General features: G+C 45.3%; 2 protein-coding genes across 2 annotated transcripts; one reads left to right on the top strand and one right to left on the bottom strand.

The window, feature by feature from the left end:
* Window positions 1-6759: 6759 nt before the first annotated feature.
* Window positions 6760-11776, top strand: LOC311236497 (uncharacterized protein; the record flags this gene model as incomplete). Its single annotated transcript, XM_084324175.1, has 4 exons — window positions 6760-6891; window positions 7097-7234; window positions 7401-7580; window positions 11603-11776. 4 exons carry the CDS (start codon window positions 6760-6762, stop codon window positions 11774-11776), a joined length of 624 nt encoding a protein of 207 aa, XP_084180301.1.
* A 181-nt stretch (window positions 11777-11957) lies between these two features.
* On the bottom strand, window positions 11958-45902 carry LOC311236496 (kelch-like protein 10; the record flags this gene model as incomplete). The annotated part of the gene is made up of 4 exons (XM_084324174.1): window positions 11958-12056; window positions 42668-42805; window positions 44739-45332; window positions 45729-45902. 4 exons carry the CDS (start codon window positions 45900-45902, stop codon window positions 11958-11960), a joined length of 1005 nt encoding a protein of 334 aa, XP_084180300.1.
* Window positions 45903-55493: the final 9591 nt, after the last annotated feature.

The following is a 55493-nucleotide window of genomic DNA, read 5'->3' as shown; positions in this document are numbered from 1 at the left end:
AGAGAGAGAGAGAGAGACAGATAGAGAGAGAGAGATAGGGGGGAGAGAGAGAGAGAGATAGAGAGAGATAGGGGGAGAGAGAGAGAGAGAGAGAGGACAGAGAGAGAGAGATAGGAGGAGACGAGAGAGAGAGAGAGAGAGAGAGAGAGAGAGAGAGAGAGAGAGAGAGAGAGAGAGAGAGAGGGAGAGAGAGAGACAGGTACAGACTCAGCGAGCACAGCCTAGCCATCGAGAAAGGCCGCCATAGGCAGACCTGGCTCCCAAGAGAAGACAGACTGTGCACCCACTGCACACAAGAAGAGGTGGAAACAGAGACATATACTTCCCACAAATTGCAAACACCCAAAGAGACTTTTGAAAACATGGAAAATAACCCAAAACTCCCATAACCTACTGGGTGGAATACAACAATGTGCAAACACAGCAGCAAGATCTGTGAGCTGCTGTGACAAGAAAAGGACATCCAACGGAATACAACCACCATAAAGACTGTCACCTAGGGATGCTCGATATTGGCTTTTTTACCGATACCGATATTCCGATATTGTCCAACTCTTAATTTCCGATACCGATATCAACCGATATCAACCGATACCGATATATGCAGGGTTTCCCCACCCAAAAAACGGAATAATTTCAGGTAACTAATAATTTCACTGGATATATATATAACAAATATTGTTATTGTTTTTTTTTTTTTTTTTACCGATACCGATATTTTCCGATATCACATTTTACTACCGATATCGGCCGATAATATCGGTCGGCCGATAATATCGGACATCCCTACTGTCACCCATACAAGAAATTCCTCCTGTAATGTACTGATTTCTTCTGATTTCTCTATTTGATTGCTTTGTTTTGTTTTGTTTGGCTTTGGCAAAGTAAACGTATGTTTCCCATGTCAATACAGCCCATTTGAATTGTCCAACATGTCTGTCTGTCTGTCTGTCTGTCTGTCTGTCTGTCTGTCTGTCTGCCTGCCTGCCTGTCTGTCTGTCTGTCTGCCTGCCTGCCTGCCTGTCTGTCTGTCTGTCTGCCTGCCTGCCTGCCTGCCTGTCTGTCTGTCTGTCTGTCTGTCTGCCTGCCTGCCTGCCTGTCTGTCTGCCTGCCTGCCTGCCTGTCTGTCTGTCTGTCTGTCTGTCTGTCTGTCTGTCTGCCTGCCTGCCTGCCTGCCTGCCTGCCTGCCTGCCTGCCTGCCTGCCTGCCTGCCTGCCTGCCTGCCTGCCTGCCTGTCTGTCTGTCTCTCTGCCTGCCTGCCTGCCTGCCAGCCAGCCAGGGTCCCAAATGACTCATGACTGATTTGGACTATTCATTTTGACATGAACCTATAGCTGTGGACAACGGTCTCTGGCAGAGAGGACCCCACTTGGAAAAACATAGTGAATTCAACAATCGCTTCACTGATGGCTTATTTATCTGACCTGCGGGGGTCAGCTGGTCTCCCCTTGTTTTAGAACCTCCCCTTCCCTCCTTCAGCAGCCTCCTTTCCTCACTGGCCTGTCCTCGTCTCTTTCCTAACCGGCCTGTCCTTTTCTCCTCTTCTCATAGAAATAAGAAAGATTAATAAGGAGGTCTCGGTGTTGTTTGTTTCTCACGTGTTGGACCACGTGACCACGCTGATCTTAAAAAATGGCCGCCATCTTGAAATGTCACATCATGGCTGCGAGCATTCACCCCCCCCTGGCCACGGCTATCCGCTGGACCTCAGTTTGCTGACGGGCACACAATGCCACTCACGACGCTCTAGTCTACGGGACACACATTATTAGGACCCGACCGCTAATGCGTTTGACATGTTTAAGAGCGCTCCTCGCCTCGTAAAGGCTGCGCGGTGCGCGAGGCGACTCGGAGCACCAGCGCGGCCGTTACAGACCGTTTGTCACTCAGGCTGGTTTTATTGAGGCTTTTTCGCTACTGTGTACACAGGCGGGTCCTCTGGCTTTTTTTAAGACAGGAGTTCTCGTCCTTCACACCCCCCCCGGTGCAACTCCGCGTCTCCGCGTTCAAGGCCTTGTATTCGGAGAGAGAGGTCGCGACCTACATCGTGACCCCGCTCTCTCGTTAGGATGATCGACACCGCGGGGGGGGGGGGGGGGGGGGAATACATCTCATGAACTCTGCAGGCCGTTGAATTTTTTTTCTTTCTTCCAGAAACATAAAATACATATTTGCGTAAACGCCTCCAGACGGCGGAGGTGCAGCGGAGGCCCCTCGTGTGTCAAGCAGCGGCTCGACGAGCGGCTTTTATTGAAATCTGTCAGGTTTGATTTGTTTCAGTTTTTGCCGCGGCTGCAGTGAGTAATCTAATTTATTCCACTGTGAACGGGGGCGGCGGGACCAGCGGAAACGCTGAACATGGATTCAGACAGTAGATTAGATTAGATTAGATTAGATTCGATTAGATTAAAATGTATTGTCATCACGCAGGACAAGTACAGTACGACGAAAATAAGTTTGGCATCCAACCAGAGTCCAAATGTAACAGTAAAGTACAATAGTGATATACAATGTACAGGTGATTAAACTGGGTATAACATACATAAATTAGTACTACTGAGTAACAGTGCTAATCGGAGTATTACTATGTACAGTGATGCAGGTATAAAGACACTATGGTACTAAGCAGGGACGTGCACAGGACTTTAGAGGGGCAGGTGCTCAAAGGCTGAAAAGGGCACTGGGCCTGTGCTATTTTTGGGGGCCCTTTTTGGGTGGGGAGGGGCCTTTTTATGCTTTTTGGGGGGTTTTGGCGATCAAATATTGAATATTGAACTATAATAATCAGTGCAGGAGCTCACTTATCCTTGAAAGACACTTTTATCACTGACTTAAAAGGCCCATACATCTCCATAAATGTTCAGGGCGGAGGGAATAAGTGCTTACCCTACAGACCCCAAGTCTGTTAGGACAGCAGACTCGGTTGGCACTGCTCAAAACTTACCTTTTTAAAATAGCTTTTAAATGAATTATTATCTTTATTTCATTGTCTTATTTTTCTTTATTTCTATACATTTTACTTAAATATTTTATTATAATTTGTATCAATGTTTTATGTAGTTTTTTTATCATTTTATTTGTTCTTTTTTAATGTCAACATATTATTTATATTATTCAAATGACCTCAAACATGTTCCGTTGTGATGTCACAGTATGATGTCATAATCAAACATTCTAGAACATGTGTGATGTCACAGTATGATGTCATAATCAAACATTCTAGAACATTTGTGATGTCACAGTATGATATCATAATCAAACATTCTAGAACATGTGTGATGTCACAGTATGATGACATAATCAAACATTCTAGAACATTTGTGATGTCACAGTATGATATCATAATCAAACATTCTAGAACATTTGTGATGTCACAGTATGATGTCATAATCAAACATTCTAGAACATTTGTGATGTCACAGTATGATGTCATAATCAAACATTCTAGAACATTTGTGATGTCACAGTATGATGTCATAATAGAACATTCTAGAACATTTGTGTACAGTATATATTCAACAATTCTCTCAGTAGTTCTCAGATCTCAGAAGACAAGTGAAGATATCACTTGTTGTTTCCGGCTACTTGTTTGTAAGCTTGAATATATTCTGTAGATACAATTTAAAATCCCCACATGGAAAAGGAAACAATGTCCTGTACAATCCTTAATGAGCTGCGTCTGGAGGGAAGGTTCTGTGATGTGGTTATTAAAGTCAACAGCACTGAGTTTAACGCCCACAAGGCCCTCCTGTGTGACTGCAGCGACTATTTCAGGTAAGTTTAGCTTGGTTCAGGTTAGCTTGGTTCAGGTTAGCTTGGTTAGTAAACAGATACCATACTGTACTTTTACTGTAAACAGATACTATACTGTACTTTTACTGTAAACAGATACTATACTGTACTTCTACTGTAAAAATATACTATACTGAACTTCTACTGTAAACAGATACTATACTGTACTTCTACTGTAAACAGATACTATACTGTACTTCTACTGTAAAAATACCCTATACTTCTACAGTGAAAATATATTACTACTAGGGCTGTCCCCGACTAAGGATTTGGATAGTCGACTATGATTGGCCAAAATTTGCCATTAGTAGACTATTACTCGACTATAAAAAAATCTAAAAGTATAATATATTTTTGTATCATTCCATTTGGGCTGTGGGGGGTGCTTAATGTCTGAAGGAGTCGACTGAAGGCTTCTTGTCCTCTGCAAAAGCATGCAATTGGTCCACTGATGGATACATCTTGATATTTGTCTAGTCTAGTGTGTTCATTAGATGGGTGAAATCCTCTTTCAGTGCCTCTGTGCCTGTTTTCTTAGGCAGTTGGCCTCTGGTGTGCGTGCCATTAGCGTTAGCCACGCTTCTAAGAGGTTGGCAGTCGACTACGGCTCCTTTCGACCGAATAGTCGACTAATAGGGGTCAGCCCTAATTACTACCGCTCTTCGCTCTAGACGTCTGGTTCCGCTCTCAATCGCTTATGTTGGCCCCCCCCCCCCCCCCCCCAAGTCGCTCTCCGCTCGCTCACCGCTCACCTTCATTTGCGCATCAAGCGCTCCCCCCTCCACAGCCCGCTCAGCAGAATTTTTTTGGAGCATGATGTAAATTAGCTTGATTTGACCAAACTACAATAGTCTGCACCCCCTGGGCCGCCTGTTTGTATTGAGCCGTATTGTATTGTACCCATTCTGCAATGTTAAATAACATTTATCCATTCAACTAGCTGTACTATGCTATGGTAGCTAGCCTAGCTGCAATGCTATGGCCGATCCCATTCACGTTAGCATGTAAGCTAACAACAACAGCGTTAGCTTTAGTCTCTCGCTTTCTTGAGAGACTAAACTCTCCGCTCTTGGTGGTACATTGTGTTGATGTTGGTTTCGTTTCATCAATAAATGAGGCAGAACACAGTGAATGTATAATTTTTTTTTTTATTGCACTTTTTTTGTTTCTCACTGAAAATAAATGTTGCGTTCGCCCGAGGTCCCGAGGTGATTTAAAGATGGCGGATTCTACTTTGGACTTAGCAGGATGTGTAGTGACGGTTCACCCTTCTCATTGGTTGAAAATGGCCTTCATGTTTGTACATCGCCACCTATTGCTTTGGCATTGTATTACATGTATATTACATCAGTTTCTGTGTGATCGTGTGCACTGAGCGGCTGGGAGCGGCTCGGAGCGGAGGAGAGCTCTCGCTCCGGAGTCGCTCGGACCCATTTTAAAGCCCACTCCACGCTCACTTCAAAATCCACCGCTCCGCTCCACTCACATGCTCTGATTACTACACAGGACAGAATGTTGCTTACTGTTTACTCATCAGATATCTCTATACTCTGCGTCCCACAGAGCCCTCTTCACTCGCTGGAGCGACTCAGAGAAACCAGTCTACACTATCCCTGGGGTGTCCCCGGGTATGATGCAGCTCATCATAGAGTACTCCTACACACGCTTTGTGCTGGTGACAGCAGAGAACGTGGAACAGCTTCTGGTGGCTGCAGACCAGCTTCGCGTCACTGGCATAGTAGGAGCGTGCTCTGACTTCCTAGAGGGCCAGCTGTCTCTGGAAAACTGTGTCGGCATCTGGAGGTTTGCGGACATCTACTACTGCCCTGACCTGAGGTGCAAGGCCCATCTCTTCATTGTGTGCCACTTTGAGGAGATGTTGCACGTCTCACAGGAGTTTGTGGAGCTGTCCCTGCAGCAACTGGTGGACATCATCGAGAGGGATGACCTGAACGTGAAGAGCGAGGAGACGGTGTTCGAGGCAGTCCTCCGTTGGATCGACCACTCCCGTGAGGAGCGTAAAACACACATCCCTTTGCTGCTGCCCAAGGTAACTAATTGTATTACGGATACACAAACATGGTTGCTAGTGCCTGAGCCACATTCTTTTTAATTTTATTTTTATTATTTTACTTTTTCTTGTTTGTCTGTCTCTTGTCAAGGTCATTATGATTCATGTTACTGTTATTATTGTTGTCGTCGCTGTTATTATTATTATTATTATTATTATTATTATTATTATTATTATTATTATTATTATTATTATTATTATTATTATTATTATTATTATTATTATTATTATTGTACTGTTATGTTCTGTTTTATGTATGAAAATAAAATAAAATAAAAACATTTATAAAAATAAAAATAAACTAATTGTATTACTGTGCATTACATTAAAACAACACTAGGTTCCCTAGTACAGTGGTTGTCAGACATTTGGGTCCAAACTGTTCCCTAGCAACAGAAACCGTCTACAACCGATGTCTAAGTTGTACCCGCTGTCTGCTTGTCTCTTCCCAGGTTCGCATGGGCTTGATGAGGCCTGACTACTTCAGGAGCAACGTCCAGAACAACCCTGTGGTGAGGGACAGCCACGACTGCAGGCCCCTCATCCTCAGCGTCCTGAACCCCCCTGGCTCCGACAGGCTCCCAAACCCCCTGACCCGCCCACGCCGGCCCCAGGAGGTCCTATTGGCCATCGGAGGCGGGGGTGGCATGGAGGCTTACAACATCCGAGCCGGTGGATGGATGGACGTGAGCGTTGAGGGGGAGAGTCCCCGGGCCTACCACGCCACCGCTTATCTCCACGGTCTGATCTACTGCGTCGGCGGCTCGGACTGCAGAAAGGTTCTCAGCAGTGTGCGCAGGTTCAACCCCGTCACTCGCAGCTGGCTGCAGGCGGCTCCCATGCACTCACGCCGCAGTCACCTCAGCGTGGTCGCGTTGGACGGCTGTATCTACGCCATGGGAGGGTGGGACGGACACGTGGACCTGAACACCGCCGAGCGCTACGAGCCTGAAACCGACCAGTGGACAGTGATCTCACCCATGCTGGAGCGCAGGGGCGACACCGGGGCAGCAGCCCTCCAGGGCAAGGTGGGTGGAACTGAGGGACACAGGGTGCTAGATGAACACAAGGAACGTTAGATCATAAATCATAAATGTCTTTATTGCCAAGTAAGCTTGCACATACAAAAGATGTGTCTGGGTCCTTTGGTGCATCAACATTAACAGACAATTAAAGTAGAATGAAATCAAATGGAATATATAAACTAAATTAGAATATTCTTTCTTATTACAGGTTTACATCTGTAGTGGAGTGTGTCAGCTCACAGCTGAGTGCTACAGCCCAGACACCGACCAGTGGACTCTGATCGCCCCCATGAGCAGCAGGCGTAGCGGAGTGGGAGTCGCTTCATACGGAGGACATGTCTATGCGGTAGGTGCACACGGAGACAAATGCTTTATACTAGATATTTCTATAGATATGTATCATTTGACTTTCAATGCTTCTGTGATGCCTTCATTTCCCTAAGTGGATTAATACAGTGTCTGCCTGCCTGAGCCACACACTAAAACATTCCTCTCATGTGTCCTGTCCTCAGGTGGGAGGGTTTGATGGTGTAAACTACCTGCGTAGCGCGGAGGCCTACAGCCCCTTGACTGACTCCTGGAGCGCCCTGCCCGACATGATCACCCCCCGCTCCCACTTTGGCATCGCGGTGCTGGACGACCTGCTCTTCGTGGTCGGAGGCATCTCCAATGACTTCAGAACCATCTCCAAGGTGGAGCGCTACGACCAGAGCAGCGAAAGGTGGACTGTAGCCGAGGACATGAAGATCCTGCACAGTGCCATAAGCTGCTGCGTAATGCATGGCCTGCCATTTAACATGAGCCAGTACGCTGCTCCCTGTGGAGGAGGAGGAGGAGAAAGGAGGAGGAAGAGGAAGAGGAGAAGGAGGCAGTGACCCCTGCAGTGACCCCTGGAGGAGGAGGGGGAGGAAGATGAGGAGGAGCAGGAGGAGGAGGATTAGGAGGAGGATTAGGAGGAGGAGGAGGAGGAGGATTAGGAGGAGGAGAAGGAGGAGGGGGAGGAGAAGGAGGAGGAGCAGGAGGAGGAGGAGCAGGAGGTGGAGGAGGATGAGGAGGAGGAGGATGAGGAGGAGGAGGAGGATGAGGAGGAGGAGCAGGAGGAGGAGGATTAGGAGGAGGATTAGGAGGAGGAGGAGGAGGAGGAGGGGGAGGAGGAGCAGGAGGAGGAGGAGCAGGAGGAGGAAGATGAGGAGGAGGAGGAGCAGGAGGAGGAGGAAGATGAGGAAGAGTAGGAGCAGGAACAGGAGGAGCAGGAGGAGGAGGAGCAGGAGGTGGAGGAGCAGGAGGAGGAGGATTAGGAGGAGGATTAGGAGGAGGAGGAGGAGGAGGAGGAGGAGGAGGAGCAGGAGGAAGAGGAGCAGGAGGAGGAGGACCAGGAGGAGGAGGAGGATGATGAGGAGGAGGAGGATGAGGAGGAGGAGCAGGAGGAGGAGGAGGAGGAAGAGGAGGAGGAGCAGGAGGAGGAGGACGAGGAGGAAGATGAGGAAGAGTAGGAGCAGGAACAGGAGGAGCAGGAGGAGGAGGAGGAGGAGGAGGAAGATGAGGAAGAGTAGGAACAGGAGCAGGAGGAGGAGGAAGAGGAGGAGGAGGAGGAGGAAGATGTGGAAGAGGAGGAGGAGGAGGATTAGGAGGAGGAGGAGGAGAAGGAGGAGGAGGAGGAAGAGTAGGAGGATGAGGAGGATTAGGAGGAGGAGGAGGAATATGAGGAAGAGTAGGAGGAGGATGAGGAGGAGGAGGAAGAGGAAGAGGAGGGCAGCAGGGGATCCATCTAAGAACCTTGAACATTTATTAGACCAAAAGAAATCCTAAGAAATTAATAAATTACTATCAGCCAAAGGTGGTGCATTTCTTTCTTCTAGTAATTCAGACAATATCGGTTTTTAGTTTGTGTAATGTAATGTAATATCTGTTTTTAGTTTGTGTAATGTAATGTAATATCTGTTTTTAGTTTGTGTAATGTAATGTAATATCTGTTTTTAGTTTGTGTAATGCACATACTATGGGAACTTTTATCCATATGGTTGAGCCTGTTAGGAATTGCACCCCCAACCCAAGCAGATTGCAGATCACTCTCTCTATATGGAGGTAAAAAAGAAAATAGGGTAAAAATAATTGGCATAAAAAGGGCACTTTTTTATGAGGCACAAAAGGGCAGGTGCTTGTGCTCTGTGCGGCTCTATGTGTGCATGTGCCTGCTCGCTGTGCCCTTGAGCAAGGCACCTCAGCTTTAACCGCTCCAGTGTTAGCTGCTCAGGGGCCAGTAGTAGAGTGCCTGACCATAGTGTCTTTATACCTGTATCACTGGACATATAAATGCATATTAAATCAAATCAAATTGATTTGTGAAGCCCGAAATCACAAGTTAATGTCCCCATGGGCCGGACAAGTCTTCTTTAAACTATTCAAGAAGAAACATCCCAATAAATCAAGAACAAAAAACCCACCATGAAATCCAAAATAAATGTAAAGTAATAAATGCAACACTCCCAGACATACCCCAGCAAAGGTAAGGAAAAACCTATAGCAATAGGAAAAAAGCACCACAGGCGATGTGGAGGAGAGAAACCTTAGAAGGGCCGTTCAAAGGGGGATCCCCCTTCTTGGATGTCGGTGATAATAGTGTTGCTATGGATGGGTGGAGAATAAAACAGGCGAATAGTTGGTATGTATGTATATCAACTCGAGTCTACGGGACAAGAGCAGTACAACAATTTCAGGAAGAGTGCTTGAATCAAATGACAGACTTCTGACAGCACCGATCAAGCGAAATAACTTACTGTTGTTCCATGAGAAGAAAACACAGAAGAAGACAGCAAATAAGCTGAGAATGCAGCACTTCAAACATCATGCAGAGCTCTATGGGAAAGCTTTTATTGTGATAGACACAATACACGTCAAGTAGAGATATTTCTGTTGACGAGGAGTTAGTTTGCGCCAGGTGTAACAAGACATTTTCTCATTCCTGTCAAATAAGTTGTTAACAGATGGACAGTTCCCAGATGACAAGGATGTCTACATCACTGCAGGTGATCAAGTCCACCATGTTGGAAACAGTCCACCAATGGATCAATGCAACCATGAGGAAGCTGACACTCGTGTCCTATAATACATCTCCTCCACGCCCTCCAAACATCATCACTTGGGAGGGTGCATACTGGAGATACAGATGTTTGTCGTAATCCTTCGGACTAATTTCCATCACAACAGATACACACCCACTCAGGGACGTGCACAGGACTTTAGAGGGGCAGGTGCTCAAAGGCTGAAAATGGCACTATACCTGTGTGTGTTTTAACCGAGCGCGCATAGCGGGGGGGCCACCTTCTTATGCTTTTTGGGGGGTTTTGGTGATCAAATATTGAATATTGAACTATAATAATCAGTGCAGGAGCTCACTTATCCTTGAAAGACACTTTTATCACTGACTTAAAAGGCCCATACATCTCCATAAATGTTCAGGAGGGAGGGAATACGTGCTTACCCTACAGACTCCAAGAAGTGCTGTATATTCTGTATTGTTTAATATAAATGCATTTTTTATTCCAATCCCGATTTGTATTTGAGATTCCCAAATCCCATCGGACTTGACTTCTTCGTGTCCCTCAGTGAGTGTAATACCAGCATTCAACTGTATGCGCCACAGCGGTTTCTATCATCATCATCATCATCACCACCCACGCTATGCATAAAATATAGGTCCGCGGAGAGGCACGCTGAGGAGGCCGTGCAAACTGCAATGGAATATGGGGCATCTCTCTCTCTTTACCTAATATTTTGATTCTATCCTGACATTTTCAGTTGGAAGGGCAGTCTATATGCGTAACGAATTTTTTTTCTTTTTTTTTTCAAAAGGGGCACCTTTTTTATGAGGCTCAAAAAGGCAGGTGCTCAAGCACCCCTTGGGCTCTATGTGTGCACGTGCCTGGTACTAAGTCATACTGGCCAGCAGCGTAACTAGTAAGAGTAGGTAAGGGATATGTACAGTCTAGATATCTACAGTCTACAGATATGTAAAACGGATTATATGCAGGTATGTACAGACAGATAGATACATATACGGTAAGTATAATAATAATAATAATAAACTTTATTTGTATTGTATTGTAGTAAAATAGTGCAATAGTGCAGTGCAATAAGTAGTAGAATAGAATAGACATAAAATGAGCACTTAAAGTGCAGACATGTAAAATAACAGTTTTTTACAGTGCAATAAAATTGTTCTGGATTACTGTTTAACAGTTTAAAGCCGTCTTCACCTTCTCTGTTTGGTGTCCACAGTTTAAAACCTGACAGTCTTCTCTCCTGTTTGATACCCACTTTATATATATATATACGGTAAGAATACATATATATATGTATTATTATTATGGTTACAGTGTAGGGCAGGTGTAGACATTGAAAGCAGTAGGCTCAGACAGGGTTACTGTGCATGTCTGATATACCATAACTGCCCCCCCTACGCCATCTGTGCCCGGTTAGCGGGTTAGCGAGCGCGGCAAGAAGATATCTCTTTAATGAACCCGTCATTACGACATTAGAGGGGGGGGGGGGGGGGGTAGGGGGGGGGGACGCTTCCCCGTCCCCCCTAAACACACCAAATCGACCGGGATCACAGAGAGATATTAAGTCTTTTCAGATCATCAGATCGTCTAGGAGGTAATCACACTGCCACAGCTGTAGCCTGTTATGAGCGCCACGGTGCTGCCGGGCACAGAACCAGAGCAGAGCCAGAGCAGAGCCAGAGCAGAGCCAGAGCAGAGCCAGAGCAGAGCCAGAGCAGAACCAGAGCAGAGCCAGAGCAGAGCCAGAGCAGAGCCAGAGCAGAGCCAGAGCAGAGCCAGAGCAGAGCCAGAGCAGAGCCAGAACCGCTTCAGAGCCGCTCTGCTAACTAACGCTAATGCGAATAAAATTATACCTCCGCATCGATCCGGTATCATAAAGTCTGCATTCCGGGCCTTTATGGATGGCTGAGTTTTATTTAAAAAATGTGGAACAAGTCAACTGATCCTGGACCAGGGACAGGGCCTCGAGCCAGGCTGACTTCTAAACCCAGAGCCTGTCTCTCTCTCTTAGGGACGCAGGTGTGTGTACGGTACGGTCAGACCCAGCTGCCGCTGGTTGTTGATGGGCCTCGGCCCGACCGTGGGCGCGCGGTGGAGGGGACACAGCTGGAGTCTAATAAAGCACTCATCACCAGCAGGAGTCCCGCTGCGCGGCGGACAGCTAGCTCCTCCACTTTGCAGCCAATGCTCCTGGAAGCTCCACGTGTCCTACTGTACTGCCACCTCCTCTCTGGCAGGGGCGGAGCTTCCTATAGGCCACCTAGGACGGTTGGGTTCCCAAACTGTTCAGGCCGCGACCCCCAAATAACGGTGTCAGAGAGCCGCGACCCCCACTATTATAGGAGGTAAAAATTTTAGAAAATGAAAAAAAAATAATAGATTTTTTTTTATATATAAATGGAAATGTATGGTTGAAACATGCACACGTTCAAACGCACACACACTAATAAGCATTGGAGGCTTTTAACCAGGGTCGGACTGGGGAAATCATTCAGGCCAGGAAATATAGTGCAACATATAGCCCCAGTCAGGCCACTTTTTAAGCAGGGGGTCTGGGGGTCTCCCACCAGGAAATGTTTTGTTACAAAGACTTAATTTCCTGCATTCTGGTGCAGGATTTTTTTAAATTTGTACCCTTTAAATTCCAGTGTTTGTGATGGCATCACAAATTATTGTTAAAAAACAGGCTAGCATATATATGTATGATGATTAGCAACAACACTGATTTTGATGGATTTTCTGTTTTTTTGTAATGTCAGATTGAAAATAATACAATCTTTTATTCAACTTCAGCCCTGATGATAACACCACATATTCATTTTATAATTCTAACCCTTTAAATGCCAGTGTGTGTGATGGCATATATTTGCAATATATCAAATGCAAAGTAGATTTTTCTGGGGGGGATTATTACAGGCTAGCATGTGTCAATGATTAGCAACAACAGTTTTTTGTAAGGGTCCCGCCTCCACCAATCACATGCGGCTCCCTTTGTGTGTGTGTGAGAGCAAGAGAGAGAGAGAGAGAGAGAGAGAGAGAGAGAGAGAGAGAGAGAGAGAGAGAGAGAGAGAGAGAGAGAGAGAGAGAGAGAGATAGTTCTCCAACTTGTGTGAGTTGCAGTGATCTCCTAGTTGTTCCCCACCTAGGTTATCTAACTATTGTGCTGCTGCAACTAGAAACACTGGCCTGGCCTGCTTCTAAGTTCAGTGGCCTGACTGCATAAAAAAAAAAAAAAATCAGGATTTTTTATTTTTTTTTTTTAAATCATCTGGCGACCCCCCGCGGTGGCTCGCTACCCCCACTTTGGGAACCCCTAAGAGCACCCCCCCAGAGGGGGGGCGCCAACATCTGCACCCAGCCACAAAAGAAAAAAGAAATATATATATATATATATTTCTTTGCTGAACACAGTTTTTGCACCCCGCTCTATATCTGCAACCAATATTTTGACATTAAAAAAAAATCTAACACGAGGGGAAATTTGCCAAAAATCTAAAACGGTCGGTCGCTTTTCAAAAAAAGTATGCAGTCCTCAAGTTCAAGTTAAAAAATTGCCACTTTTCTGGGCGCCAGTTAAGTGGTTAAGAGGTGCCACCTCGGCTTTAGGTGTTCACAGTCAGAATTTCTTCTTAGCTCTTGTTCTTCTTTGTAATAAATAAATGTGCAGTACTTTATAACTGTTAAGATGTTTTGATTAGTTTTTTTGGCGGGGGCGGGGGGGGGGGGGGGGGGGGGGGGCGCAGTGGTGAATCTGGCCTAGGGCGCCAAATGTGCTAGGTCCGGCCCGGCTCAGCGCCACAGTGCCATCTGAGGAGAGGGGGGCGCTTAGACACGCTGACCTCAGCGCGGTTCTTTATGTCATCTATAAAGAAGACCTCCCTAATCCTCTCTCCCCGTACCCCGCGCTGTCAGCAACGCTCTCTTATCTACTCTTACTCCTACTCATAGCATATATTCACATTCAAATTCTTTATTGCCTATATTTATTGTAACGTATGATATAACCGACCCTCATCTGCACCTTTGTTTGCACTGTTCCCTTTTCATATATTTATAGTTAATTATATTGTTTACACACTGTTTATTTTTTCTCATATTTTTATATTCAGATCTAGTTTTATTGCCTATTATTTATGTCTTTCTACTATTACCCTGCTGCCCATACCTGTACTTTGGCAGGTGACAGTGGCTCAGCAGGTAAAGTGGTCGTCTGGTAGTCAGGAAGGTTCCCGGTTTGATTCCCGCCAGGTGTCCTGGCGCAAGACACTGTACCCCAAATTGCTCCCGATGAGCAGGTTGGCACCGTACATGGTTGCCTCCGCCATTGCTGTGTGAATGTGGGAGTGAATGGGTGAATGTGAGGAACAAAAATTGTAAAAAGCGCTTTGGATAAAAGCTGTTATATATAAATGCCCTTCCCCCGCGCTGCTATGGCGCCCCCGCATTTCCCCAAGCGGGTCAATATGGGAATATCTTATCTTATCTTATTTCAAACCTATGGTACCGGATAATAATGTCAATAACAGGAACGAAGGGATAAGTTACACGCTCTGATGAAAACGCACCATGTGTCGAAACGTTGGTCTATAAATGAACCCTGGCGCCTGAGAATCCGCTTGAGTTTGTTGTGAATTGTTTTGGACGGCCCCATGTATGTATTTTGCGGCTTTAAAGATCAATCCAAATCACTCGGCGTGTGAATGTGATATTAATATCACCGAAAAGTTTTCCGCCTCCGCCTGTCTTTTTCCATCTTTCCCCCATCCCGATGTTAGTCGTTATGCCAATTCCCAATCCCCTACCTGGTCGTTGCGCACTCTGCCCCCTACCGTCGGTCTGGGAGGGCGGAGACTATCACACGCTTCCTCCGACACATGTGTAGCCAGCCCACCGCTTCTTTTCATCTGGCAGCGCGGACTCTCACTGGGAGAGTGTAACGTGTGGAAGGTCACACTACCTTCCCCAGATCCTTCCCTTGCTGAGCAGGCGCCCCGACCGATCTGTAGGAGTCGCTGTTTTTACAACAGGCGACCAGGACCCACCCTCCTCGCCGACTTCCCACCCTCTAACACTGCCAATTGTGTCAGTGTGGACGGTCGGCCAAGCCGGAGGCACCACAGCTGGATTCGATCCCACTGTCTCTGTGGTGGTAGAGGTAGACAGACGCTTAGTCCGCTGCGCTACCCGGCCGCCGTACTGTCTTTAACACTTTGGCGACCACGGCTTGCAGTGTAATATGGTTCTGGACGACCAGGGTTTGTCAACAAACCGATGTACATTCTAACAGCTATATATATACTTTATAGTATTGCTATCTGTCCATTCTCATTGTCACTTGAGTGCATAAACCGTGCCTTCATAATGGCTTAAAGAAAATAAAAATCCATCGGTTGGTTGTCATTTTATAGCGTCGTGAATATAAGGTTTATTGCACTTTTCGTCTCGTCTTTTTTCTGGGGAGCTAGATATGAGGCTAAAGGCTAGTCATGTTATATCAAACGCCATTTCTGCTGTATATATACAAATGAAATAAAACAAACTGCTTAGCATCCGGACTATTACAGAGCATCTATGGATGACATGGGGGCGGCGGGGGACGCCGATCAGTATTATTGATTAGCAATACAGTGTGCGTTCAAGTAACCATTTTCACTGATCGATCGCTTGCGTGTTACAACAAGCTCCAATCCGGCTATAATTTGGGTGAATAGTATCCTACCATCAGCCCATGTGATCGCCGGCAGCATTTCGTCATTATACATCGGAATCTGGTAGATCGATATGTCCATTGGCTGATCATAAATCCTATTATTCCAGGCTGAAATCTGCGTTCTGTAACGTGATCAGAGATGGAGGATGTTCGTTTGGGATCCAGGCTCATATGAAACGCCCACAGACAATAAAAAAAATTATTTTCCCAATCGGCCTCAATGATACTGCAGTGGAGCGATGGCGCCCCTAAGCGGATCTGGCCGGTATTGCATGTTTCGGAAATCAAATATGCGGGTAGATCCTGCAAGTCGATCGGGGACGTTAATACCGTTATTAATATGGAATAAAACAATAACAACTTGCCACGAGTTAACTCGTGGCTCTGGTCCTTAAAGTGTTAACTATGAACGAACACAACACCCTATAACTCACCATCTGTAGATAATAATGTTTTGTAAACGTTGCTCCCGAGGCACTCGGAGACGTTTGAGAACCATACTGTATCTCTCGAAGGTGTCTCCCCCCCCCCCCCCAGATTTAACATCCAACAAGAATTAGGTTTGTCAAAAGTACATAAACCCGCATCCCTCCGCCCCCATTTTAAAAAGCCATCTTGAATCCTGATGGCCGTGTGTCTCTACAGGGGCTGCTGGGTAATGAGCCTCTCTCTCTAGGAACCACGGGACGTCCATCCCTTTATGGAAATAAACACACACACAGTGGCAGAACGCCAGATACTACTGAGGAGGAAAAGCCCCCGCCACCCCACCCCCCCACCCCACCACAACCCCACCCCACCCTGTAAAAAAAAAAAAAGCCAGCCTCATGTTATGTAGTGATTGAATTGCATATAATTTGTTTCTCTTTCATAACATTACTTACTGTCATACTTCAGCGTCTGCCAATAAGCAATCTCGTGTGAGGATGGAACATTAAATCATTCTGGAGGAGCAGGACTATCGTGGTGTGTGATGAACGTCCACACGCTTTTTAACACTCCTCCCAGGCGACGTTTCGGGAGAAGGTCGACGCGGCGAGCGTTCCAGAATGTTCGCCTCATACAGAGGGAATTTGATTACCGCGGCAAATAATAAGCCAATCACTGTCACGTGGGTTTCTGGGGTGCAGATCTTCGGGTGGAATGTGTATTAAAATCCCAGATCTCTCCCCCCCCCCCCACCCCCCCGGGCTGTCGATGACAGTTACTGATGAGGGGGCTCTGGCAGCAGAGAAGGAGGAAATGTGAAGAGAGAGGCCATAAAAAGGACCGTTCCAAAATTCGCTCACAGTCTAAATATGTACAGAGCTTATAGGGCAAAATCAGTCAAGGCTATTTTCACACATCCTTATGTCTCGGCTTTCTACAATAAGGGCTTCAGACGTGAATTTCGAAAAAAATAAAAAACAACTGCGCGTTATAAGTAGGCCTACTATTTTCAACATCGCTTTTCCACAATTGTGTGAATTCTGTCTCGGGGGGTCACTCTGGGCCTCTGCGCTTCAGTGTTTGTCCGTCAGTTTGGTGTGAAACGTGCAGAACTGGAGTCCCCCTATAGTCTTTAGGTGAAGTGGGGCTTAAAACGACCTGAGTGCCTTGACGTTGTAAAGGGCTGGACATTGATGACCGTTGGTGCTGAGAGGGGGGGGGGGGGGGGGAGTAGTGGTGGTAGGCCTTGGACTACAGGATGTCCTGCTTGGCTGGTCGGTATGGAAATCATGTCATCACTGTGACAAGGTGGGAGAGGTTGTGAGGGTGGTGTTGAGGGGGCGGGCGGGGGGGGGGGGGGTGTCACAAACAGGCATCCCTCTGTTTTTAAAAAGGTTGAGAAACGGTGGTTTAGACTAGAGCAGGGGTTCTTAAACTTTTTTATACCACGACCCCATTTTATTTAGGAATTTTTTTGGCGACCCCACACTTAATGTATTGCGTAATTTCAACGTGGAATTAAGGAATATCAAAATAAAAGCACACGTTGTTGAACTTGATCATGCATATTTATTAGAACATTTAATTACAGCACTATGTTATCAATACACATTTATAAAACGAGGTAAAGTTTGCGAAAATATGTGTAAAGGAGGGGGAGGGGGAGGAAGGGTTGGTGGGTGTGTTGTGAGGTGGGTACGGTCTAGAGGAGGGGGGGGGGGTGGGGGGGGTGGGGTGCTGACTCTCTTATCTAAGCGACAGATTGACCTGTCGTGTCTGTTGTCGACTTAAGTGTAAGAGGGGGGGGGGTTAGCAGTCTGTGATTTCCTGAAGCTGGTGTTTTGGCTGCTTTGATGTGAAAGTGTTTGAGTATCAGTGAACATACTGTGTGTGAACGTGTGTAATGGTGTCTATCTGTATACCAGACCAGAGGCCTAGGAAGAAGACCTCACAACCTCAAAAGGGCACCACCCTTTTAACCCTTTCACTGCGACAATACACAGAAGGTTAACCCTTTCACTGCCACACAACAGCCGGGTTAACCCTTTCACTGCCACACGACAGAAGGTTAACCCTTTACTTACCACCCTTTACCGGCGACCGTCGGTTGTGTGATAGTAAAGGGTTAACCTTCTGTCATGTGGCAGTGAAAGGGTTAACCTAACCCTAACCCTAAAGGCGCTCCCATAGTCCAGCAGACTGTACACAGAGCAGACTCCGCGGAGATCCGCGCGGCTCTTTGAGCTTTCATAGTCGAGCAGATCTCAGCGGACGTCCGCGGTCTATTTCCTACATTTCTCGCACCAGTTTTACTACATTTCCCACAATTCTGTCTGTTCTACTGTACTGGCAGATCAGAGGGAACATTATCAGCGGGAGAGAGAGAGAGGGAGAGGGAGAGAGAGAGAGAGAGAGAGAGACAGAGAGAGAGAGAGAGAGAGAGAGAGAGAGAGAGAGAGAGAGAGAGAGAGAGAGAGAGAGAGCGCGCTTCACAGGCTCATCTCTCTCCTCGCGCCACCAATCGCTCGCGCGGCGTCACATTTAATGCAGTTCGATGTCAACCAAAACGCCGAGCAGTGTTTTGTGTGACACCAAGTCAGCGGCGCGGATGTCCGCGCCTCAGAAAATAGGAGCGTCGCACCTGTGGGTCTGCTGTCCGCTGAGATCAAAGCTCAAGAGTCCGTCCGCGCGGACATCCGCGGAGTCTGCTCTGTGTACAGTCTGCTGGACTATGGGAGCGCCTTAACCCTAAAGAAAATAATGGTTAAAATCCTGAATAAATGCACATACCTCTTGGAGGCCTCATCCATCCTTTTATCATGTTACTTATGATTCATTCTCATTTTAAACTGTACAGGCTGTGTATTAAAAAAATGTGTTTAACATGGGAGTCAACCTGTTCATTTCTGCGACTAGGGTGGAAGGTGTATAAAACACGCTTAATAGTGATTTTTGGAGAAAGAAAAAAAAACATGGATTATTGTAATGTGACTCAAAGATGTGATACTGAGCTACTTTCCTGGCATATACATAAAATATAGCCAACGCTATCCACAAACACACGTGGAAAAAAAGGCTATTTGACGAGAATTGCGACAAAGGTGCCCAGAGGGTTAAACCTAAGCCTGAAACAGTCCACTTGGGTATAATGTAGTTGTTATTGCTGTGTAATTGTCAGAGAATGTGCTGTGAGTATAGGTGCTTTTCACTTTTTGTTCAGAACTACTTCAGCTTTCAATGTCTGTTTTTTTTTTTATCCACTTTTTCTCCCATTTTTCTATATTTTCTCCCATCCAAATTTCGTATCATCCAATTCAACCCTCCCCTGTCACGAACGCTGTTTCTTGCCTCCCACAAGCCGGCTGCAATGTGGACTAAGTCATACATAGCACAAGTCCCCTCCGATACTTGAGGTAACAGCAGTCGCATCTTTTCACCTGCGCAGCTCGATCTCTCAGTGGTGAGGAGTAACGCGTGGGAGGCCCCCGACACTTCCTGATTCTACTGCGCAGGCGCACCAACCGACCTGTAGGAGTCGCTGTCCACAACGCCCGATCCCCACCCATCAGTTTCCCACCCCCTAATACGGCCAATGTGTATTAGTACGGACGACCAGCTAAACTGAAAGCAATGTGGAGCGCTGGGCTCGAACAGGCGAGCCCAGCGTCTCCAGTATTCGTGGCGAGCGCCTTGCCCACTACGCCACATAGCCGCCCAGCTTTCAATGTCTGTTATTGTTTGAACTTACTTTATGTTTTGAGTGTGTATCAAAATGTTATTAGACAAGGAAAACAAAAATCGGAATGGGTTTTTTACAGATTTTTAGGGAAGTAGACATTGCAATTGACCAGCAATTTAGCTTACATTTTGAACTTGGAACTATTATGCAACTGCAATCAAGTTTGTGAACCCTGGCCTTTTAGATTATGCTTTTTAGGCTCCTTTTTACTCACTTTTTTCTAGGCGGAATTTTGACCTTGAAGCAGGTAGAATTCTACAATTCCACCGTTTTTGGAGTACCGTAATAAGCCGTATATATGTGGAGAAAGCTCAACTCCTTGGCTTTCTGACGGCGCTAACTCTTTTTTACTCAAATAGTTACGGTACAGAGAAGCAGCAGTGGTAAATGGGCCCACAGGAGGTTTAATAAAGTATCGAATATCTAAAAGCCCCAGAAGTCTTGTTCTGCTGACTGTGTTCTACTGACTGTGTTCTGCTGACTGTGTTCTAGTGACTGTGTTCTGCTGACTGTGTTCTGCTGACTGTGTTCTACTGACTGTGTTCTGCTGACTGTGTTCTGCTGACTGTGTTCTGCTGACTGTGTTCTGCTGACTGTGTTCTAGTGACTGTGTTCTACTGACTGTGTTCTACTGACTGTGTTCTAGTGACTGTGTTCTACTGACTGTGTTCTACTGACTGTGTTCTACTGACTGTGTTCTGCTGACTGTGTTTGATTGATTGATTGAAAACGTTATTAACAGATTGCAGAATGGGTACAATACAGTACAGCTCAATACACACAATTGTTAAGGGGATGCAGACCAGAGAAAGACTTTCGTCTTGTTTACATCAGGGTCCCCCATTTTCAATTAATCAGGACATATATGACATACATGACATACAGATAGTCAGTACTGCTACATCTATACATTTATGACATACCAGATTTGCAAATACAGTACTGTTTGTGATACAGAAGGAGTCAAGAAAAGGGAGTATATACATTTGACGTAGAAACTGTACATTGGAGGAGGTTGGGTGGGGGGGGGGTTGGGTACATTGGGATATTGACAACCATACTGGGTAATTTACATTGGAGGTGGTTGGGGGGGGGGGGGGGGGGCACACTGTATAAACAAGTAAAACTGTACATTGAGGGGGGGGGGGGGAGACACTGTACAAACAAACAAAATTGTACATTGGACTATTGACAAAACCATACTAGGTAAATGACTGTACATTGGAGGGGGTTGGGTTAGGATATTTACAGGGGCCAGTGTTGAATTGCAGTCTCCCGTAGGTGTCCCTTGAGAGAGGTTTTGAAAGTGGGTAGTGATCCACATTCCTTTACAGCTTTGGGTAGGGCGTTCCACATTGATGTGGCATAATTGCGAAACGTGTTTAGTCCCTTATTTGAGCCGAATCAGGGTTTAACATGATTTGTGGAGCTCCCTCTGGTGTTGTGATCGTGGTATTCACTGACCTTTGGGAAGTATTTTGACATGTACATGGGTACCTTGGTCGTGTAGTGTATCTTAGACCAGGCCCATTGCAAGTTGCTGTACTCTGTCGTCTACTCTAAGCCATCCTAGGTTGTCAAAGTGGGCAGGGGTGAGGTGGGTTCTAGGAGTAAGGTCAAGCAGTAGTCTGACCAGTTTGTTTTGAGATGTTTGTAATTTTGTTTTTAGCGCCTTTGAGGTGCTTTGGTACGATGAGGTGCAAGCATAGTCGTAGTACCCTTGAATGCTCCTGCCAGAGTCTTCAGGGTATTCTTGTTTACCAGAGAGGAGATCCGGTACAAGAATCGAGTTCTGCTGACTGTGTTCTACTGACTGTGTTCTGCTGACTGTGTTCTGCTGACTGTGTTCTGCTGACTGTGTTCTACTGACTGTGTTCTACTGACTGTGTTCTACTGACTGTGTTCTAGTGACTGTGTTCTGCTGACTGTGTTCTGCTGACTGTGTTCTGCTGACTGTGTTCTAGTGACTGTGTTCTACTGACTGTGTTCTTCTGACTGTGTTCTGCTGACTGTGTTCTACTGACTGTGTTCTGCTGACTGTGTTCTACTGACTGTGTTCTGCTGACTGTGTTCTACTGACTGTGTTCTGCTGACTGTGTTCTGCTGACTGTGTTCTTCTGACTGTGTTCTGCTGACTGTGTTCTAGTGACTGTGTTCTGCTGACTGTGTTCTAGTGACTGTGTTCTGCTGACTGTGTTCTAGTGACTGTGTTCTACTGACTGTGTTCTGCTGACTGTGTTCTACTGACTGTGTTCTGCTGACTGTGTTCTGCTGACTGTGTTCTAGTGACTGTGTTCTGCTGACTGTGTTCTACTGATTGTGTTCTAGTGACTGTGTTCTAGTGACTGTGTTCTAGTGACTGTGTTCTAGTGACTGTGTTCTAGTGACTGTGTTCTGCTGACTGTGTTCTGCTGACTGTGTTCTACTGACTGTGTTCTGCTGACTGTGTTCTGCTGACTGTGTTCTAGTGACTGTGTTCTGCTGACTGTGTTCTAGTGACTGTGTTCTGCTGACTGTGTTCTAGTGACTGTGTTCTACTGACTGTGTTCTGCTGACTGTGTTCTACTGACTGTGTTCTTTTTTTTTAATCTTTTTCCCCCTCCATTTTCCACCGATTTTCTCCCATCCCAATGTTAGTCGTATGCCAATTCCCAGTCCCTTCCTGGTCGCTGCGCACTTAGTAAGAAACTAAGTAAGTAACAGTAAGAAGCATTTTGTATGAAAGTATTCTGTACTTCTGTATGACAATGACAACTATTAAAGAAACTTGAGAAACTTTACCCCCCACAGTCAGATCATCTGGGAGAGTGGAGGCTACCACGTGCTTCCTCCGACACACGTCCAGCCAATCACTGCTTCTTTTCACCTGGCAGCGCGGATTCTCATCGAGAGGGCGTAGCGTGTGGGAGGACCACACTATCCCCCTCAAGTCCTATCCGCGCTTAGCAGGCGCCCCGACGAACTGTAGGAGTCGCTGTTTACAACGACCCGGACCCACCCCGCCAGCTTCTCCCACCCTCTAATACAGCCAATTGTATTAGTGCAGACGGCCAGCCAAGCTGGTGACAACCCCGGAGCTGTGAGCTGGATTCGAACAGGCGAATGCAGCTCACAGCTCCGGGGTTGGTGACGAACGCAATCTCCGCTCGGCCACCTAACCGCCCTTACTGACTGTGTTCTACTGACTGTGTTCTGCTGACTGTGTTCTAGTGACTGTGTTCTGCTGACTGTGTTCTGCTGACTGTGTTCGGCTGACTGTGTTCTAGTGACTGTGTTCTGCTGACTGTGTTCTAGTGACTGTGTTCTACTGACTGTTCTGCTGACTGTGTTCTGCTGACTGTGTTCTAGTGACTGTGTTCTGCTGACTGTGTTCTGCTGACTGTGTTCTGCTGACTGTGTTCTGCTGACTGTGTTCTAGTGACTGTGTTCTGCTGACTGTGTTCTGCTGACTGTGTTCTGCTGACTGTGTTCTAGTGACTGTGTTCTGCTGACTGTGTTCTGCTGACTGTGTTCTACTGACTGTGTTCTGCTGACTGTGTTCTACTGACTGTGTTCTACTGACTGTGTTCTGCTGACTGTGTTCTGCTGACTGTGTTCTACTGACTGTGTTCTGCTGACTGTGTTCTACTGACTGTGTTCTGCTGACTGTGTTCTGCTGACTGTGTTCTGCTGACTGTGTTCTGCTGACTGTGTTCTAGTGACTGTGTTCTGCTGATTGTGTTCTGCTGACTGTGTTCTGCTGACTGTGTCTGCGGCGTCACATATCACGGCGGTGAGGACAAGCAAGCCGCTCCCTCCAGGGAACCCAAACAGAATGCTAATAGACACAGACGGTATTAAAAGGCTCAGAGAAACAGCAAGCAGAATTGTGGATATTGCTTGGCGTCTACACGAGCCGTGTGCATGTGTATGTGCATTGCGGTCGACCCATTAGCTAGCAAGCTAATGTTACGCAACATTAGTAACATTAGCTAGCAAGCTAACATTTGTTCAATTTAGTTAAAGAGGCCAAGTACACGCTTAGTTACAATGTGCTGTAAATGTCATTCTAGAAAGCATTTCATTGGACTGTGCAGAATGACTCAACAATGTTTATTTATTTTTTCATCTTCCAGGAAATGACAAACTCTAAAATACCACGCAACGGCCCGTATACACGCGCGACACGCCACTTTGGCGACCTCTAGCGGCTCGGGTGTGCATATTTTTTAATACAATATACTGTATATATCGAATTAAAGACCTATTTGTTCTCGAGTTACATGCCGATATGTGAGGCGTGCGCCAAAGTAAAGTAAGTAAGTAAGTAAGTAAGTATTTATAAAGCACCTTTCATACATGTCATGTAGCTCAAAGTGCTGTACACAAACATAGGCATATATAACGATAAAAGCAATAAAGTCACAGTGATCAGTTAAGATCAATGTTTAAAAAAAAAAAAAAAAAAAAAAAATAATAATAATAATAATAATAATAATAATAATAATAATAATAATAATAATAATAATAATAATAATAATAATAATAATAATAATAATAATAATAATAATAGTAATAATAATAATAATAATAATAATAATAATAATAATAATAATAATAATAATAATAATAATAATAATAATAATAATAATAACGTAAAAATGAAAATAACGTAAAAATGAAAACATGAAAACAGTCATTTGCTTACCAGTTTGGGAGAACAGGTCTGCACAAACATGTCCGCTCAGTAGCAACCGGAAGTAGGAAATGCACTAAACCAATGCACTTGTACGGTAGGTAGCAATGTTAGCTCTTATAACGCTAGTGTAGTTACGTTTTTATTAGTGGTCAGAGTTGGGTCCACAGGACTTATCCAAGCCCCATGGATCCATCAGTGGCCGTGTATTGTGTGCGTATGTACCCGTTCCCTCATGTGGTCAGTGGCCAGAGTTGGGTCGACAGGACTTTAACGGCAGACTTTTTATTCTTTATAATACCACTCCCGACTCTACCTCCGTCAATCATTTGGCGATCTCGAATATTATTGGACAGGGTTGTAACAAATGGTACCCCACATGGGAGTGAGCAAATCAGGGATCTAGGTGAAAAGTCACAAGCGCAAACAGGAAGAGACATTTCCACAGAATGCATTGGAGTCAATGAGGAAATCGTTTTCTGCAGCCTTTTTTTTCTCACTTTGTAACAAAATCGCTCCTTATTTCTGAACGGATTTTTATGAAATTTGGCTATGGAACCAGGGTGTTTTTTCAGCCTATCCAATTTTTGGGGAAATACTACTTCTGGACTACCAACTACTACAGAAAAACATGAGTAACAAATGTTTCTACAACTGAAGTTCAGACTATATGTTACTCTATCTATTTCATTAGCACTAAAAGTGAATATTGCTCGGCCGAGAAAGTGCCGATCGACTTGGGATTGGTCGCTCCGTGTTCAGGAGACTCAGGCTTATATAAAAGTCTATTGGATCACGTCTCCAGCACCCCCACAGCCGTAGCTACAACCACTTAATGTCGAGGCTCTCATCCACATTCATTCATTTTCTCCCCCCGCTCTCTCTCCCATGATTTCAGACTACCGGAAGTGTTGCGGTGGGCTATAGGCCATCAGAGATGCTCAGAATGGAGGAAAAACAGAGTAGCATGAAAGGAGATAAAGAGAGGATGTGTTGGTTGTTCCTCTGTGTGTTTGAACAAAGATGGTGTAATAAAGGGAGACGACACACAACAAGCTGTGCCGATGTGATGACAGAGGAACATTTCCCGTCCGCTAAGTGGGCGGGACTTGAACACAGGCGCTGTCACTGTGAGACTGTAGGAGAAGTCTCGTTAAAAAAGAATTGTAAAATTCCACTCTTTTACGTTTGGCTTCTCCCCTTTTTAACCCGTCAAGTGAGCCGGTCATGTTTGGGTTCACAGGTGTGGTTACTTCTGGTGGGTTCCCCAACCTCTTCTTTACTAATAATAATTCAGATTCAGATTATTTTATTGTCACAGCTTTTTTAAATGTACATACATTTAAAAAAAAAACGTGAGACAACAATATACAACGATATATACAAACTATACAACACAAGGAAAAACAGTGGATACATAACATAAAAAAAGAAGAAATTATTCTACAGTATAAATAGCAGCAGTGTGTGTGTGTGTGTGTGTGTGTGCGCGCGTGCGCGTGTGTGTGTGTGTGTTTGTGTAATAAGTGTGCTTTTGTGTGTTTTCTTGTGTGATCATTTAGAGTCTGTCCGTCCGTTTTCCTGGTGGAAGTAGCTGTTCAGTGTTCTTTTGGATGTGGACCTGAGACTATATTATAGATATAATAATAATAACAACAATAATAATAATAATAATAATAATAATAATAATAATAATAATAATAATAATAATAATAATAATAATAATAATAATAATAATAATAATAATAATAATAATAATAATAATAATAATCAACTGTATTTATATAGCACCTTTCATACAAGAATTGCAGCATGCTTCGCAGCAATAATGTAGACATAATGAACACGAAATAAGCACAGGCCTAAAATGAGCAGATATTTGACTAAATAAAAGCAATGCATAAAGTGCACACATAAAATGAGTATAAAATAGACAATAATCGTAAAAATAGACCAATCGCAATCGACCTGCGTCCTATCAATCGATCGATAATACGCTATGAATTAACAAGTTGTTACTCTTTACTCAGACAGGTTTAATGGGATGTAAAACATTTGATCAGTCTTGCAGATGCACAATATGAAAGCATGAGGAACAACAATGATACCAGGAGGAAATACATGATCGCTCAGGGAATGTTGTCGCATCATTGCTTAAAGGGGAATGCCCCTTTTAAGAAGGGCACATGCCAGTAGGTTCTTCTTGTGCCCCCGGACAGCTGAGTCAGTGTAACACACACACGCCACTCTCTCCTAAAGCTTGGAATCAGAGAGAGAACCCTCTAATCGGTGACATCACTGGGATGTTAAAACCTGAGGCTGAATCAACAGACAAATAATAATAACCATGGCATTGATCTGGAATTCAACCTCCAAGTTACTATTATTAAGTTCGACCAGCGTTTAAACAGTTAAAATATTTTTTTTCCGCTTTGCAAATTACCATGTTTCTTTCCACCCTGGAAGGAATCCCGACCTCAGCATAACGTCTGAGCAAAAATGTCCACCGTGTGAATATGGTCAATAAAAGGATTAGCCAAACAAAGAGAATGTTATATGGCATTAACACACACGCCACTCTCTCCTGAAGCTAGGAGTCGGAGAAAGAACCCTCTAATCGGTGACATCGCTGGGATGTCAAACCTGGGGCTGCTCAGAACACAATGACTAGGCCTCTGACTTTCATGAGGCCATGACATGTTTGTGTGAGCTCTTACACCCAAATGAGGTTTTAATTCTGCTTCATGAGGCCATAACAAGTTTGTGTGAGCTCTTACACCCAAATGAGGTTTTAACTCTGCTTCATGAGGCCATAACAAGTTTGTGTGAGCTCCTACACCCAAATGAGGTTTTAATTCTGCTTCAAGAGGCCATAACATGTTTGTGTGAGCTCCTACACCCAAATGAGGTTGTAATTCTGCTTCAAGAGGCCATAACAAGTTTGTGTGAGCTCCTACACCCAAATGAGGTTTTAATTCTGCTTCATGATGCCATAACATGTTTGTGTGATCTCTTACACCCAAATGAGGTTTTAATTCTGCTTCATGAGGCCATAACATGTTTGTGTGAGCTTTTACACCCAAATGAGGTTTTTAATTCTGCTTCATGAGGCCAAGTTTGTGTGAGTTCTTACACCCAAATGAGGTTTTAATTCTGCTTAATAAGGCCATAACAAGTTTGTGTGAGCTCCTACACCCAAATGAGGTTTTAATTCTGCTTCATGAGGCCATAACAAGTTTGTGTGAGCTCTTACACCAAAATTAGTTTTTAATTCTGCTTCATGAGGCCATCACATGTTTGTGTGAGCTCCTACACCCAAATGAGGTTTTAATTCACCTTCAGAATGTCTAGCAATGCTGGAATTGAAACCTCATTTGGGTTTAATCTCACAAAGACACGATCAAGTAGGTCTTTCTAGCTAATTTGGTTAATAATGGGCATAAATAGGCTACTAACCATAAAACAAATTGTGTCTCCAGTTGGAATATATCCCTCAGTATAGACATGCAAAGGCATAGCCTACCCCAAATGAAGAGTTAGAATCAACAGACAAATAATATAACCATGGCATTGATCTGGAATTCACTTTGACTGTTTTTCCTGTTTCAAACCTCCAAGTTACTATTAAGTTCAACCAGCGTTTAAACAGTTAAATTTTTTTCTGACTTGGAGAGGAGAAAGCATTATATGAACTTTTAATCCTTGGTATCAAGCGGAATAATGGATGTATTCAAGGGGGGTCCGGTGGGGGGGGGGGGGAGAACGAGCAAGAGCATTTATGTGTTGTATTGTATTGTAATTAATCTGTGTATATCTTTAATCTACATCTATTTTAATTTTAAAAACCGGGCTATCATGATTGTTAGTATTATGTCGGTAATAGCCCTGTGATTTATAGTGGATTTCTACTGTAAATGTTTGTATGTCATGTCAAAAAAAAAAAAAAAAAATATTCACAAAAAAATTAAAAAAATCTGACTTTGCGACTGACCGTGTTTCTTTCCACCCTGTAAGGAATCCCGACCTCAGCATAACGTCTGGGTAAAATGTCCACCGTGTGAATATGGTCAATAAAAGAATTAGCCAAACAATGTTAGAATGTTATATGGTCTTAACTATACATAGTTCTGTATAAAGTCTATCAACAACAATCTCTCACAATACTGTAGATTGAGACCATCTGTCAGCCACCACCAGCCCCCCTGAGTGTTTGTAAAGCTCATCATAACATTACGTTCAAACATTTGATGAAAACAGTTGTACTATGTACCCGCTGGCGTAAGTGATCAGGTGTGTTTCTGGGCTCAGGTTTGTACCTGGATGATCAATCAATATAAAGTAATCTTCCTTGCCTATATTGCTACCTACTATGCTAATATGTCTTTACTAATATGCACTCAAGGCTGTAGCACTCTGTAGAGAGAGAGAGAGAGAGAGAGAGAGAGAGAGAGAGAGAGAGAGAGAGAGAGAGAGAGAGAGAGAGAGAGAGAGAGAGGTGATGAAATCACTGCGCCCAGGCAGCAGTGGTTTGGCAAAAAAATAGTTCAGAGTATATATCTGCTTAGAAAACGAAAATGTCTAATTATTTTATTTTATTTCTCCACGTGGTAGATACACAGGTCACAACATGTTTTACAGGACAGTTTTGGAGTTGTATTTGGAGTGTATTTCGTGACTGTTGGGAACTAGGCTACACTGGCACACCTACTTCCAGTGAATGACGCTAAGCTAGGCTAACGGTGCGGCTGTTCCCTAAGCCTAATGCATGCACAGAGAAGAAAAGGGTATCTGCTGCTAACTCCAGGGTATAGATGGCAAATAAGCGAATTTCCCAAAAAGTTGGCGCGTTCCTTTAATTAAGCTTGGGCAATGTTTACCGAACTGGCATTTAATCATGTCAACCATGGATGATGATGTACTTTTATATTTAGTAATTCCGCTGACGACTTACAGATTGTGAACAACAAGTCAGCAGGAGGGTACATCTCTGGCAGCTAAGGCTCAGTGGCGTTGTTCCTCGAATAGTGTCGAACTTGAGTGCTATAGACATAAAAAGATATATAAAAAAGACTACATACTTTTTATGTATGTATGTTGGATATTAAATACTATTTAAATCTTTTGCACATTTGAGGCCTTCCTTGCATGCCTAAGGCCGCCTCATTAAGCAGATCATGTGATTATAAAACATATTTTAAATGCTAGTCACAGTGATTTAACTGCAGAATATACCAGCGAATTAAAATAAATCTCGTAAGAAATCACGTAAAAAATCTAATAAAAAATCACGATGTTGGGCTCAGTGGTTGCCATTGGCGATCGGACCAACCATAATTTTCTATACTGCACACAATGGTCTTTGATTCACAGAACAGAATGACCCAAACATGTTCAACTTGTAACGCTATGCAGTTTTAGTCACCCTTGTGCAAGTTTAGACTTGATGTATTTAGAATTTTTGTATTATTATTTATGGGGCGACAGTGGCTCAGGAGGTAGAGCGGTCGTCTAGTAATCAGAAGGTCCCCGGTTCGATTCTAGCTGCTCCCGGCAGTGTGTAGAAATGTCCTTGAAAAAGAAATGCTCCTGATGAGCAGGTCGGCACCTTGCATGGTTGCCTCCTCCGTCACACTGGCTCCCCATCGCCGCACGAATCCGCTTCAAGGTCCTCGACCTGGCATATCGCGCGGCAAAGGGAACGGCTCCCTCCTACCTCCAGCCAATGGTCTCTAACTACACACTCTCAAGACACCTCTGCTCTGCATCCTCTAACACAGCCTCTAGACCCCTACACTCTGCATCTTCTAACTACACACCCTCAAGACCCCTCCGCTCTGCATCTTCTAACTACACAGCCTCAAGACCCCTCCGCTCTGCATCTTCTAACTACACACCCTCATGACACCTCCGCTCTGTATCTTCTAACTACACACCCTCATGACACCTCCGCTCTGCATCTTCTAACTACACACCCTCAAGACCCCTCCGCTCTGCATCTTCTAACTACAGACCCTCAAGACCCCTCTGCTCTGCATCTTCTAACTACAGACCCTCAAGACCCCTACGCTCTGTATCTATACTACTACCTACTATGCTAATATGTCTATACTACTACCTACTATGCTAATATGTCTATACTACTACCTACTATGCTAATATGTCTATACTACTACCTACTATGCTAATATGTCTATACTACTACCTACTATGCTAATATGTCTATACTACTACCTACTATGCTAATATATCTATACTACTACCTACTATGCTAATATGTCTATACTACCACCTACTATGCTAATATGTCTATAGTACTAACTACTACGCTAATATGTCTATAGTACTAACTACTATGCTAATATGTCTATACTACTACCTACTATGCTAATATGTCTATAGTACTAACTACTACGCTAATATGTCTATAGTACTAACTACTATGCTAATATGTCTATACTACTACCTACCATGCTAATATGTCTATAGTACTAACTACTACGCTAATATGTCTATAGTACTAACTACTATGCTAATATGTCTATACTACTACCTACTATGCTAATATGTCTATAGTACTACCTACCATGCTAATATGTCTATATTACTATGCACTCAACACTGTAGCTGTATAATATATATAATAATAATAATAATAACTCATTGTAACTCTTGAACCAACTGGACCGTCTAAGATTGTTTACCACCGACTGGAGTGCTTTGAAGAGGAGGGCAGTGCGGTAAGTTATGGTCCTCATTGTACTACAATTAACTCTGCATTGTTCTACCTCCAGCCACAGTGACTTATGACTCGGGAGACGGCACACCCATCTGTAACCCTTTCACTACCACGGTACAGAAGGTTAACCCTTTCCCACCTCACCCCTGCCCACTTTGACAACCTAGGATGGCTTAGAGTAGACGACAGAGTACAGCGACTTGCAATGGGCCTGGTCTACAAGATACACTACACGACCAAGGTACCCATGTACATGTCAAAATACTTCCCAAAGGTCAGTGAATACCACGATCACAACACCAGAGGGAGCTCCACAAATCATGTTAAACCCAGATTCGGCTCAAACAAGGGACTAAACACGTTTCGCAATTATGCCACATCAATGTGGAACGCCCTACCCACAGCTGTAAAGGAATGTGAATTACTACCCACTTTCAAAACCACTCTCAAGGGACACCTACGGGAGACTGCTATTCGAAACTGGCCCCTCACTAAAGTGCTATCTGTTGCAGCTGCACTGTTCTCCATGAAAATACCATATTTGGATAAGTTTGACCATTTCTCAAAATCTGAAAATCATTATTTAATAAAACACAGAAAAGGATCACCAAGTTACTCTCGATAAAAAAAAACTTTACAGACAACATTGAGACAAAGCTTCCTGACACATCTCCATCCAAACTCTTGAAAGAACTCATTGAAATCTCACCTGATACCACCTGGAGAGCTAGTTTCAGAGTGTGGTGCTGAGTACCAAGTATCTCATGATGCAGCAGTTAAGGTGTTGATACCATTCAGCACCACATATCTGTGTGAAGCTGGCTTTTCATCCATGACAGCTCTGAAAACAAAATATAGGGCCAAGTTGAGCCTTGAGGATGACATGCGTGTTGCCTTGTCAAAGACTGACAGCAATAAAGACTGTTTGCTTATTTCCTATGTTCACTTTGTAAATTCCCAGTCACTGAGTGAAGATCTGCTGTTTTGCAAATATGTCAAAAACAGAGCGACAGCTGATGAGCTCTTCAAAATTATTGACAATTACCTGACAGAACATGGACTGAAATGGGAGAACTGTGTGGGCTTTTGCTCTGACGGTGCGCAGGCCATGGCAGGGAAAAGGAGGGGGCTACAGGCGCTCATCAAGGGGGTCTCGCCAAACGCGCAATGGACGCACTGTAAATTCACAGAGAGGCGCCAGCGTCAAGACAGCTTAGCCCTGAGCTGAATGAGGTTTTGACAGAAGTTATAAACGTGGTAAATTTCATCAAAACCCGAGCCCTGAAAGCGCGCCTGTTCTCTGCGCTGTGTGAGGAGATGGGAGCTGACCATTCTGCAGTGCTGTTTCACAGCGAGGCAAGGTGGCTCTCACGAGGGAAGGTGTTGTCAATTTGAAAGGTCACGATATTGGTGTTATTTCAATAAATTTAAACATGGCCCATTTCATGACTATTTTGTTGGGGCGAGGGGGGGGGGGGGCAAGATATTTTGGTCCGCCAAAGGGGGGCCTGACAGAAAAAGTTTGAAAAGCACTGTCCTAACCCAACCCCCTCCAATGTACAGTAATTTACCTAGTATGGTTTTGTCAATATTCCAATGTACAATTTTGCTTGTTTGTACAGTGTCTCCCCCCCCCCCCCCCCAATGTACAGTTTTGCTTGTTTATACAGTGTTTCTCCCCCCCCCCCAACCACCTCCAATGTAAATTACCCAGTATGGTTGTCAATATCCCAATGTACCCAACCCCCCCCCCACACAACCCCACCCAACCTCCTCCAATGTACAGTTTCTACGTCAAATGTATATACTCCCTTTTCTTGACTCTTTTTGTATCACAAATAGTACTGTATTTGCAAATCTGGTATGTCATAAATGTATAGATAGCAGTACTGTCTATCTGTATGTCATGTATGTCATATATGTCCTGATGAATTGAAAATGGGGGACCCTGATGTAAACAAGACGAAAGTCTTTCTCTGGTCTGCATCCCCTTAACAATTGTGTGTATTGAGCTGTACTGTATTGTACCCTTTCTGCAATCTGTTAATAAAGTTTGCAATCAATCAATCAATCAATCGAACCACACTACAGAAGGTTAACCCTTTCACTACCACACTACCAAAGGGTTGACCCTTTCACTACCACACTACAGAAGGTTAACCCTTTCACTAACACAAGATTTCCCACGACCTGTTAAGACGGCACTCTCTTACGTTAAGACAGCACTCTCTTACGCCACCATCGCCAAAACACCAAAAGAGCATCAACTCACTGACCTCTAGGACCATCATTCAGGTCATAGTACCAGTTAGATTAGATTACATTGAAATGTATTGTCATCGTACAGCATAAGTACATTACAATGAAAATAAGTGGGGCATCCAACCCGAGTGCAAATGTAACAGTAAAGTGCAATAGTAAAATTAATATAGTGATTAAGCTGGGTATAAGATATATACATGTTATATATATATGTTATACTGAGTATAATGCTAATCACTGTCAGGATCCTAGGCCCGGTCCTGGCTGGACTGGGCAGGATGGTAACACTGGGCAGTACCCTCCACCTAACTTTGGGCAATGCCCTCTATCTGACATTGGCCCTCGGCCTGACATTGGCGCCCTACCACCCTCTAGTGGTGACAAACAATCGGTGCGCTCCAGTACACTGGACATCCTGACTACTGTGTTAACTATAATTAATAGTTTGATTAATGTGGTGTCATGGTGTGTACTGTCATTGTCTTTCCCTTCCCTGGTGTGATGTCATACACTGTTTTGGGTTGTTAGGAGTTGCTTTTGTGTTTAGTTGTGTTTAGTTGTGCTTTGCTTATTGTCTAGGTGTTGTTTGTGATTCTGTGTTGGCCAGGTGTTCTTAATTGTTAATTAGTTGGGGTATATAGGGTTCTGTCTGTCCTCCCTTCTGTGTGGCGACATTCCTCCAGTTACCCCCTGTTCCTCCATGTCGTGTCGCACCGTTCTCCCTCTAGTAAGTCTTAGTGTTTGTTGTTTTGTATTGTGAAGTTTGTTATTTAGTTTCTGTATTTTTCCCTGTATTGCACTGGATTCTACAGTAAACTCCCTTCTCCAAGCTTCACTCCTCGCCTCTGCCTCCTCCATTCCTTCCCTTTCTGTATTATTGCATTCTACCTAACCCCATCGTGACAGAATGTCGCCACCAACATTAACGAATGCAGCAGGAAAGGCAAGCGATACCATCACCGTTGTCCTGGCCCTGATGGCCGGTGACATGAAGAGTTACTCACTGGCCAAATGGGGGTTCCTACTCCGGAAGATCGACCAGGTCGCCACTGAGAACCCGACACTGCAGACGGCGATGTGGGAGATGGCTGAACATGTTGCTGTCCTCATAGAGAAGCATAAGCCGAAGGCTAGTGTAGCTAGCCTGCCGACTGTTCTCAGGCTTACGGTCAGCCTAGAGCCTCCCACAGCCGCTGAGGTTGCTCGGATGTCCATCGCCGGTCGGACGTCCACAGCTAACCTAGCTCCGCCGGTTAGCTTAGTGTCAAGAGCTAACCAACCACTCCCAGCTAACCTAGCTCCGCCGGTTAGCTTAGTGTCAAGAGCTAACCAGCCACTCCCAGCTAACCTAGCTCCGCCGGTTAGCTTAGTGTCAAGAGCTAACCAGCCACTCCCAGCTAACCTAGCTCCGCCGGTTAGCTTAGTGTCAAGAGCTAACCAGCCACTCCCAGCTAACCTAGCTCCGCCCGTTAGCTTCATGCCAATAGCTAACCAGCCACTCCCAGCTAACCTAGCTCCGCCCGTTAGCTTCGTGCCAATTGCTGACCGGCTGTTCCCCGTTAGCACAGCTCCTCCTGTTAGCTCCGCCACTATAGATGGCCAGACGTCCCCAGTTGGTACAGCTCTACCCGTTAGCTCCGCTCATACAGCTAACCAGACGTCCACAGCTAACATAGCTCCGCCGGTTAGCTTAGTGTCAAGAGCTAACCAGCCACTCCCAGCTAACCTAGCTCCGCCCGTTAGCTCCGTTTCAATAGCTAACCGGCCGTTTCAAGCTAGCACAGTCTCCACTGCCAGACTAGGTTCCAGGTTCAGGGTGAGCCTAGTATCTGAGACAGACCAGATGTCTCCAGCTAGCACAGTCTCCACTGCCAGACTAGGCTCCAGGTTCAGGGTGAGCCTAGTACCGGAGACGGACCAGATGTCCCAAGCTAGCCAGGCATCCCCAGCTAACATAGCTCCGCCCGTTAGCCCCGTCCCAATAGCTAACCGGCCGTCCCCAGTTAGCACAGCCCCGCCTGTTAGCCCCGCTACAGTAGCTAACCAGACGCCCACTGCCAACCTAGGCTCCAGGTTCAGGGTGAGCCTGGTAGCGGAGACAGACCAGATGTCTCCAGCTAGCACAGTCTCCACTGCCAGACTAGGCTCCAGGTTCAGGGTGAGCCTAGTACCTGAGACGGACCAGATGTCCCAAGCTAGCCAGGCATTTTCAGCTAGCACAGTTCCCACAGTGAGTCCAGGGCCCACAGTTAGCCTAGCCCCCGAGGCTAGTATGGCTAGTAAGGCCTCCACAGCTGGTCCAGCTTCCACGCCCAGTCCAGCCTCTGCTCTGGGTCCTGGCTCCTCATCCCCGGATCCTACACCACGCCTCGCCGCCGAGACCGATCCGGTCTCCACGCCCTGCCCGGCCTCTCCACCTGGTCCGGCTGCCGTGCCGGCTCCCGGCTCTTCGACGGATCCTGGCTCCCCGTCTGGTCCAGCTCTGCGCCGTGATCGGCGTCCTGGTCCTCGCCGTGGTCTCCGCCGGGGTCTTCGCCGTGGTCTTCGCCGGGGCCTGCGTGGGATCCTGCTCCGGGGGTCGTCGCCGCCGCACCTCCATTCCGGCTCTCCTGAACCGGTCCCTAGTCCGGCGGCTGGAGGGCCTCTCGTCCGGGATCCGGCTCCAGGGTCCAGCTCCCCTTCCCGGGCTTCTACACCTGTACCCACCCCCCCTCGTCGGGCCTCGCTTCCCAGGTCCAGCCCTCCTCGTCGGGCCTCGGTTCTCAGGTTCTGCCCCCCTCCCCGGGTCTCGGTGCCCATCCCCACCCCCCCTCGTCGGACCTCTGTTCCCAGGTCCAGTCCTCCTCCCCGGGCCTCTGTTCCCGTCCCCACCCCCCCTCTCCGGGCAGCTGCGCCCGTTTTCTACCCCCCTGGCTGCTATGCCCCTCCTGGGTTTTTCGTTCAGCCTCCTGGTCCCTCGTCTTCGGGTCCTCTCCCTGGGTCCTCTCCGGGGTTCCGGCTTCCTCCCTCACCTGCTTATGGACGTTGTTTTCGGGTGTCTGGAAGCCACCCGTTGAGGGGGGGGTACTGTCAGGATCCTAGGCCCGGTCCTGGCTGGACTGGGCAGGATGGTAACACTGGGCAGTACCCTCCACCTAACTTTGGGCAATGCCCTCTATCTGACATTGGCCCTCGGCCTGACATTGGCGCCCTACCACCCTCTAGTGGTGACAAACAATCGGTGCGCTCCAGTACACTGGACATCCTGACTACTGTGTTAACTATAATTAATAGTTTGATTAATGTGGTGTCATGGTGTGTACTGTCATTGTCTTTCCCTTCCCTGGTGTGATGTCATACACTGTTTTGGGTTGTTAGGAGTTGCTTTTGTGTTTAGTTGTGTTTAGTTGTGCTTTGCTTATTGTCTAGGTGTTGTTTGTGATTCTGTGTTGGCCAGGTGTTCTTAATTGTTAATTAGTTGGGGTATATAGGGTTCTGTCTGTCCTCCCTTCTGTGTGGCGACATTCCTCCAGTTACCCCCTGTTCCTCCACGTCGTGTCGCACCGTTCTCCCTCTAGTAAGTCTTAGTGTTTGTTGTTTTGTATTGTGAAGTTTGTTATTTAGTTTCTGTATTTTTCCCTGTATTGCACTGGATTCTACAGTAAACTCCCTTCTCCAAGCTTCACTCCTCGCCTCTGCCTCCTCCATTCCTTCCCTTTCTGTATTATTGCATTCTACCTAACCCCATCGTGACAGAATGTCGCCACCAACATTAACGAATGCAGCAGGAAAGGCAAGCGATACCATCACCGTTGTCCTGGCCCTGATGGCCGGTGACATGAAGAGTTACTCACTGGCCAAATGGGGGTTCCTACTCCGGAAGATCGACCAGGTCGCCACTGAGAACCCGACACTGCAGACGGCGATGTGGGAGATGGCTGAACATGTTGCTGTCCTCATAGAGAAGCATAAGCCGAAGGCTAGTGTAGCTAGCCTGCCGACTGTTCTCAGGCTTACGGTCAGCCTAGAGCCTCCCACAGCCGCTGAGGTTGCTCGGATGTCCATCGCCGGTCGGACGTCCACAGCTAACCTAGCTCCGCCGGTTAGCTTAGTGTCAAGAGCTAACCAACCACTCCCAGCTAACCTAGCTCCGCCGGTTAGCTTAGTGTCAAGAGCTAACCAGCCACTCCCAGCTAACCTAGCTCCGCCGGTTAGCTTAGTGTCAAGAGCTAACCAGCCACTCCCAGCTAACCTAGCTCCGCCGGTTAGCTTAGTGTCAAGAGCTAACCAGCCACTCCCAGCTAACCTAGCTCCGCCCGTTAGCTTCATGCCAATAGCTAACCAGCCACTCCCAGCTAACCTAGCTCCGCCCGTTAGCTTCGTGCCAATTGCTGACCGGCTGTTCCCCGTTAGCACAGCTCCTCCTGTTAGCTCCGCCACTATAGATGGCCAGACGTCCCCAGTTGGTACAGCTCTACCCGTTAGCTCCGCTCATACAGCTAACCAGACGTCCACAGCTAACATAGCTCCGCCGGTTAGCTTAGTGTCAAGAGCTAACCAGCCACTCCCAGCTAACCTAGCTCCGCCCGTTAGCTCCGTTTCAATAGCTAACCGGCCGTTTCAAGCTAGCACAGTCTCCACTGCCAGACTAGGTTCCAGGTTCAGGGTGAGCCTAGTATCTGAGACAGACCAGATGTCTCCAGCTAGCACAGTCTCCACTGCCAGACTAGGCTCCAGGTTCAGGGTGAGCCTAGTACCGGAGACGGACCAGATGTCCCAAGCTAGCCAGGCATCCCCAGCTAACATAGCTCCGCCCGTTAGCCCCGTCCCAATAGCTAACCGGCCGTCCCCAGTTAGCACAGCCCCGCCTGTTAGCCCCGCTACAGTAGCTAACCAGACGCCCACTGCCAACCTAGGCTCCAGGTTCAGGGTGAGCCTGGTAGCGGAGACAGACCAGATGTCTCCAGCTAGCACAGTCTCCACTGCCAGACTAGGCTCCAGGTTCAGGGTGAGCCTAGTACCTGAGACGGACCAGATGTCCCAAGCTAGCCAGGCATTTTCAGCTAGCACAGTTCCCACAGTGAGTCCAGGGCCCACAGTTAGCCTAGCCCCCGAGGCTAGTATGGCTAGTAAGGCCTCCACAGCTGGTCCAGCTTCCACGCCCAGTCCAGCCTCTGCTCTGGGTCCTGGCTCCTCATCCCCGGATCCTACACCACGCCTCGCCGCCGAGACCGATCCGGTCTCCACGCCCTGCCCGGCCTCTCCACCTGGTCCGGCTGCCGTGCCGGCTCCCGGCTCTTCGACGGATCCTGGCTCCCCGTCTGGTCCAGCTCTGCGCCGTGATCGGCGTCCTGGTCCTCGCCGTGGTCTCCGCCGGGGTCTTCGCCGTGGTCTTCGCCGGGGCCTGCGTGGGATCCTGCTCCGGGGGTCGTCGCCGCCGCACCTCCATTCCGGCTCTCCTGAACCGGTCCCTAGTCCGGCGGCTGGAGGGCCTCTCGTCCGGGATCCGGCTCCAGGGTCCAGCTCCCCTTCCCGGGCTTCTACACCTGTACCCACCCCCCCTCGTCGGGCCTCGCTTCCCAGGTCCAGCCCTCCTCGTCGGGCCTCGGTTCTCAGGTTCTGCCCCCCTCCCCGGGTCTCGGTGCCCATCCCCACCCCCCCTCGTCGGACCTCTGTTCCCAGGTCCAGTCCTCCTCCCCGGGCCTCTGTTCCCGTCCCCACCCCCCCTCTCCGGGCAGCTGCGCCCGTTTTCTACCCCCCTGGCTGCTATGCCCCTCCTGGGTTTTTCGTTCAGCCTCCTGGTCCCTCGTCTTCGGGTCCTCTCCCTGGGTCCTCTCCGGGGTTCCGGCTTCCTCCCTCACCTGCTTATGGACGTTGTTTTCGGGTGTCTGGAAGCCACCCGTTGAGGGGGGGGTACTGTCAGGATCCTAGGCCCGGTCCTGGCTGGACTGGGCAGGATGGTAACACTGGGCAGTACCCTCCACCTAACTTTGGGCAATGCCCTCTATCTGACATTGGCCCTCGGCCTGACATTGGCGCCCTACCACCCTCTAGTGGTGACAAACAATCGGTGCGCTCCAGTACACTGGACATCCTGACTACTGTGTTAACTATAATTAATAGTTTGATTAATGTGGTGTCATGGTGTGTACTGTCATTGTCTTTCCCTTCCCTGGTGTGATGTCATACACTGTTTTGGGTTGTTAGGAGTTGCTTTTGTGTTTAGTTGTGTTTAGTTGTGCTTTGCTTATTGTCTAGGTGTTGTTTGTGATTCTGTGTTGGCCAGGTGTTCTTAATTGTTAATTAGTTGGGGTATATAGGGTTCTGTCTGTCCTCCCTTCTGTGTGGCGACATTCCTCCAGTTACCCCCTGTTCCTCCACGTCGTGTCGCACCGTTCTCCCTCTAGTAAGTCTTAGTGTTTGTTGTTTTGTATTGTGAAGTTTGTTATTTAGTTTCTGTATTTTTCCCTGTATTGCACTGGATTCTACAGTAAACTCCCTTCTCCAAGCTTCACTCCTCGCCTCTGCCTCCTCCATTCCTTCCCTTTCTGTATTATTGCATTCTACCTAACCCCATCGTGACAAATCACATGTATGTACAGAGTTGTAATATATTTAAATGTTTCAAAAATGTTCTTATGTACCCCAGTTGCTATTGCATGCACATATTTTTTTGTTTTATTACACGTATATGTACATACATACAAACTATTCGCCTGTTTTATTCTCCACCCATCCATAGCAACACTATTATCACCGACATCCAAGAAGGGGGATCCCCCCTTGAACGGCCCTTCTAAGGTTTCTCTCCTCCACATCGCCTGTGGTGCTTTTTTCCTATTGCTATAGGTTTTTCCTTACCTTCGCTGGGGTATGTCTGGGAGTGTTGCATTTATTTATTTTACATTTATTTTGGATTTCATGGTGGGTTTTTTGTTCTTGATTTATTGGGATGTTTCTTCTTGAATAGTTTAAAGAAGACTTGTCCGGCCCATGGGGACATTAACTTGTGATTTCGGGCTTTACAAATCAATTTGATTTGATTTAATAAACATTTATATGTCCAGTGATACAGGTATAAAGACACTATGGTCAGGCACTCTACTACTGGCCCCTGAGCAGCTAACACTGGAGCGGTTAAAGCTGAGGTGCCTTGCTCAAGGGCACAGCAAGCAGGCACGTGCACACATAGAGCCCAACGGGTGCACAAGCACCTGCCCTTTTGTGCCTCATAAAAAAGTGTCCTTTTTATGCCAATTATTTTTACCATATTTTCTTTTTTACCTCCATATAGAGAGAGTGATCTGCAATCTGCTTGGGTTGGGGGTGCAATTCCTAACAGGCTCAACCATATGGATAAAAGTTCCCATATTATGTGATTTACACAAACTAAAAACAGATATTACATTACATTACACAAACTAAAAACAAATATTACATTACATTACACAAACTAAAAACAGATATTACATTACATTACACAAACTAAAAACCGATATTGTCTGAATTACTAGAAGAAAGAAATGCACCACCTTTGGCTGATAGTAATTTATTAATTTCGTAGGATTTCTTTTGGTCTAATAAATGTTTAAAGGGGAACTATTTTACTATTTCTTTCACTATTTGGGCACTTTTACACAATTCCTGTGAGTTTATGGAACACCTCTGTAATTCTTTATTTTTTTTAATTCATTGTTTTGTATTTCTAATCAAGTCCTCAAAAACAGCATTTTTCTACCTCAAGATCTTAAGCCGTTTTGAGCCTGGGCTGCAGGTTGTGGTGCTCCAAGGGGCCACACAGCCACATTATTATGCAGCAGAGTCTTTCTGACATCACAAATCAGCACATTTTCAGATGACTCAGTTCAGTTAGGGTGAATATTGTGAGAGGAGAATTGGAAGAATGCGCCAATATGAGAATTAGAGACATAGATCATATTAATATAAGTCCACATAGTTAGGAAACAATGCTAAACACTGAAAAAGGCCATTTATAAGATAGTTCCCCTTTAAGGTTCTTAGATGGATCCCCTGCTGCCTCCTCCTCTTCCTCCTCCTCCTCCTCTTCCTCCTCCTCCTCCTCTTCCTCCTCTTCCTCCTCCTCTTCCTCCTCCTCATCTTCCTCCTCTTCCTCATCCGCCTCCTCCTCCTCTTCCTCCTCCTCCTCATCCTCCTCCTCATCCTCCTCCTCATCCTCCTCCTCCTCCTAATCCTCCTCCTCCTAATCCTCCTCCTCCTCCTCCTCTTCCTCCTCCTGCTCCTGTTCCTACTCTTCCTCATCTTCCTCCTCCTCCTCATCCTGCTCCTCCTGCTCCTGCTCCTACTCTTCCTAATCTTCCTCCTCCTCCTGCTCCTCCTCCTCCTCCTCTTCCTCCTCCTCCTCTTCCTCCTCCTCCTCCTCCTGCTCATCCTCCTCCTCCTGCTCCTCCTCCTCCTCCTGCTCCTCTTCCTTCTCTTCCTCCTCTTCCTCCTCCTGCTCCTCTTCCTCCTCTTCCTCCTCTACTCCTCCTCCTCCTCCTCCTCCTCCTCTTCCTATTCACCCTCATCCTCCTCCTCCTCCTCTTCCTCTTCCTGCTTCTCTTCCTCCTCTTCCTCCTCCTCCTCTTCCTCCTCCTGCTTCTCTTCCTCCTCTTCCTCCTCCTCCTCTTCCTCTTCCTGCTTCTCTTCCTCCTCTTCCTCCTCCTCCTCCTCTTCCTCCTCCTCCTCCTCCTCTTCCACGGGGAGCAGCGTACTGGCTCATGTAAAATGGCAGGCCATGCATTATGCAGCAGCTTAGGGCACCGTGCACCGTCTCCATGGCCTCGGCTACAGTCCACCTGTCGCTGCTCTGGTCGTAGCACTCCACGTTGGAGATGGGGTTGGAGCCTTTGTAGCCTCCGACCACGAAGAGCAGGTCGTCCAGCACCGCGATGCCAAAGTGGTTGCGGGGGGTGAGCATGTTGGGCAGGGCGCTCCAGGAGTCAGTCAAGGGGCTATAGGCCTCTGCACTATGCAGGGCGTGTCCATCGTCCCACCCTCCCACCTGAGGACAGGACACATGAGAGGAATGTTTTAGTGTGTGGCTCAGGCAGGCAGACACTGTATTAATCCATTTAGGGAAATGAGGGCATCACAGCAGCATTGCAAGTCAAATGATACATATCTATAAAATATCTAGTATGAAGCATTTGTCTCCGTGTGCACCTACCGCATAGACATGTCCTCCGTACGCAGCGACTCCCACTACGCTACGCCTGCTGCTCATGGGGGCGATCAGAGTCCACTGGTCGGTGTCTGGGCTGTAGCACTCAGCTGTGAGCTGACACACTCCACCACAGATGTAAACCTGTAATAAGAAAGAATATTCTAATTTAGTTTATATATTCCATTTGATTTCATTCTACTTTAATTATCTGTTAATGTTGATGCACCAAAGGACCCAGACACATCTTTTGTATGTGCAAGCTTACTTGGCAATAAAGACATTCATGATTTCTGATCTAACGTTCCTTTTTTTTTTTTTTTTTTTTTTTTTTTTTGTATTTTTTTTTTTTTTTTTTTTTAACACACATATAAACAAACATGACAACACACGATAAGATACACAAGCATTAATACACAGTGTATATCCAACGAAATTACCATTTATACCAATGTCTTATACAGGATATACCCCTAATGCCTGTTATCTAAAAACCTACACACATATGCTCCAGCTCGAACCCCCCCCCTCCCGGACCCCTCTTTGGATAGTACCTCCATTATCCCTCGCTCCTAACCAGACACTACCATTATAAGCTAGCTTTTATTCTCTCCACCACTTCTAACCACATTGTCATTTTGGATTCATAAAACCAATCTCTTTAGCTGTGGATGTACTGCAAACTCAAAAACATCATTCAATAGTAATACAGAGGGGTGTACAGGTATATTCCAAGATAAGAGTTTTGATAATTGTTGGGTCACATCTTTCCAGAATATCTTAACTGGTGGGCAGTCCCAGTACATGTGCATAAATGTCCCTTCATCCCCATTTGTACATTGGGAGCATTTGGAGTCTTGTTTAAGACCCATTCTGTTCAGTCTTATAGGAGTCAAGTATGTCCTGTGAATATAGTTAAGATTGATTTGTTGATGGTCCGGGTTCCTTGATGTAAGTCGGACATTTGCCCAGGCTTCTTGCCAATCAAAGTCATTTTCCAGGTCTGGTATATCCCTCCTCCAGACAGAGTCTAGTTGGAGGGTTTCATACGAGGACGTTAGTAATTGATGATAAAAATCTGAAACAAAACCTCTCAATGTCTCTCTTTCATAGAAGAATTTGTGGTATCTGTGGTGTTCAATTGGTATGTCTAATGGAACTGTATGTAAAAAAGCCATGTGGACTTGGTGAGATTAAATTTTTTGCATATTTCTCCATAACTACAAAAACCCTGTTTGTTAAAAACATCCCCTAATGAGTGTATGCCTTGCTCTTCCCATATAGGGAATCTTATAGGTCGTTTTTCAATCAAGAGTTAGGATATTTTTTTTGTGTTTCACGCCATATCCGGATCGCATGAGTAATTATGGGGCCAAATTTCCGTTCACAATGCTTGATTGGTAGTTTAGTGTATGCTATGTCCTTCAGTCTATGTGGGGCTACTATGTTTTCTTCTAATTTTCTCCAGGATACTAATGCTTGGGGATCAAACCATGTTGTCAATGGTCTTAATGTGGACGCCTTAAAATAGTGGAAAAAATCTGGAAATGCCATGCCACCGTCTGCTTTATTTCTCTGTGCGGTGGATCTTTTTATATGTGGTGGTTTGTTATTCCAAATAAATTTGTATGTGGAGGAGTGTAATCTTTTCCAGTAACCCTCTGGAGGGGGTAACGGTAGCATTGAACTGAAGAAGTTGATTCTAGGTAGTACGTCCATCTTAACTATTGATATCCGTGCCTGTACTGAGTTTTTAAGTTTTGCCCACCTATCAAGGTCGTCTTTGATTTTGTTTTGGATTTTTGTGTAATTGTGCTTCACCGTTTGTCTTATGGTGGGGAATATTTCCACTCCCAAGCATCTAAAATGTTTTACCATAGGTATCTCTCCTGGGAGGGTTATATCTTTTTTTGCAGGGGTGTTAAGTGGAAGGAAAGCCGACTTCGGCCAATTTATCTTGAATCCCGATAAATCACCAAAGTTCTCAATCAACTTGAGCAGATGAGGCAGTGTGGTGTTGGGGGATCTAACGTTCCTTGTGTTCATCTACCACCCTGTGTCCCTCAGTTCCACCCACCTTGCCCTGGAGGGCTGCTGCCCCGGCGGCGCCCCTGCGCTCCCGCATGGGTGAGATCCCTGTCCACTGGTTGGTTTCAGGCTCGTAGCACTCGGCGGTGTTCAGTAACATGTGTCCGTCAGACCCTCCCATGGCGTAGATACAGCCGTCCAACGCGACCACGCTGACGTCACAGCGGCGTGAGTGCATGGGAGCCGCCTGCAGCCAGCTGCGAGTGACAGGGTTGAACCTGCTCACACTGCTGAGACGCTCTACGCCGTGCCGGCCGCCGACGCAATAGACCAGACCGCGGAGATAAGCGGTGCCGTGGCAGGCCCGGCGACTCTCCCCCTCAACGCTCACGTCCATCCATCCACCGGCTCGGATATCGTAAGCCTCCATGGTCGTGCTGCCTTCGTCATAAGTCCAGCCTCCGATGACCAATAGGACCTCCTGGGGCCGGCGTGGGCGGGTCAGGGGGTTTGGGAGCCTGTCGGAGCCAGGGGGGTTCAGGACGCTGAGGATGAGGGCCCTGCAGTCGTGGCTGTCTCTCACCACAGGGTTGTTCTGGACGTTGCTCCTGAAGTAGTCAGGCCTCATCAAGCCCATGCGAACCTGGGAAGAGACAAGCAGACAGCGGGTACAACTTAGACATCGGTTGTAGATGGTTTCTGTTGCTAGGGAACAGTTTGGACCCAAATGTTTGAGAACCACTGTACTAGGGAACCTAGTGTTGTTTTAATGTAATGCACACTAATACAATTATTATTATTTTTCTTTATAAATGTTTTTCTTTTCTTTTCATACATAAAACAGAACATAACAGTAGAATAATAATAATACTAACAATGACAACAGCGACGACAACAATAATAACAGTAACATGAATCATAATAACCTTGACAAGAGACAGACAAACAAGAAAAAGTCAAATAATAAAAATAAAATAAAAAATAAATGTGGCTCAGGCACTAGCAACCATGTTTGTGTATCCGTAATACAATTAGTTACCTTGGGCAGCAGCAAAGGGATGTGTGTTTTACGCTCCTCACGGGAGTGGTCGATCCAGCGGAGGATGGCCTCGAACACTGTCTCCTCGCTCTTCACGTTCAGGTCATCCCTCTCGATGATGTCCACCAGTTGCTGTGGGGACAGCTCCACAAACTCCTGTGAGACGTGCAACATCTCCTCAAAGTGGCACACGATGCAGAGATGGGCCTTGCGCCTCAGGTCAGGGCAGCAGTAGATGTCCGTGAACCTCCAGATGCCGACACAGTTTTCCAGAGACAGCTGGCCCTCTAGGAAGTCAGAGCACGCTCCTACTATGCCAGTGACGCGAAGCTGGTCTGCAGCCACCAGAAGCTCTTTCACGTTCTCTGCTGTCACCAGCACAAAGCGTGTGTAGGAGTACTCTATGATGAGCTGCATCATACCTGGGGATACCCCAGGGATAGTGTAGACTGCTTTCTCTGAGTCGCTCCAGCGAGTGAAGAGGGCTCTGTGGGTGAGTATAGAGATATCTGATGAGTAAACAGTAAGCAACATTCTGTCCTGTGTAGTAATTAAGGCTGACCCCTATTAGTCGAATAGTCGACTAATCGGTCGAAAGGAGCCGTAGTCGACTGCCAACCTCTTAGAAGCATGGCTAACGCTAATGGCACGCATACCAGAGGCCAACTGCCTAAGAAAACAGGCACAGAGGCACTGAAAGAGGATTTCACCCATCTATTGAACACACTAGACTAGACAAATATCAAGATGTATCCATCAGTGGACCAATTGCATGCTTTTGCAGAGGACAACAAGCCTTCAGTCGACTCCTTCAGACATTAAGCACCCCCCACAGCCCAAATGGAATGATAAAATAAAAAAAATATATATATTATACTTTTACTTATTTAATTTTTTGTCGACTAACAGCAAATTTTTGCCAATCATAGTCGACTATCCAAATCTTTAGTCGGGGACAGCCCTAGTAGTAATATATTTTCACTGTAGAAGTATAGGGTCTTATCTTTTTACAGTAGAAGTACTGTATAGTATCTGTTTACAGTAGACGTACAGTATAGTATCTGTTTATAGTATAGTATCTGTTTACAGTAGAAGTGCAGTATATTATATTTTACAGTAGAAGTACAGTATAGTATATGTTTACAGTATAAGTACAGTATAGTATCTGTTTACAGTATAAGTACAGTATAGTCTCGGTTTACAGTAGAAGTACAGTATATGTGTACAGTAGAAGTACAGTATAGTATATGTTTACATTCGAAGTACAGTATAGTATCTGTTTACAGTAGAAGTACAGTATAGTATCTGTTTACAGTAGAAGTACAGTATAATATCTGTTTACAGTAGAAGTATAGTATAGTATATTTGTACAGTAGAAGTACAGTATAGTATCTTTTTACAGTATACATACAGTATAGTATCTGTTTACAGTAGAAGTACAGTGTACTATCTGTTTACAGTAGAAGTACAGTATCTGTTTACAGTAGAAGTACAGTATAGTATCTGTTTACAGTAGAAGTGCAGTATAGTATCTGTTTACAGTAGAAGTACAGTATAATATCTTTTTACAGTAGAAGTACAGTATAGTATATTTTTACAGTAGACAGAGTATAGTATCTGTTTACAGTAGAAGTACAGTATCTGTGTACAGTAAAAGTACAGTATGGTATCTGTTTACTAACCAAGCTAACCTGAACCAAGCTAACCTGAACCAAGCTAAACTTACCTGAAATAGTCACTGCAGTCACACAGGAGGGCCTTGTGGGCGTTAAACTCAGTGCTGTTGACTTTAATAACCACATCACAGAACCTTCCCTCCAGAGGCAGCTCATTAAGGATTGTACAGGACATTGTTTCCTTTTCCATGTGGGGATTTTAAATTGTATCTACAGAATATATTCAAGCTTACAGACAAGTAGCCGGAAACAACAAGTGATATCTTCACTTGTCTTCTGAGATCTGAGCTCTTCTGAGAGAATTGTTGAATATACTGTACACAAATGTTCTAGAATGTGCTATTATGACATCATACTGTGGCATCACAAATGTTCTAGAATGTTCTATTATGACATCATACTGTGACATCACAAATGTTCTAGAATGGCCTATTATGACATCATACTGTGACATCACAAATGTTCTAGAATGTTTGATTATGACATCTTACTGTGACATCACAAATGTCCAGAATGTTTGATTATGCATACTGTGACATCACAAATGTTCTAGTGTTTGGTTATGACATCATACTGTGACATCACAAATGTTCTAGAATGTTTGATTATGACATAATACTGTGATATCACAAATGTTCTAGAATGTGCTATTATGACATCATACTGTGACATCACAAATGTTCTAGAATGTTCTATTATGACATCATACTGTGACGTCACAAATGTTCTAGAATGGCCTATTATGACATCATACTGTGACATCACAAATGTTCTAGAATGTTTGATTATGACATCATACTGTGACATCACAAATGTTCTAGAATGTTTGATTATGACATCATACTGTGACATCACAAATGTTCTAGAATGTTTGATTATGACATCATACTGTGACATCACAAATGTTCTAGAATGTACTATTATGACATACTGTGACATCACAAATGTTCTAGAATGTTTGATTATGACATCATACTGTGACATCACAAATGTTCTAGAATGTTTGATTATTACATCATACTGTGACATCCAGTTATTATTAACGGCGTTACTAACGCTGTTAGTTTTTTCAGTAACGAGTAATCTCGTATTTAATGTTGCCCTGTTGTGGCCTGTTGAGGGGCAATACATATCAAAAGTTCCAAAACATCTATTGTGTTTGTATTTGTATGATCCACTATATAAACATAGTAATTATAATATCTACATACATGGCATTTGCTTGGAGGCTAGTCTCACTTTGTCCCACAGCAACATTAAAATAGTTTAGATTTGTGTATGTTGTTTATGTAAAACATTTACTTGAAAGTAACGCAATAGTTACTTTCTGAAGTAACTAGTTTCTTTTATAATTTGTAACTGAGTAAGTAATTTAGTTACTATTTGGAAGAAGTAACTAGTAACTGTAACTAGTTACTTTTTAAAAGTAACTTGCCCAACACTGACTGTCACCCTGTGCTCAGTGATGCAGTGAGGCACAGTGATGCGTTGTAGAGTCTGATGGCTGTCGGAATGAAGGACTTCCTTTGCCATTCAGTGTTACATCTTGGGAGTCTTAGAATAACTTACTTACTACTTACTACTACTTACTACTTACTACTTATTTACTCACTTTTCCTCTCTGATACTGTGCTGTTTGTTTCCTGCATCACCTGGGGCTCATTCTCAGTTCCACCGTACATATGGGGGGTTATAATCTGAGGGGGAAACTCAACTTCAAAATCCTTAGTGTACGTACAGTACTACCAGGAAAAGTCACTCAATATGTGGAGTGAAACTGTGGAACAGTCTGAATGTTGTGCCTAAGCAATGTCCACATATAATACAATTCAAACAGAGTTATAAAGAAACACGTTTCACGGGGTACAGGGGTGAGGAAGGGATTTGACATTCATGGGTGTTTACATTTTTATAAAAAAAAATATTATATGTTTTACATATATTTTTTTATGTTTTACATATATTTGTATATATATTTGTTTTGTAAGGATTTAAATCAGTAAGGAATTACATTCATTTTGAGTATTGGAAACGGGGCAGGATTAAATGAGTGTATACTTCTTCCTACTCCTTTTCGAACATATTGAGTTATGTTCTTTTTTTTCTTTTCATTGCTAGAGATTAATGATTTGTGTTTGTTTTATTTACATGTTCGAAATAAAGATTTAAAATCAAATAAAATCAAATGCATGCTTTAGGAGAATCATTTATTTTTGCATCAGTGATCTGCAACTGAAAAAGCAGAAATCGACTTGCCAGTAACCCTTCAAACGTCAAACGTACTTACAGATTTGGCAGCCCCCACCCTGACCGAGACAGTCCCCCACGAGAGGCAGTAGATGATTATCATGTTTCGTGACACTATTTACTTTCAGAAAATCTGTACAGAATCTGTGGGTTTTGTCCGTTTTATCAACAGGCACAGAGATTACAGCTAGAATTGGCGGGAACAGCAATATTATTCTACATCTACATTTAGCTTTTATCCAAAGCGATTTACAGATTGTGTAACAAGTCCGCAGAGTAAGTGGTATTGTTCGTCTAGCAGTGCAAAACTTGAGTGCGTCACTCTGAGTGCATAGCAGTATAGACATATTAGCATAGTAGGTAGTAGTATAATCATAGTAACATAGTAGGTAGTAGTATAGACATATTAGCCTAGTAGGTAGTATAGTACATAATAGTAAAAGACAGTAAGAAGGTTAATAAAAAAATGTAATTCAGATATTGATTGAAAAAGTGTGTTCTTGGTTAACGGCAGAGATTTGGACGGGTTTCAGCTGTCCTGACTGTGGTGGGAAGTTTGTTCGACCCCCCCCCCAGGAGGCCGAAGGGGAGTAGGGATGCAGAGCGTAGGGGTCTTGAGGGTGTGTAGAAGATGCAGAGCGTAGGGGTCTTGAGGGTGTGTAGTTAGAAGATGCAGAGCGTAGGGGTCTTGAGGGTGTGTAGTTAGAAGATGCAGAGCTTAGGGGTCTTGAGGCTGTGTAGTTAGAAGATGCAGAGTGTAGGGGTCTTGAGGGTGTGTAGTTAGAAGATGCAGAGCGTAGGGGTCTTGAGGGTGTGTAGTTAGAAGATGTAGAGTGTAGGGGTCTTGAGGGTGTGTAGTTAGAAGATGCAGAGTGTAGGGGTCTTGAGGGTGTGTAGTTAGAAGATGCAGAGCGTAGGGGTCTTGAGGGTGTGTAGTTAGAAGATGTAGAGCGTATAGGTCTTGAAGGTATGTAGTTAGAAGATGCAGAGCGTAGGGGTCTTGAGGGTGTGTAGTTAGAAGATGCAGAGCGTAGGGGTCTTGAGGGTGTGTAGTTAGAAGATGCCGAGCGTAGGGGTCTTGAGGGTGTGTAGTTAGAAGATGCAGAGCGTAGGGGTCTTGAGGGTGTGTAGTTAGAAGATGCAGAGCGTAGGGGTCTTGAGGGTGTGTGTAGTTAGAAGAGGCAGAGTGTAGGGGTCTTGAGGGTGTGTAGTTAGAAGATGCAGAGCGTAGGGGTCTTGAGGGTGTGTGTAGTTAGAAGAGGCAGAGTGTAGGGGTCTTGACGGTGTGTAGTTAGAAGATGCAGAGTGTAGGGGTCTTGAGGGTGTGTAGTTAGAAGATGCAGAGCGTAGGGGTCTTGAGGGTGTGTAGTTAGAAGATGCAGAGCGTAGGGGTCTTGAGGGTGTGTAGTTAGAAGATGCAGAGCATAGGGGTCTTGAGGGTGTGTAGTTAGAAGATGCCGAGCGTAGGGGTCTTGAGGGTGTGTAGTTAGAAGATGCCGAGCGTAGGGGTCTTGAGGGTGTGTAGTTAGAAGATGTAGAGCGTATAGGTCTTGAGGGTGTGTAGTTAGAAGATGCAGAGCGTAGGGGTCTTGAGGGTGTGTAGTTAGAAGATGCAGAGCGTAGGGGTCTTGAGGGTGTGTAGTTAGAAGATGTAGAGCGTAGGGGTCTTGAGGGTGTGTAGTTAGAAGATGCAGAGTGTCTATGCAGAGTGTCTATTTTATTCCTCTCTCCCTCTCTCTCTCTCTCTCTCTCTCTCTCTCTCTCTCTCTCTCTCTCTCTCTCTCTCTCTGTACACTGTTCAGGCTCAGGAACCCGCCAGCCAGACGCCAGCTTGCAGCGGGGGGTTCAGGGTCCTCCCATGGATCATCTCCTTCATATCTCTGCTCTTCGTCAGAGAAACATTAATTCACCGTCAGAATGTACCTAGAAAATACCCACATTCGGGCCAAAAACCTCTACTGTACGTCTCATTAGGGTGAATGTAGCCTGTGTCGGCTGGGTGGGGGGGGGGGGGGGGGTTATGAAACTGGACATGAAGAAGTCTTTATTTGTAGCACACATTGCTACATTGTCATGCAGCGAACACACACATGTGACATGGGCGACATATAGGACTAGGGTGACCAGGTGTCCCCCTTTTGGTTGTACTGTCCCACCATTTGACCAAATGTCCCGCGTCCCTCATATTGAGAGGATGTCCCTCTTTTCGAAGCCAAAAAAAACATGCGTCTAAAAGCCCCTCCCTACAGACTGTAAACGTAGCAACCCGCCTCTTGTCCACACACATTGCTCTGATTGGTTATAGTACTTTAGCGTGCTGCTTGCCTGCTTGTGACGTGACTGAGACTGAGTCGTGACGCTACCTCATATCGCAAATCTGATTGGTCAAAAAAAACACAACAACATTACAAGCGAACTAGTTCAAGATGGAAAGCAGTAAAAAGAAACGGACCTGCAGTTACAACCAAGACTGGCAAACGACACATGACTGGGTGAGGCAGATGGCAGGCAATCCGCAGCAGGCTTTCTGTGTTTTGTGTCATAGTTCGTTTTCAATTGCGCATGGAGGAGAATACAACTTGAAGCACCACAGTGGACGTGAGTCTCACTTGAAAGTGGCTCACCAAAAAGAAACATCCAGATCTATGGATACGTTTCTTTTTAAACCAAACAATGATAGTCAGACGGACAAGGTCACTGCAGCTGAGATAACAAGTGTCTATCACACAGTACAACACTCCCATTCATACAGGTCAGCCGACTGTGGTAACCTTTAACCTTTGATTTAAATCTATTCGGTGAAGACCATGGCAGTTATTCTAATATAGAAACACAATTTATTTGTATTATTATTTTTGTATTATACTACACTGTTTTCCCTAGTTCTGTGTTAACAGGGAATATCAAACACAAGACAGACTGTCAAGTGATGACGTTTGAATATTTAAAACAGATGTTAGGTGGTATTTAATTTGTATTTATTTTGATTTAACCTTTAACCTTTGATTTAAATCTATTCAGTGAAGACCATGGCAGTTATTCTAATAAAAAAAATTACATTATCTATCTGTCCCACTTTGTCCCACCAAAATCGTACTGTTGTCCCACTTTGTCCCACCAAAATCTTACTGTTGTCCCACTTTTGGACTTTTTGCATCTGGTCACCCTATATAGGACACACACACACACACATCAAATATTTTTTATTTCCTCTCGTCCTTCGCCCCCCAAGGGCAGCCGGGAGCAGATATGGGTTGTGGCGTGGGGCCAAGTGCTCCTGTCCGTTTTCGTCAGGGACGCGTCAGTGTTTGTCTCTTTCTCTGGAGGGGAAACCCTTGCGAGCACACGGGGGGAGAACATGCAAACTCCACACAGAAAGGCCCGGGAGAACCCGGCAACCTGGTCCCCAAGCGGGAGTCGAACCCAAGGACATTCTTGCTGTGAGGTGTCAACCACTGGGGGCGACAGTGGCTCGGGAGGTAGAGCGGTTGTCTGCTAGTCGGAAGGTTCCCGGTTCGATTCCCGCTCCTCCCGGGCAGCGTGTCGATGTGTCCTTGAGCAAGACACTTAACCCCTAATTGCTCCTGAGGAGCAGGTTGGCACCTTGCATGGTTGCCTCTGCCGTCGGTGTGTGAATGGGTGAATGTGAGGAACTAAATTAAAAGCGATTTTGGATAAAAGAGTTATATAAATGCACCATTTACCACTGTGTCCCGCCAATGGACTTCCTGGTGCTACTTCCTGGTTCCAGACTAGAGAGAGCCGATATAAACTTAGGGGACCTTGTGTATTCAATATCGCAAAGGCAAGGAAAATATAAAAAGTCGATGTATATCTGTTAAAGGGGCAAAATTATGGAATAGAATTTTACAAAGAAGTAAAAATGTGTAGTTCGCTACATACTTTTAAGAAATTACTCAAATATAAGGTGATACATAAATATAAAACCTCATTATTATCCTAGTTATATTTGATCTATAACATAGCTGTGTTCAAATAGTGACAAAGGGAAAAAGAAAAAAGAAAAAGTATATATATATAAAAAAAGAAAAAGTATTTAAAATTAAAATAAACATAAACAAATGTGTATACGTTTTGTACATACAACTATGAAACGTTTGTAACCTTTGCTAAATGATATACTGAATTATGTTTCTTTATTGTATTTTTTTTTGTGTGTGTAAAAATAGTGTAATGTAAAAAGGTATAGGCAATTATAAGCCTCGGCTTCAGCCTACACCTTTTCTGTCTATTTTATTTTTTCCGTTTTTTTGGAAGTTCTACTACTATGCTTTGTAAAAAAACGAAATAAAATCATTCATTCATTCATACTTCAAGTGTTTCCAAGTGTGTCGGCTGCCTCGCGTGACGTGTTTTACGGGAGGTGAGAACGACTTGGGTTTGTCTCCAGTCTCTCAATACGTCTGCGTTGGATCAAGATTCAAGAGGTTTATTTGTCACATACATACCAGGGCATACAGTGGGTGGTCATGCCCGCATCGATTGTGCAATAATACTGATAATAGAATATAAAAATAAGAAGACATAAGATGTGCATGATAAAAATAGACATGCTAAATTCCTGAGAAGGCACTGGGTCCTATGTACACTACTATACAATGTACAGTTTTAACTCTGTCATTATGCTATACTTATAGTTACTATATCTAAACTATACTATACAAGAACCACATCGGTTCTTTCCTTAAAGTATATTCCTCATTCCTTTAAAGTGACTTTTCCATTTAAGTTAAAACTTTAAAGTGACATTTTGACATCTTTTCAGGTTGAGCTATTAGATTGTGGATGAATACACACAGAAAGGTACACCATGCAAATGTCCATGCTTTATTTGTTTTAATAAACGAGACGATTTAGAAATGGGCAATGGGGAAATAAAATACGTTGCAATTTTGCCGGAAACAGCAATGACGTAACCACTACACCTCCCTATATAATAAAATAATAACTTTATTTGTATAGCACTTTTCATACAGAGGTTGCAGTTCCCGAGGTCTCCCGTCAACATGGAACACACACACACCCACTGACACAGACTTAGGCGGGCGGTGAAACACCCTCCACATGTATACAGTGAGTCCGCTATTGTGTGTCCAAAACAATAAACGTGAAACATTGCGGTGGGAATGCTGTGTAGGCCCAATTTGTTTGTGAGCAGCAATAATATTTACTGTGGTACAGTAAATGCCCTCTCCAGTGCCCACACCTCTCCCCCTCTCACTCCGCGAGTGCTTCCATCTCGCACCACGTACCTCAGCGGTTAACCTTCATTCAGTCACCCGCGCGTCTTGGCGATGCTATGTCTACTCTTAACTTTACTCTGAGGGAGATATAGCGGTCGGTCGTGTTCTCTGAGAGGTTGGGCACGGGCGGGCGTACCCCGTGCCCCATCCAGGGTCACTGCCTCTGCCCTTAAGCGAAATCTGTCAGGCCCCCCCCCCCCCCCCTTTGACGCAGATCCGTTTCCCGTCCAAGTGAGATTTTTATTGTTCCAAGGCACCAGACTCCCGAATCTCACTCCCCCAGCCGCTTCCTGCTTCCTGCTGCAGAGGAAGTGCTGCTACGCTTGGGTTTTTTTTTTCTTTCTTTCCCTTCCCGCATCTTTTCTGGGACAAATCTGGAACGCGGGCGACAAAAACTTTGCTTGCGTCTGCCAAGTCTTGATTTCAAAGAATGAAAAGAGTTCCTTAAAAAGCTATACCCTCCCCCCTGCGCCCCCCCCCCCCCCCCCCCTGCGCTTGCACAATCACACGCACGCACACGCGCACACATACACACACGCGCGAGCACACACACACACACACGCGCGAGCACACACACA

This window comes from Notolepis coatsorum, assembly GCF_963971535.1.
Source record: "Notolepis coatsorum genome assembly, chromosome: 11".
Classification (NCBI taxonomy): Eukaryota; Metazoa; Chordata; class Actinopteri; order Aulopiformes; family Paralepididae; genus Notolepis; species Notolepis coatsorum.
The sequence above is the reverse complement of the archived record's forward strand: the minus strand, read 5'-3'. Positions and strand labels throughout refer to the sequence as shown.